The sequence below is a fragment of the Telmatherina bonti genome (assembly GCF_933228915.1).
Source record: "Telmatherina bonti genome assembly, chromosome: 8".
Taxonomy (NCBI): Eukaryota; Metazoa; Chordata; class Actinopteri; order Atheriniformes; family Telmatherinidae; genus Telmatherina; species Telmatherina bonti.
The window spans coordinates 22,740,980-22,799,534 of NC_136626.1; the positions used below are offsets into that span (position 1 = coordinate 22,740,980).

At 37.9% G+C, this 58,555-nt stretch overlaps 4 protein-coding genes across 4 annotated transcripts; all 4 read left to right on the forward strand.

Moving 5' to 3' along the window:
- Positions 1–9,006: 9,006 nt before the first annotated feature.
- rx1 (retinal homeobox gene 1) lies at positions 9,007–16,962 on the forward strand (the record flags this gene model as incomplete). Its single annotated transcript, XM_079245642.1, has 3 exons — positions 9,007–9,313; positions 11,788–12,041; positions 16,483–16,962. 3 exons carry the CDS (start codon positions 9,007–9,009, stop codon positions 16,960–16,962), a joined length of 1,041 nt encoding a protein of 346 aa, XP_079101768.1.
- Positions 16,963–26,401: 9,439 nt separating this feature from the next.
- Positions 26,402–30,616, forward strand: LOC306760001 (fizzy-related protein homolog). Its single transcript, XM_079245754.1, has 14 exons — positions 26,402–26,521; positions 27,071–27,162; positions 27,246–27,374; positions 27,873–27,936; positions 28,047–28,174; positions 28,355–28,437; positions 28,560–28,743; positions 28,831–28,896; positions 28,984–29,086; positions 29,176–29,360; positions 29,447–29,680; positions 29,854–29,958; positions 30,061–30,153; positions 30,255–30,616. The coding sequence occupies exons 2-14, from the start codon at positions 27,097–27,099 to the stop codon at positions 30,294–30,296; spliced, it is 1,482 nt and encodes a 493-aa protein (XP_079101880.1). The 5' UTR covers positions 26,402–26,521; positions 27,071–27,096; the 3' UTR covers positions 30,297–30,616.
- A 1,103-nt stretch (positions 30,617–31,719) lies between these two features.
- haus5 (HAUS augmin-like complex, subunit 5) lies at positions 31,720–37,547 on the forward strand (the record flags this gene model as incomplete). The annotated part of the gene is made up of 19 exons (XM_079245643.1): positions 31,720–31,817; positions 31,891–31,953; positions 32,121–32,153; positions 32,461–32,485; positions 32,578–32,710; positions 32,995–33,154; positions 33,289–33,382; positions 33,628–33,719; positions 33,798–33,852; positions 33,941–34,068; positions 34,518–34,596; positions 34,719–34,873; positions 35,148–35,310; positions 35,458–35,538; positions 35,631–35,776; positions 36,040–36,136; positions 36,260–36,398; positions 36,582–36,714; positions 37,442–37,547. The coding sequence occupies 19 exons, from the start codon at positions 31,720–31,722 to the stop codon at positions 37,545–37,547; spliced, it is 1,980 nt and encodes a 659-aa protein (XP_079101769.1).
- An 861-nt stretch (positions 37,548–38,408) lies between these two features.
- Positions 38,409–56,562, forward strand: sin3b (SIN3 transcription regulator family member B; the record flags this gene model as incomplete). The annotated part of the gene is made up of 19 exons (XM_079244492.1): positions 38,409–38,519; positions 39,681–39,787; positions 41,212–41,365; positions 44,178–44,540; positions 44,918–45,073; positions 45,387–45,515; positions 46,792–46,881; positions 47,033–47,151; positions 47,510–47,723; positions 48,046–48,162; positions 48,333–48,571; positions 48,780–48,963; positions 49,432–50,299; positions 52,201–52,370; positions 52,472–52,645; positions 53,060–53,152; positions 53,263–53,357; positions 54,064–54,262; positions 55,292–56,562. The coding sequence occupies 19 exons, from the start codon at positions 38,409–38,411 to the stop codon at positions 55,526–55,528; spliced, it is 3,819 nt and encodes a 1,272-aa protein (XP_079100618.1). The 3' UTR covers positions 55,529–56,562.
- Positions 56,563–58,555: the final 1,993 nt, after the last annotated feature.

A 58,555-nucleotide genomic window follows, 5' to 3' on the forward strand; every position in this document is an offset into this window, starting at 1 on the left:
CTTTTTATCAAGGTAAAGGGGAAAAATTAGCATTTAAATGAATGACACTTTAATTCAGTAACCTCGTTGTAAAAGTTAGAGGGGGTTGATCTCTTATGTGTCAGAGGTTCACTAGTTACGTTGGTCCTAGTTAGTTGTCTCCAATAAAGCATTCTTCCAAACAATAACGTTAATTGTGAACTATTGAAGTATTCAAAGGTTTTATCAAATCTTCTTGTCTCACCAATATAGCCCCAATTATATTTACCAACAGACTGGTGTTGTGGAAGGAAAAATCGTAACTCTTCTGCAGGAAAGAAGACTTAAGGCAGACAATCTGGCAGCTGAACAACCCCTCTAGGTTTATTTAGGTTCCCAGGTAAATCAGAATACAGCTTTAATCATCAATTCAAGTCACAGAAAGCCTCATTTACAGCTTCAGTCTTTTCTTTCATAGAACCTATTTTACCGTAGAGCGAGTGCCCATTCTTGTGTATATACCTAGTAAATCATTGACAAGTTAATAGTGTATCTTGTTCTGAATTTGATTACCAGACTCCATTGACCATCTTAATTTTATTTCAATATCATGCTAATCTACCCTTGAGATCAATGGGCATACTCAGCTGCTTTCCTTAAAATCACTTAGTTCCCTTACGTATGAAAATTGGTTTAAAGGGGGAAGCAAGAGTGTTAGGGTCATTTTATCAATGACACTATATGAAATTAGCACTTTCATTAAAAAAAAGAAAAAAGAAAAAAAAACTACTAGATTGTTATGAATTAGAAAATTATTAAAGGTAAAAAGTGTAACTGTGAAAAAAATCAAATATTGCTTTTATGAATACATATTTTATGTCAAATTACAACTGCATACAATTTAAAGCGTTTCCTCACTTAGTAAGAGTTATTTATAAATATATAGGTGGCGGCACACCCAAAAATAAGGCTGCTATGTTATTCACTATTTTTTATCGTGTAGCCAAAAGGGGACCAATTGTCAGCCTTAAACATTTTAGGTGTGAATCCCCATGTGTTGTTAGGGGAGGGAGGGGGAGGAGGAGAAACAAGCAAAGACAGCATGGATCATTCAACTTGCCCTTTGCCATTGAAATGAGAACCATCCATATTCTTTGTTCTGCAAAGAGGAAAAAATAGCCAAGAACAGAAAAAGATATAATAACGGACAGAAAACAAGAGTCTACATTGCTGTAGCTTCTACCAGACGGAGACAGTTCATGAGGGATGGGGACTTTGAAACTGACTTAGGAGGTTACAGCTTTCTGCTGGACAGGTGAGTTATTTCAATCTAACAGTGAAGTTTATTTTGGTGTTATGTTAGAAACAGGGCAGGTGGTCCAGAAACTACTTTATCCTCCTGTTTAAGTTGGATAATTTACTGTTACTTGCTATATAAAACAGCAGAGATGGCTAAATTTGTTATATAGCCTACAGTGGAAAAATAAATTTGCAACTATTTTCAGTTGCTACTCTTCACAGAAGCCATACTTGTAAGCAACCATTAGCTTCATTCAGCCATATTTCACCAGTCTTCCCTGGTGTTTTGTAATTCATTCCAGCTGACTTGTGAAGGGGCAGTTAGCAATTAGCAATAGCTCAGTACCAAATACATACAAAACAGAACTATGTATTGTTCCATACCTCATCACTTTATGGGACACCCGACACCCCAATGCTAGCTGTTGACATTTTTACATTTAGGACTATGCAGCTTCACTATTGGTAATATTGCGCTTAAAAGGTGAGCAGTACTAAGTTGTTTGCATTCATTGTGAATGAATAGGGAACCACTAGATGGGAGTGATTCTTACACATTGGGGCTTTATTAAAAACTTATTTATTATAAAATAAAAACAACATCTGCCTGCCTGTCTATGAACTGACAATACATTTTCTCATTTTAAATAGACAAGACTGAGATTGTTGTCTTTGGACCTGTAAAACTCAGGATAAAATTATCTATTTAAGTAAGTAATTTTGATTAAATTAATTTGGCCTCCAGTACTACACTGAGATACCAATAAGTCATTTTTGACCAGGAGTTATCCTTCAGCTTGCATTTAAAACAGGTTTTTAGAACTGCCTTTTTCTACGTAATATTACAAAAATTAAGGATATCCTTTCTCAGAGTGATGCAGAAAAATATGTCCATACCTAAATTGAGGATGATGGTCAGACAGGGGAATGTCCAATGGTATGCCATGTAATTGCACCATATGGACTACCAGAAGGTCAGCAGTCTCCTTGGCAGAGGGCAGTTTCAGTAAAAGTCTGAAGAAAGGGGTTTGGACTTTTGAATTGTATAATTTCAAAATGTATCTTGCCAAAAAAAATTTTTTTTAGCATCTCCTAGTCTACCTTTAATGTTGGAAACATCTGAAGCAAATGTTTGCGGTTGAAACCCATTCTTCATTGAAAGAGAAAACCCCTTAATTCAGAGAGCTCAAATAATTGAGGATCAGGAATAAGGCTGACTCTAGGAATGCACACATGTGAGGGCAGGCATAAATGTGAACAGGGCATCATGTGTGCACATCATGCTTCAGTTTTTTTTTGTGAATTGTTTATATTTGTGAAGAACTGGATTGCAATTTGTCAGGGCTCCAACCAAAGACCTGTTCAGCTTAGTGTCCCACCGGAAACTAAAGCTGCTGCTGGTTTAGCTCTTAAGGTCACTGAGGCCCAAAACCCCCCTGACCACGATAAGTTGGCAATCCCTCAAACAATAACCTTTATATGAAAAATAAAGGGCAGACAACAAACACTGACTAGAACATTAAATGGTTTTCTTGATTTTGTTGATTTCTTTTTTTTTTTTTTTCGAGAACTTTATTCAGCTCTCTACAATAACAGCCTGGATGGCACACACATCCAGTGCTCATGTGTGATTGAGCAATACTCCCACTGACATGCTCACACACTTAAAAAAAACAACAATCCCCTGTTGACAGAACATACATATGCTATATACTACTTTATTTATTGTTAATTACTTATTAAGTAGCTTATCTCACTGTATAAATTGCTACGAGGTACTAACAGAGCTTCACTCTCACTTCACTCAAAGTTTTACAGCTGCAGCAGCTCTGAGGAGAAGCCTGGATTAGGCTTCTTGTCAACTTGTTTGCATAATAAACACTGATTGGTTGTTCAGGAGAAAGAGGGGTTCTCACAATGCAATGCTGTACAACCAGCATGCAGCTTGATGAAGGGAGAGAGCGTTTATTAGGGAGTTTATGCATTTTGGGTGGATTTGATTTGAGGGGGCTAAGTGCTTGTTTGAGTGGGCGTTGCACCCTCTTGCCCCTGCCTAAAGCCAGCCTCAATCAGGATATACAAACCTTGGGTGTGGGAAGCAGCAAGTGGCACAACTGGTGGGGAAGGGGGTGATGTTGAAGGACTGGAACTGGCTGTGGAGCTTCAACAGAGTTGAAGATTCCAGTTAGCTCAGAAACACGAGGTAACTCATTGAACTAGAACCAGCTATTATTGAAATAATAGCAAATGTGAATGCCCATTTATTGAACTGTGCTGAATAATTGAAATGAAATTGCATAAGTATAAGAAATTGAAAAAAAAAATCTCAAATAACATTTATTGTAATTGGCCCACATTGGGATTAGAACCCATACCCTCCTGTTTTAAAGCACACTGACTTTACTCACTACACCACTAGGACTCATGCTGGCATGTTGGAAAGAAGCGTTCAAATCTTTTGCAGTTAGCATGGGCATGTCTTTTTCTTTTTGCACTTCCAGCAGGGTGCATATAGCAGGATTGCAAAAACATGTGCGAGGTTGAACTAAACTCCAGTGAAGATGTGACAGACTTTATTGGTCAATGTGAAAAACTTTTTTAAAAGTTGTTTAAGATTCATCAAAGTGTTGTAATGTTGCAGGGAGCATTGTTGGAACAAATCCTTTATATTTGACTAGGACATTTGCAAATAAATTCCTTTGCTCCTTGAAGTGTGTAGCTGAGACCAATTGTTCACATTGAGCAGCCTGCAGAACTGCATGTCATCTCACAAGCAACAGTCAACAATGGAGCTATATGTTAAATGCTGCATTTGAACCAGTGCCTTGTATGTGTACCTGTGTCCCGGTGCAGAAAATGGACCAATCGCTGAGCTGAATTCCGTTTCGTCCAATCACAGGAATGGATTTCAATACATTGACAAAAACTTGAATAACTTAAAAAGTTTAAATGTTACAAAGACCAAAGGTCGTAGCACATATCTCCTGAATGAGGTGAACAGTTTGATATTTGAATGGTTGAAGTGAGACAAAAGGTGTAGGAGGAGTAGCGTTTCAAAGATTTTGCAAGAAAAGACACTAGAAACCAGGACCGAGACGAACCAGACACTGCAAACCGTGCCCCCATGGGCATTCACATTGATAATGTTGACAATTCATTTAGTGACAATGCTCAGTTTTCATGCATAACACAGCTGAGAGCAGCAGGTGAGCAACTGAAAGGTGCACCAGGAGCAACGTCAAGGGAATGCACCACAAGAAAAGCCACAAAATATGTAATCCTCATATTGTTCTGTAAAATATTATGAAAAAAACTACTTCTGCAAGGAAAGACAACTGGTAACCGTAGATGCTCTATACCATTTTTAAGAATGTTTCTGTTCTGCAGGTGTACTTTATGACTGAATTTATGAAACTATGTCATTCTGTATGCTTGTAGTGTTACACCACATGTCTTTGTTGTACTAATGCAACAAACTGAATGACCTCTTTAACAAACATAGCAAATGATTGTGTGTGCTTAATTGAATGGCAATGAAGTGTATTTTTTAACAGTGATGATAACAATATTGTGTATTTTAAAGACACCATAGACTTAGAACAATTTTTTCATGTGATTACTGTTATGTACGGTAGTTTATACGCATTTTATTTTTCCTCTTAAGGTTTTTAATCTGACTTGCAAGTGGAATAACTGGTTCATGAATTGTCCTACCTGCTGAGGTATAATTTTTAAAAAAAAAAGGAAAAAGAGGGAAATAGTATAACTTTTTACTGCCTACTCATCTGAGCAAAATCCATTAGAAAATAGGTTGACACATTGTAAACAGGAAATGCTAGGGGACAGGAAACCAGTCTACTGAGACAATCATTAGGGAAGTGTTAGATATACTTGTATTTCTTGAAGTTGCTCATCATCAGTAGCAGCTTAATTTTTTTTCAAGCTTGTATTTGGCTGGTTTGCAGCTGCTGACTTTAAGCACAAGAAATGCCACTATCAGTTGTGTTTCACAGTTCCAAATGTGTCATTAACTATGATTAAGGACACAGTCAGAATTGTTTTTCTTGGCCTGTTGTGAGCCAAAGTCAACCAAAGCTCATTGGTTCTGTGTGTGTTTGTGTTCGTGGCATCTTTAGAGTCATATAAATCTATCCTTCCCGTCTTCTCCCCGCCACTACTCTCCTAAATCACTAAGCTGACACTGCACATTTACACATTAGCTGCTTTTACCTCTAATAGGATCAGTAGGACTTAAATTTGTCATCTGATAAAACTAAGCAGCTTGACAACTTTACCCTGCTCTATCTTAACCAATTTATGTTCAATTAGGATAACAGAGAAATTTTACAAGGATAGAAATTAGATAAGAAAATCTAGAGGGGTTAGATTAATTTCTTTATAAGTATCTGTGCAGTGGCAGTCACTTTTAACTGGATGCACTGACAAGTTGGGGAGAACTGACTTATTCTCATGATGCTAACATTAATTCCTGATGCTAAAAAATTACTTAAATTTACATGGTTATGGAGAATGTCAATGTTTCTGTTTTCATTGGATGTATTTTATCACACTATAGTAAAATTATAAATGCCAACATGAATAAACTAAAAATGTAACTGTTGTTTTATTTAAGTCCAGCAGCAGTAGTATCTAAATATAGTGTGCATTGATGTTTCTCTTACTTGTGAAAATCTGCCTGTAATCTATAATATGCCAAAATCTATATCTTATTTACAATTTTCAGCCTCAGTATTTTCACCTGTGGAATGAAAAAATTGATTTTTATTTTATCTGTTGTCATTCAAAATATTTTCCGAGCAAGGCTGATAATTAGACTGAGGTACGTCAAAAAGTATGATTTAGCAGAGACCGACCTTTTCTTCCTGAGGAATTATTTTACTTCCCTGAAAAACTTGCAAAAAACACAATCTTTTTAAATGAATATGTCAATTAAAGTGTTCCCATTTTCATGATGCACATCGTGGTTTAAAGCCTTCAAGTAAATTATAGCCTATGTGGCTACTCTTTTTTATGCTTGTCTAATTTCTGGAAAGTAATCTAATTTTATCATCAGATTCATTTTTTATTTAAGCCAAAAAACAATCATTATAATTAGCGGTATGCTGCTTGTGGACTTTGTTTTTGTATAATGAGCTGTAAATATTCTTACCAGCAATGAAGATTGACTCTTGAGCTCTGTGTGTTTGAATCAATCTTTATTTATCTGGCTCTATATTTATCTTAAGATAATATTGAGGCCACAGGAAATCTCTTTAGCGTCTTTAGTTGCCGCTGATTCTGTGACACTAAGTCTGGGTCACCTCCAAAGTCTTTGGCCTCTGCTGATTTAGACTGAACTAGCTAACTTAATACATAGAAAACATTAAGTTCTTAGTGAGACAAACTCACCCACTGACAGTGTGACGGGTCATATATTTAGAAAATAGTTATGATAAAAATGTATGTAAGTGCCACAAAAGGCCTGTTGTAGCAGTTCAGCAGTTCCACAAGGTCTCTAAACTGAGGACTAGAGTAGATTCAGAGCTGGCACAGGTGGTTAGTTTGCTAGTTGGTGTCATTGTGAACTAATGGTTCTTTGTCCTTCACAGGTAGTTCAGTGTAACCCAGTAGAGGCCAGAGACTTTGGAGGAGAATCAGCTGCAACTCTAAAGAATCTCATTATTTACAGGCTTTGTACTGAACAGGTATTAATATTGAAAACTCAGGCTGTATTCATTTTTGGAAATTGCATTTAATTTAATTTTTTCATTCATGACGGTAGAAAAAAAAGAACAGAAAATATACCCGGGCCAAACCGGAACAGACCCAAACATTAAATGTCATTTTAGGTAATTTATCTAACAGCTCCAGTCTACAATGTGCTACAGTAATTTGAACTTTTTAAACGTTTTCGTCTGTGTTGAGGATTCAGTCTGGTCATACAGCAGAGATGATCACTTCCTGCTCTAACATGAACAGAGTATGTGTGTGTAAGTGTGTGGGTGTACTTTTTGTGTTTATTGACATTCCTGTATGTAAATATTTCAGTCTTTTTCTTTTTGACAGCTTTTCTGTCAGAGACTTTCGAACAACTGGATGGTCACTCCAGTTAAAAGCTGCATGGGAAGAGTCACTACTCCAAGACAAACAGGCACAGCATAGTTCCCATTAGTGTGACATAAAAGACACACCTTACCAGTCTGCAGGTAAAAAAAAAAACCCCCAAGAGTTTGCATTGTTGTAAAGTCTCCATCTCTTGAAAAATTCTAAACAACCTTCCAGCTGAATAATCTCCCAGTGAACCTATTTTGATTATTTCATTTGATGACATTGGATATCTTCATTTACAAATTTCTGTCATTTAGAAACATCCGATACATTGTTTGGCTTTCATAAATTTATTTCTAACTGTATTCAATAACAGGTGGACAGTTCACACTATCACTGAACCTATAAAAAGTATATAAACTAAATGGAATTTTAGATTTTTAAAGTCCCTTTGTCACTTTTAATAAGATTGAAAGTAAAAATAAAATTACTCTGTCTTTCACTCTTTAAATAAACTTTCTGTCATTTGTAGGTTATGTTTAAATAAACCACATTTAATGCACAATGTTTCTGGGCCACGGTTGCTTGAAGTTCTTGTCTCTTTTTTCTTGCTTTGCATATATCCTTTCTTCTTTCCGTTCCACATAAAGTGGTGTGGGTGTGTAGAGAAACTTTCAGTGATTTTCTTTTTTTTTTCCACTAAAATGATCAATCTACGACTTATCGAAGCTCCATTATCCTGGCCCTACTCTGTGGGAGTGAATGGAAATTACATTTAAACCAGTTACTTGGGCAGAAAACTGCTGCCAATCATTCTTAAAGGGGAAGGATTGCAATTAACAACCCAATCCTAATCCCCTTGTTTAACCTCCTACGCCGCCTCAGTTTGGTCCACCTCTCTCCATCCTACTTTGCTGCTCTTCCATTATCCACTCTGAGCCAGACTAGGTGCTGTCGAGTTTAGCTGCTGAAGGCTTTTTGCTCTGGCTGTCTTTCATGGGGCTGTTTCTGACACTCAGATGATCATTGAAAGGATGTAAAGCAGCAAGTAGAGTGAACTTAGGCAGTGTGGAACGAGTAGATCCGGAGAAAGTAAAGCTGGATGGTGCGCTGCTGAGAGGAGCAGGTACATCACTGGCATCCCTAACTTTGGCTGGTCAGCATATTTGCTTCTGAAAGGTACGTCTTTCCACCATGTTTTTCAATAGATCAATTAAATTACACTTGTTTTAGTTTTATAGCATGAAAGAGACTGAACTTTACATTCAATCTATCTTACTGTCTAAATCAGTTTTGCAACATTTTGCAACTGACACAGCAGATAATCTTAAAATCTGATGAGCCAAAAAGTTAATACGATATGCAACTAATCGTCCCTTATTTTATCCCCAACACACGAACTAATTATATCTTCAGCAATCTTTATATTCTCAGATTTAATCATTGAAAATTAACAGACTTATTTTGTTATAAGTTTTGTTTAGTTTTTTTTTTTTTTACGTTAATTTGAGATTTTTCTTTAGATTTATGACAGATTCATATTCATAATGATAAATAAAGAAATTATCATTTTGTAATGTTAAATATTGTTTTGTTTTGTTTTTTAAATCAAACATAAACAGGTGATCTCTGATCTACTGCAGTCTATTGCTCATACTTTTCCCTTCTGTCTGCAGACCAGGGTGATTCCCAAATGCTCGAATGCATTTATCACTTGATACCATGAACATGGTGGACGACAGCTGCATCTCACCCAGCAACTTCCACGAAATGGGTAAAGGTGGGGGTGCCGCAATGGGGGGCCGTGTCCACAGCATCGATGTCATCCTTGGTTTCAGTAAAGACCAGGATCCTTTGCTAAGTCCTTCTGGGGCCCTGGGGCCCCACAAAGTGAACATAGATAACTTGGCAGAACATTGCAAGCAACAAGAACCCTCATCACACTCGTCCTACAGTGTACACCTTTCCTCTGTGAGGAACAGCAGCTCCGAGCAGCAGCAGTACCACAGTGAGTTCATCTCCGTATCTCCGTGCAGTAAAAGCACTTTGTTAGGTCTTCATCAAATTTTAGGATGATGTCTTAAAATTTTAAGGAGAGGAAAAGTTTAATAACTGAAGATTTTAAGACATTGTTTTATTTTTCTGTCAACATAAAAGTAATCAAATAAATTACTCTTAAACTGTGCATTTCAATGCCAGCTATTTAATAGATGTAACAAACATTTTTGTTTCAGCAAGAACGGTTAAAACAAACAAAATATCTCAAAAGATCCCACGAAGGAGTATCCACAAGACATTAGGCTACAACGGATATACCGACACTAAATGCAAAATGTTAAAGTTTAACTACAGAAACCAGAGCACAATGAATACAGTCATATTCTTGTGTGTGAATAGGACTATATTGTCATTCTCACTGGTAAAATTATCATTCAATTATAGCTTTTACCGTTTCGCTTTCACACCAACAAAAAATTCAGAGAAAATTATTTCACTGTATTTTTAGGTTTGTTTTGGACAAGAATAGACAGAATAAATGTTTTTTAGCAAATGTTTGGGATGTTAATATGAAGAAGTTATAAAACACACTTAGTTTGGGTTATACATACCCAAACCAGTTGGTAGAGATGGCAGGTTTATTTTGACAAATTTTTAAAGACATTCATTAGTCACTGCAAATTTACCCAAATGATAGACCAGGACTTTAAAGGGCTGAAGGTGGAAAAACAACAGCTAAGTAGGAACTTTTCTTTTCATGAGGGTATTCTATTAAATAATTTACTCTTATTTTATCTATTAAAAAACAAACAAAAAAAAAACCACCACCACAAATGCAGACTCAGAGTCAGTGTTGTAGATTTGCGAGAGAGTAGAACCTGTTGCATTGACTAGACAGCGCAGACTGAAAAATAAATTGGACGACAAGATGGTGCAGGGGGTTTATATCCCCAAGACCAATCCCATCCCCTTGTGGAATTCCCCCTAATCTGCTCTTCTGTGCAGATTAGATTGTACTGTGGTTTATTCTGGTGTGATTGTTATCATTCAGTCTCAGGATCAAATTTGCAACATTTAATCTGAAGCTATTTTCAGGATCAGGCAGGTGGTTGGTGATTTTGTGACTGAAACAAAATTAAATGTTATCTCTTTGACGTGGAGATGGATCTGTTCCCTCCATGGGAGTGTTTCACATTCACTCATGTTAAATTAAAATACATCAGCAACAATCGTATATATTCTCTATGAAGTAAGTCCAGCTTCTACAGAAGGAGCTGCTGGTCAGTGTTCAGTGTCATTGGGCCCCTTTTCTTTGGCCAGAGCAGCTGCCCTGGCTGATAAAAAAATAAAAACTTTGAGGAGGCTTCAGACCAGTGGCTGTGAAGGGCTGACAGGCCAGGAACTGGTCACTGAACCAGACCTGACCTCTGCCTTTGTTAGTGCCTGGCCTTTGTCATAGTTGCTTAATGAGAAGAGGATAAATCAGCCCCCCAAATCTGGTTTTCTTTTTGTGACTGCCCCTGTTTACCAGTGTGAAAACGGCTTTTTTTTTAAAAACTCCATGAATACATCATTAACAGAAGCAGACTGGCATAAAGATTGGTACAGTCAGTTCGGCTGATGGTCTGAAATCATGTTTTTATGTCTGCTCAGTATGTATTGACTAAAGAGGTACAAAAAAATTGAAAGATCATTCTTGATTTAGCTAATAGTTTAAATAAATCTGCCACATTAAATGTTTTCACATAACACTCACTGTGACCAAGAGATCATCAATTCAGTCAGCAGCTTATCCTAGCTATGGGAAGTTTTAGTTCTTTGATATGAAAAGTTACTGTGTTCCTGTTACGCAAAGTAAACTAGCTAGCAAATACCTCTAGGATACGTTAAAGACTCAATCATTTCTTCTTGGAGCTGGGACAGGTAGTTATTATCTGCATAATTATATGCTGTTATAATGGAGTTCATGCTGGTCATCAACAAGCACGATTACATTTGGCTTGCTAGCTTTGTTAGCGTTTGTCTTCACTGTGGAATAAAGGAAATTTAATCTTTAGAATTCTGGTTAATTCAGATTTGTTTTTATACTCTAACTTTAATGACAGTCATATACTATGAGAATAACTGTGCCACAGTGGACACGACCAAATCAAGTACATCTCAGTCCATATAGTTAAACATCTTTTAAGGACAGTTTAAAGATGAAGACTGGAAACAACTTTTCTAAATCCTATTAGGAATGTTTTTGAGCTTCACTGAGGTTCATGGAATTGCTTGCTTCAGTGACCTACAGTAGTCTATTGTTGCAGGTGTCAGCCTAATGTGTGCTCTGCTGGAAAGTAGGTGTTTTCCTCGTTGCTTTCTGTAGCTTTCTGAATCGTAGCTAAAACAAATGTCTTTATCTGTGACCTCTGATTAAAAAAAAAAAAAAAGCTGAATAAAAAGCAAATATGTGTTGATTATTTTTTCTCCCATTCCAAGCAGACACAGGCTTGTACGGAAACAAGAGTGATGAAGAGCTGTGTGAGCTGAGGAAGAGTGTAGACAGTGATGAAGGCAAGTCTCCAGAGTCATGCAAGGATGATCAGCCCAAAAAGAAACACAGGCGCAACCGCACCACCTTCACCACCTACCAGCTGCACGAGCTGGAGCGGGCGTTTGAGAAGTCCCACTACCCAGATGTGTACAGTCGAGAAGAGCTGGCCATGAAGGTGAACCTCCCTGAAGTCCGAGTCCAGGTGAGATCATTTGCAACAGCTTTATTCTGCATTATGCTATATAAGAAATGAAGGCTCAAGCAGTAACCATCAGACCCTGTAGGATGCTTTAAGATGGCTTTCTGAAACCAGAGAAGAAAATGCACATGTAGCTGTTTATTGCAAACATTGTTGAGTGGATTATCTGCTTACATTTCAAGCATTCTGTCATGCAACACCTGCCAGTACAATATCTGGAGCTCACACACAAAACTCTCTTTAAATACTCCTAAAAGTGTAATAAAAACTGACCTGAAGGAAAGCTGCTACAACAATTTTATGACTGTAAGAGAAATTTGTTGACTGTGGTTTGTAAGTCCCTCAACCCTTTTTTACTTCTGTGCAAGTTTTATTTTCTACAAATTGAAACGTTCTTTGCTAAAAGAAATCTTGTATCTAAATAGGATATTTCCAGCTGAATAGAGAACATTTTCAATGAATGAACAAACTAATTAAATAACTGGGATTTTCGAGAATTTGGCACATTTTGATTTAGATTTGATAGTTTTTAGATTAAAAAGTAAAATCACCTAAATACAAATACAGAAAACAACCTGTTACACTGTATTTTATATTGTATTTCACAATATAATATTACTTCTTGTCCTTCCACTTCAGAAATCATTTCTGAGTAAAGTTCCAAAAACAATTTACTACGTAAACTAGTACTCGTAATGGTTAGCACTTGGTACTCTTTCAAATCCAAACCAAACTGTTTATAAGCCTCTTTTGGACCACAGGAAGTTTTTTCATTTATCCATGATTTTACAAAATCTTGTTTCACCTCTACTGACATAGCAAGGTTTAAAAACTTTGTCTCACCTTCAAATTTCTTTTCTTTTCTGAAGAGCTCTGATTAGTGGATCATTCCTTATTTTCACAAGAATACTGATGTGAACTGATATTGTAAACATCAGCTTCTTTAGATCTCTGATAACAGAATGATTTTTCACAGCAGCAGCATGCACAGGCAGTGCATGCAGGCAGCACTTAAACAGATCAGAACTTTACGCACAGGGCTAAAGTGGCAGGACAGCACGTTCCCACATTGTAGTAAAGTAATTTCATTGCTGATATTTTAAGTGTAATGCGTTACTTTATTTTGTTACCCAGAAACGTAACAACATTTTACCCCCAACACTGTAGAACACATGAAAACACATTCAGTAAAAGCAAAAGAAACTGAAATAAGATTATAAGAAGCTGAACGTAGCTGACAGGGGTCCAACCAACATACCAACAAACTGGATCAGCCATATGATGTTTGGAGTTTGAAGTGAAAATGTAAACCACCCAAATTACCAGGAAGTATTTTACCCTGGTAAATTAATTCCAGGTAATAAATTTACTGAAAATGTTGGTGGAAAAAGCCCCATATAGCCTGAACTTGCTGACCAGGTTTGTCCCTCCCACCCCAGAGCCCCTGTGAGTTGCCCACCTCAAGCACCACTTCCTGTCTGAAAATACACTAAAAACAGGCTGTTTTTGTGTTTATATTTTTGTGTGATATATTTTTTTTTATTTTGCTCCGCAAACTATATTTTAATTTTTGTTAAGTTTATTTTAACAGTTGAATTTTTATTTCACTAGTTAAAATTTTCTTTTTAACTAACCTCCAAACATCCAACAGACAAAACCTTCACTGACAATTAGGACAGTCAATATCAGGATGATACGAATTATTTACATGTAAAATAGTCTAGCATTTTTACAACAAAAATCTCTTCATTGAAATGACGATCTTATCCCTATCACCTCAGATAACCTAAAACCTTAAACTGATTTGTTCTCACATCAAGCCAAGCTCTGGATCCTTTGCCAGACACTTGGCAGCACTCAGGTGAGCAGATTAAACTAAGTAACTTGTAAGCCTGTTGAATTATTCCCAATGTTAAGAGATACCCAGCCAAACCTAGAAAAATATCAGGACAGTAGTTCGAGACGATTGTGGATCTGAACAGGAGCTTTCCAGCTACGCAGAGAAACTTTTAAAAGAATTTGTGAAAATTAAAGTACATGAAGGTTGTTGGACTTTCCATCAGAGCTGAGAACAAAAAACCAAAGCAAAACAAAACAACCATTTATTTGACTTTGTTAAAAATGAAAAAGCTAAAAGTGAAATATTTGGTATATTTCCTTTTTATTATTAAAATGAAACAAAGAAAGATTAGAATATAGGTTTTTATAGTTTACAAAACAAAAAATAAAATCCCTGAAATAGAATCACGAAAAACAGCTTGTTTTATTGTTTTTTTAGATAGTATTTTACCTTGTAATTTTACTTCTTGTCATCTCACTTCAGAGACACAACTCTGTAGAAATGACTTTAGTCCACAGGTTGTGTGGTTAATTTATGTTTTGGTCATTGGATTTTTCATTTAGAGGTCCATATTAAAAACCAAAAATGGTCTATTTATCTGATTTTTGTTTTAAAATAATAAAAACCATAATGGAAATACAAATCATTTTTTCTTTTTACTCTTAAAACTGATAAGAAAAAAAGCTTGATTTTGGTTTTTAACTTTGCACAACACACAATAAAATCAAAGTATTTACTTACTGTTAGGACAATCAACTTTACAATAATCATTATCTTTTTCAAAGACAAAATATTGACTTGTAAAATAGCCTGGCATTTTTACAGCAAAAGTCTCTTAATTGAAATGACTATCTTAACCCTATCACCTCAAAATAACCTAAAGCCTTAAACTGATTTGCTCCCATATCAAGCCAAGCTCTGGGCCCTTTGCCAGATACTCGGGAACACTCGGGTGAGCAGATTATACTAAGTAACTAGTAAGCCTGTTGGATTGTTCCGAGTGTTAAGAGATAACAAGCCAACCTAAACAGCTATCACGACTGTAGTACGAAGAGGAAAAACAAGATAAAGTGGCCTCAGTAACCCAAAGTGGGATGTAGTACAAGTATTAAATATCTGGCTTCCTGAAGATGTCCTATGAGTTATCGTGTGTATATGGATGGATGGATGGATGGATGGATGAATAGATAGATAGATAGATAGATAGATAGATAGATAGATAGATAGATAGATAGATAGATAGATAGATAGATAGATAGATAGATAGATAGATAGATAGATAGTAAAAACATCTAAACTATGAAGAAACACATTTGGAATCATGTAGCAAACAAAAAAGTGTTAAATAAACCAGAATATGCTTTATATTTTAAACTCTTCAAAGTAGTCAGCCTTTGCTTCGATGACTGCTTTGCACACTCTTGGTATTCTCTCACTCAGTTTTATGAGGTAGTCACCTGTGGTTTCCCAACAATCTTAAAGGAGTTCCCAGAGCTGCTGAGCACTTGTTAGCTGCTCTGCCTTTATTCTGTGGTCCAACTCATCCCAAACCATCTTAACTGGGTTTAGTTCAGGTGATTGTGGAGGCCAGGTCATCTGATGAAGCGTTCCATCTCTCCCTGTCTTGGTACGGTAAAACGTACATAGCCCAGAGCTGTGTTTGGGATCATAATCCTGTTGAAAAACAGATGATGGTACCAGATAGGATGGCATGTAGCTGCAGAACACTGTGCTAGCCATGCTGGTGAAGTGTGTCTTGGATGTTGAATAAATCACCATGCTTCATTGTGGCAACTACACATGTAGAAACCATCTGTTCATCTTTTCTGCCTCTCAAAAAGACATGGCAAGTGGAACCAAATATCTGAAATTTTGACTCATCAGACCAGAGGACAGATACCCAGAGGTCTAATGTCCATTCCTTCTTTGACTTGACCCAAATAAGTTTCTTGTTCTTGTTGAGAAGTGGCTTCTCTGTAGCAGCACACTGAAGGTCTGACTCATGCAATTTTCTCTGAACAGCAGATGTCAAGATGAATCATTTTTTAATTTTGTGAAGCATAGGCGCTGATCGGATTTGCTGTTAGTTTGTGGGTTTTTATTTTATTAACTTATTCTCTGCAACAAGGTAAACTCTTGGTCTTGATTTCTTAGGAAGGTCTAAGTTTCAACATAGTGTTTGATAAGTTTTGCTGCTACACTTAAGGATACCATCAAAGTTCTTGAAATTTTCCAGACAGACTGACCTGCATCACTTAAAGAAATGATGAACATCTGTTTCTCTTGACTTCATTGAGTGATTCTTGCCATAATTTGGATGGCAAGAGGTCATATATATATATATATATATATATATATATATATATATATATATATATATATATATATATATATATATATATATATATATATATATATATATATATATAAAGGTGTGGGAAGAAGTATATATGAAATATTTGTGTTTTTTCTGTAGTGTTTTCTGTGTGAGGTTTTTATTATACAAAATACAAATTATTCTTCTTAAGAATTATACATTCCCCATGAGTCTTATGTATCTCCTCAAGCATTTCAGGTCTTGTTTATGTTTAATTTTTCTTTCAGGTTTGGTTTCAGAATCGCAGAGCTAAATGGCGTCGACAAGAAAAATTGGATGCAAGCACCATGAAGCTCCATGATTCCCCCATGCTTTCCTTTAGTCGTCCACCCCCAGTTCACACTAGCATGGGTCCAGTGACCAACTCTCTGCCCCTGGACCCATGGCTTCCCTCTCCTCTTTCCAGTGCAACACCTGTCCATAGTATCCCTGGTTTCATGGGTCCAACTCAAGGCCTCCAACCCAGTTATCCGAACCACAGCTTCCTTAATGCTGTGCCCCATGCCCATCCTCATCCTCATCCTCACTCTCAACCGCATCCAGCCATGGGTCAGGGGATGCAGAGTATGGCTCCTCCTCCTTATCAGTGCCCCACACCATACCCTGATAAGTACCCCCTGGAGGATGTGGACCAGCGCAGCTCAAGTATTGCAGCTCTTAGAATGAAAGCCAAGGAACACATCCAGTCCATGGACAAGAACTGGTAACCAACATGACAAACTTGGCAGTACATACTGGACAAATTTGATGCTGAAAAAATATCTTATGTTTCAAAAGACCTCTGCTGATGGAGCGGAAATGGATTTGGAACTGTGAAAGCAAAAGACTCTTAGTTTTTTTTCTTTTTTTCCGTTCATCTCAAGGGCATGAAAGTGCAGCCTGCTATGTATTTTCTGTTTTAAACTGCCAAGCATCAGATATCTATTCTGTTTCCAATTTGTAGGTATCAAATGTCACCTCAGGTGCTATAAACAAAACAGGCCCTACTGGTGACTGTTTACTGTTATCACAGCAAGTATATAAATCACGTAAGTCATAAGTTTATGACTTTTTAAAAATATAAAACAAAATCTTCTCTGCCATTTTAATTAAACTAAATGAATGCTGTCCATATACATGACTGTGTAAGTAGTTTTCAGTTCATTTCATCTTTAGTAGGATTTATATGGTATCGTTGCTGACTGATCTTTGAGCCCTTGGCTTAGACAGCCTGCTACAACTGGAGGAAGTGAAATACTGAGAGGTTAGGAGAATGTTTCCATGATAAAAGTGATCGACTGTAGCAAGGCTACAGACAGAGAAGTGCTAGTATTTTTTATAAACCATGGCCAAGAATATACCAAAAAGAAGCCTGCACATATAAAATCTTTTCTCTGGCTTGTGCTGAGATGCTTTAATGAAACAAGAGAGGGAAGAAACGGGCATAGTAACCAGCAGAGTAAGTCTTTTTGCTTGAGTGGTGTTTGGAGAAGAAAAACCTGTTGGCAACTCTGTTGAGTGCTGCATGTACGTGCAGGGCAGCAGAAAGAGCCCTGTGTCATGCATCACCCCACATAGTTTCGTCTTTGTTTGGCACAATTGATCCAAGTGTATCCCCTTTGTCTGAAACCGAAGGGGGAGAAACGGTCTCAGGCTGTACTAAATAGGCCATTTTGTTTTGGTTTTTTTTTTTCTTGATCAAAAGACAAGAAATATGGATTTAGCATGGTTATTATTGACATGGTCTTTTCACCATCTGTTGCAGAGCTGAGTGTTAATTACATTAAAAGTAAAGAAGATCAAGCTTAAAATCAATATACTTTATATGGGCAGGAAATAGATCAACTTTTGGCTATTAAATATTTGAGCTGTTTTGGTTTGATCATGCAACGTGAAGGGAGCAAGTCCCTCACTTCAAAGTGCAATTTTAGGATCCCTTTCAGTCTTTTGTATCTTTTTTTCATTTAAAAAAAAAGGAAACTCTTTGTCTTTATAATTTACTGTTGTCTAGTAGCAATAATTCAGTTAACTGTCATATCATAAAGCAGCAAGAAATGCTATGAGAGTCTTCTGTCCATTCTGGTGAATTGTGAAATTTTTACTGCTCAGAGGAGAATAATAGTGTTACAGACGCTGCTCATCGTCTTTCCTCAGTTAGATTCTCAGTATTGTTGGTTAGCCAATTTTTTAGACACAATACAAGAGCCGAGGGTTACCTTGCACATTATAAAGGTCGTTAGGACAAACATACATGTAATTTTGGACCAAGAATAAACCAAAGGTTAGACAATGGACAAAATTGCACAAGAACAACTTTAGGTTTGTTTGTTTTGTTTTTTTTAAAGTGAAAATTTTCAGCAAGTTGTTTTACATGTTCTAGTCATATCTGTTTTAGTGATGTTGTTTTGTTTCGTTCTTGTTTTTGCCTGGATCCTTGATGTTCACAATCTGAAAAGAATAAATATAGTTTGATAGAAACTTTCTCACTGCTTTCATGTTGACCCCTGCACTCATTCCCACACTGTGTTTTTGTCCTAAGACTAAAGAGCAATCCAAGATTACTACAGTATAATCGTTGTCATCTGACATACATGGGCAGACATTCTTTCTTTTTAGCTACCGCTTGTATTCCTCTTCTCCCTCTGTCATGTAAGAGCTCTTTCTTTCCTTTACCCCTCCCAGTGCTCTCTGCTGTTCCCAGTTTAGTGGCAGGGTGCCAGCCTGTTAGGAAGATGAGACTCCAATCAATCAGGGCTTCCCAGGGGGGCCTCTGACCACAGGGACCGGCTCCCCTAATTGCCCCCAGGCAGGCAGGCCTGTCGGCAGGCTGAGCCGCTGCAACACATGTTCACAGGGCGACCGGTGCCACTGTGCACACTGGCTTCCTCGGTGTGTAATTCACTTTCCTGGACAGATGGAGGCCTGAATAGACCTCTTTTTGATGACCATATGGTTCAGCCAGTGGGTGCAATAAAGCAATGTTTGTATGATTTTTGACATGTCATGAAGTGATTAGTGTTGTTTGTGTAATGTTTGTGTGTGGTTGGCTTGTAACTCTTAACCAGGTCACACAACACAGCATCGTATTTTTCTGAAGAAATATCAAACAGAAGATTTTGTTAAAGAACAATTAATTGTTGTGCATTTCTATTTTTTTTAAAAAAAGGAAAGAAATTCCATCGGTTGCATGACTACTACATACATATACCATACCATACATGACTACTACATATATATATATATATATATATATATATATATATATATATATATATATATATATATATATATATGCGAGTGCGTGTGTGTGTGTATTGAAACAAAAAGAATGATAACATATCCAGATGTATCTTCTCGGTAACACATTGTGTACTTCAATAGACACAGAAAAATAACAGTGATCTTGTCTGTTATACATACATGTCAGACTAATGGAGACCATCTTGATTTTTCAGAGAATTAGTTGCTAAAGTCATCAGTGATGCATTATTAAGTATGAATGTCGGTTCTGTTCTACAAATAGGATTTATATAAAAACATCTGGAAGTGAAATCTGTGTAATGTTGGAATTGACTGTTATTACAGTCAATAATATAATTTTAAAAAATGCAAAGATAAGGCAAAAGAGACCTGCAGCAGTTTAACTTTTTTTTTTAAATTATATTTCTAGTTTTTTGGGTGCATTATTGAGAACAAAATAGACATTGAATCGAAATAGTAAAAAATCATTTTGATAACAGAGCAAGATACTGAAAATAAAAGAGAAAAGTGATAGAAAAGAAAAATCAAAAACATTAAGAAAGAGATTAAGCCAAAGAAAAGTGTGAGAGTGTAGCGAAACAGAGAGAGGAACAGTGGAGAAGTGGAGAGAAGAGGGGAGAGCTGGTGGGATGGCTGCTCGTCAGAGTTAATGATGTAGAAAATCCCCCAATTAGAGCGTTTTCCTGTGTTGCAGGATGAGTTCAGAGCGGGGTCCTCTGACAGCCCAAGGATTAGTACTCGAGTTGGGCCGGGCTGAGCCGGGTCTGAACAGGCACTAACTAACTGTTGGACAGCTTTGCACTGTTTAGCTGAGGCTGGGTTGAAGCTGTAGTCACAGTCGGCCTGAGGTCGGCATGCATGGAGCCAGCGTGAGCGCTACAAAAGAAAGCATTGGAAAAAGAACAGCCATGAAGTAACATGAAATAGGATTTTTACCAACTATTTTGTGCACTGAACGTCCAGAAAAATGTACTTTTTTTTTATCTTAAAAAATGCAACCATTTTAAAATAAAGCTTTATTATGTCCTAGCATGTGGTTGGTACATCAAAATATTACTTATATTTAATCTGAGCTGGACACCGGGATTTTAAGGAAAATCAATCTTCTCCACATTTTTTTATGATGTTCAACAACAAATCTCAAGATGACAAAATGTTGTTGGCATTAAAATGCAGGAACACAGCCTTAAACCCCACCGCTGCCTGATAGTGGATGAAATAAAAAAAGTAATAAGTCAGTTTACACACACAAAAATGAATGCTTTTCTGAATAAACATTACTAATTAAGATATTTTGACTTTGACATCATTCATCTGCAAGTAATAAATGCAAAATGGCACATTTACCCAGCAATACATCAGAGGTATAGTAGAAACTTCACATGCAACCTTGAGCTTGAACAGACCCAAGATGTAGAGCAGTCATGTCTTTGACTTTTCCCTACTCCAACACACCTGATGCATGTGATTAACCTCCTCACTATGTTCTTTGGAAGTCTACTAACAAGACCCTCATTTAATTCAGATGTGCTAAAATAGGATTGCCTCTAAATTATGCAAGGCAGTGGTGCTTGAGGACCGGGATTGAGAAACAGTGATGTAGAGAAAGTGTCTGTGAATCCATTAGAAGAGGCATCTCCAGCTCCGGTCCTCGTGAGCTACCATCCTGCAGATTTTTAGTGTTTCCCCGATGTGACACACCTGACTCTAATCAATGGCTCATGAACAAGCAGGTGCAAAAGATGACAACAAGTTGTTGGAGGACCTTTTCATTTTCATTTGAACAAGTGGGTTGGGAACACAAAGGGGAACACTAAAATCTGCAGGATAGTAGCTCATGAGGACTGGAGTTGGAGACCGCTGCTTTAGAATGATCAGGTTTTCTTTTGTGAACCCTCGAACACAGTCTGAGCCTCATTTAAACCCGATTTACAAACAGTTTTCCCTCTCGTGTCTTTTAAGGAAAAAGAAGTTGAAAAAATGTGAGCTTATGACATCTTCAAAAGCAACTTCAAGTCAGATATTCCAAGGTCCCAGTCTAACATTAGGTAGGAGTAAATCTGTAGTACCTTTGATTAATTTATTTTTAAAATTATGGAAAATAAACTTGCCAGAGCCATCTGTACCAATTTTTGGGTATATAAAACCCAAAGTAGGTGTTGGTTATAACACTATTGTTTAAAATTTCAACCATTTCACTGTTGTTACATCATTAACTTCTTTTTTTAACATCTCAACCATTTGCTAAAACCATCTATTCTTTTTATTCTTGTTCAAAACAAATGGAAAAAACATAGACAAACATTTTTATCTTGCCTTTTTGTTAGTGTGAAAGTTAAAGGGTTAACACACACAGAGTCACAATGTCATCTCAACATGTTGGATCCTTAATGGGTAAGAAAAAGAAAAGATGTGAGATTAGTTTAGAAGTAGGGGATAAAATGTTGCCCTTTCCTATAAGTAAGTCCAAGATCAAGTTACCACCGTAGTTCTTCCCACAGCAGACTTATCAGTTTCCCAGGAAATTTGAAGGGCAAGAGATGTAGAAACTGAACAGCGGTGTTGAATGTGTCAAAAAAAAAAATTTACTGTACTACTTTAAGTATGCAGAGAGCAAAAACAATCTATATCTCAAGTATTAAAAAATCCATGTGTTCTGTGGACAAAAAGAAAAATATTTTACTTTTTAGCAGAAATGTGAAAAGATATGTTTGGGGAAGGGAGGTCCGGTACTTTCCATTTATGACAAAAACATTGTCATGCAGCCTTTGGCACTTCAGGGTGTTGATACCATCACAACTGCTGACAGAGCCCATGTTTGAAAATATTTTCATGGGAGAAGGTTAGAGCCAGTTCATGACCTGAAGCTCAGGGCTCTTACGCACCAAGCTGATAATCGGCTGTCAGGGACCCAACTGAGTTCTGTCAATGTTTTTCATCAGGCGTTGGGTCTGGCAGCTGATTGAGAACAGTCACATTGGTTATTCAGTGGGGTGAACGAACATGTTATTAACTGTATTGTATGTTAATACATTAAATATAAATCCTTAACAACAAAATGAGACCATCTCTGTGTTTAAGCTTAACTTCAAAACATTGTCTTTGGAGTGTAAATGCATCAAAAGATGCCTACTTTCTCCAGAACTATGTTAGATGCTTAAATCTGCATTACAGCGACCTAACAATATTAAAAAAAATGCTTTGACTTTCTTTCTCTTGTTTTTATTTCTAATCATTGTAGTCTTTTTAATGACATATAATCCAACGCTCCATTTGCTCCACAATGGTTTGCTCTTTTGAACAATCTTAGATCACAAGTATTTGACAGATGGATGTGGTCTTTGTGGTGTGTTCAAGTGCTAAATTTGGCCTAGACGCAGCCAACAATTGGAGGCACAGCGGGGAAACCTTTTGTCGCTGGTTCTTGATGCAGGTTTGATGGATGAGAGCCTTTAGCAGAAGTAGATTTGTGCAACAACAGAATGAGAGGATAATTGAATGAGTAAAAGTGTAATGTTGTGTAGAACAGGGCCACTCAGTCAAGACATTACAAAGATATAGATGACCAGAACCAACTTTGTTTACTTCAAAGCTCTCTCTCACATAGCCGCAGCACCAAATGCCTGGAGTCCATTGCTGCTAGAAGAGCTTCTATTAGGAATTGACAAACTAAACCAACCTGGTCTGTGGGGAATTAATGTTATGTTTAATGAAGACACAAAATTTGTTTGTGTGTTATTATTATTATTATTTTTTTATTTTATTTTATTTTTTTTACCTGTCCTGTCCAGCATCTCAGCATACAGAACAGCAATCTGCGTGCCATATTTTTGCCAGACAGATTTACTCTGTCTGGGGAGACATCTCTGTTTGTGTGTTATTATTTAGTCCAACACCAGTGGTTCCAAACTTGATGTCCCTGAGGCGGTTTTTCAAAAGAACAGGGGTCCCCAAAGCTTTGACTGTTCAGAGCCAGTTTGAATAAAGTAAAGGCCATTTCCAGAAATAGATAGTTCTTTTTTTTTCCATTTGGTTGTTTCACTCCTATGAAACCAGTGATTTGGGGACCAAAAAGCACAAACTTTGCACAACTTCATTTATAAGACATGTTACAGAAATGCCTCAGTGGAGATGATTTGTCCTAATTTAATGGGAAAAAAGTCAGTAAGTTGGTAATTACGTTAAATTCAATTCAACTTTATTTATATAGCGTCAAATCACGGCAATGCCATCTCAAGACGCTTTACAGACAGAGAAGAAAACATAATGAAAGCCAATTCATAATGACCTATATAAGGAAACCAACGGATTGAGTTGGATTATTTTGGTTTTAACTTTGATTGAGGAAAAGGGTCGACAAGGATGCTACAGTTATGTTGAGAAGCAAGCAAGGTTTCAACACATGGGCGTTCAATAGGTGGTCATTTGGGAAATTAGGCTGGGAGCCATGTACTATGGCTATGAATTCTATCTAACTTTGAAAGACTTAAATACATTTTTGAAAGTTTTTGACTGCCCCTTTTTCTATGTCAGTGCTTGACATTTTACTTAAAAGCTGTGACATCTTCACTCATTCTTGTCTTGAATGACCAAATTTCAGGTCTGACATGAAAGTTGATTGGCTTTTTGAGATTTTTCCTCGCATTAACATCATGTAAAATTACACAAGCAAATGATTGTCAGTTATCAGCAATAAGAAGCATGATGAGCATCAGTTTCTTCTTGATTTTATGTTTGGCTTCACTGTTAAAGCAAAAAAAAAAGCCTGCAGACACAAATTGTTTACTTAATTGCAAGAGGGACGTATCACTGAGGAAGCTCTCACTCACCACTGCTGCAGACTAGCTGTGTTTATCAGAAACAACGGAGTCTCTAATGACTAATTGATTAATTGTGCACTCTATTATTATGGCCCTGTACTCCAGTCAATCTGAGAGGGGCATGGCTGGAGTTAACAGTCTTATTGGAAGGACGCGTTCCTTGCAAAGGATAATAAGGGAAAATAGCGGAATTAATTGGGTTTGATTAAGAGAGCTTTTCAATGGGACACAGCTTTTTCGCATGACATAATTAGGGGTCAGTTAAAGGGGTGTGGAGGGGTGAAAGGGGGGATTTGGTTGTTGGCGCCAGTACTTTGTGGGTGTGTCTGTAAGGGAAAGACAGATAGACAGTGTGTGTGTGTGTGTGTGTGTGTGTGTGTGTGTGTGTGTGTGTGTGTGTGTGTGTGTGTGTGTGTGTGCGTGCATGCGTGTGTGTGTGGAGGGGGTTATGCTTCCTCACACTTGTAGAACTATGCTGTGTGTCTGATGTGGTAAATTTCTATAGGCTCAGTCACCAGAAAACACACAGTGAAGTTCACAGGGGGCCCTCTGTGTGCTCAGTGTGTGATTATTATCAGTACAATTGCCAGCATTAAAGGCACAGTGCTTGGTCTTTTGTTAAAGCTACTCGGTCATTAGTTGCGCATTTCAGAGCAGCGTTATTATATAGAACAGGACCATGGCAGAAAGATACATTCAGCTTAGTTATTAAATGAGCAAAAATATCATTCACTACATACAAACACACACATTCTGAGTATTAAATTTTGTTGAAATATAATCTAGACATGGAGAGTGGATCTAAAAATACATGGGAATGTGATAAGCCACAACTAGGTTCCACACTGGATTAGATTATCAAATATTTCATCAGCAGTTTTTTTTTTTTTTTTTTTTTTTTTTTTTTAGCAGGTTTGATTTCACGTATCTCTGTTTCATCAGAATTTTCAACAAATGTGAGTGTATCCCCAATCCCACAGACAATAACATTTATCTTTTGCAAAACAGGACATTGCAAACCACAGAGGAATGTGAATTGGAGGGAAAGATTCTTCTGCAAGAATTTCCTTATTGCCACACTTAACTTTCCCTCCATAGGCTCAGTTAGCCACATCTTATTCTTATTATTATTTTTATGTATGTATACAACAGGAATATATGCTTTATAGATTATGTATACTGCATGGAAAGGAAAGTCAGAGAAGTTCAGCTTGAAAAGTGGGGGCATTGAAACGTTTCAAGTACAAGTGGTTAATGAAACTGAAGACAGCTCCAGCACCTGCAAAATGTAATCTAGAGTGGCAGAAAAAAATATTGATAATCAAAAAGTGTTGCATTCAAATGTGTCATTATTATCCAGAAACCTGTTCAACCACTCTATGGTCAAAGCTAACTACATTCAAGTCTAGGCACATTATTCAAATCAAATTATCTCCCAAGACTGAAAACTTAATATTGTAAAATTACTCTTTTCTTTACTCTTTTTTTCTCTTTAATTTGGTCATTGTATTTTTCTTCAAAACTATTTTGATATTGTGTGCTTCTGATATGTTGTGTTTTGTATGTTTTCTTGTACATTTCAAACAACTGCCCAGTTTTTCAGAGAAGTCAAAGAGAATGTCACGATTTACTGTACTATTTAAACAAACAAATAAATAAATGTAACCTGTACATTTCACCAGGGTGCAGCTGCATTTATCTGCAACTTGTTACATTTGAATGCTGATACCGTCCAGGACATAGACATCATATTTAAGATATCTATGGTCCAGGATACAAACCCCACTAGGTGCAGATTGAAAAGCAGATCTAGTGCGCCCTCTATGTTTTAAAATGTGACATGATAACAAAAGGAAGAGCAGTCAAAAGACTTCTAGCGTTACGTATAAGTTTATGTAAAAATTATTACAGTATTTTTTTCGACTAAAATGCTTTTCAGAACTTCCCCCAATCACTGCCAATATAAATTAGTTTTCGAAGCGAATAAATGACATTTTGACTCTAACAAAGAGCGAAACATTTCCGTATTTTGATTTGTGAGGTATACGTCACAAAACTCCCACAATGCACTGTCATTTACACATCAGCTCAACTGAATAACAAAAAAACAGTTTAAAAAGTCTAAGTGTTTTTTGTTATTAATGTATACGATATCGATTTATCTGAGCTCCCTGTTGATCCCGGTGTGTGTGGGTGTTCGTCGTAGGTATGTAGCCTGTTCAGGTAGAAGTGTATTAGCTTCTAGCGTTGTAAGCTAGCGAAGAGTCATCTACTGTAAACAAAGTGAACATGGCAAGAGCTAAAATAACTCAATAACACTTAGCAACAAGCGAGGTTCTGAAAAGATAAGTAAAGGCTTTGGACTATTTTAGAAACGTTACAGTTTCCCTGTGGGATAAAGTATGTTTTATATCACTTTCACTTCATTATATTTTCATTCAACTCTTGGTTGTAAGAATATATTTAATACATTTATAAATATATAAATCAAACGTAAACAGCATAGCATTCAAAGTTGATCAACATAAACGTATGTGTATAGCTTGTTTGAGTTTAGTAGTCAGTATTGAGAATTACTCAAATTATATAAACCATACACAAAGATGTTGGCACACAAGCTTACTGACGTTTCTATTAAATTTTGTTCCAATTTTTATAATACACTCAATCCTTGACAGTGTAGCCACTATGTAGGCAAGTTTTCTGATAGGGGAGAAATAAAAATCCTCACAGCAGTAGTTTGTGTATTTGACAGGTGTCCCTCTTCCTTGGCTGTCTGGAATGGATCCCGAGTATGAACATCGGCTTCTCCGACAGATCAACATTCAGAATGACAACCTGAGCCCTGTGGTAAGTTATATAACTATTTTTCTATGAATTGATCAAAAACGTTTTAATACACCACAGTTAAAAGTTTTGTTGTTTTGCAGAGGTTGTCACAGAGCCTGCACAGCCGGACACCTACTGGCTCCCCGTTGTCCTCACCCAGTAAGCTGGGAGACAGATTTATTCCAACGAGAGCAGGAGCCAACTGGAGTATCAACTTTCACAGGATCAATGTATGAAAATATTATTTGTTCATTTTTAAGAAACATTAAGGTATTTTTAAATATATATTTTTAAAGGAGCAGCGTGTACAACATAAATTATTAATTTACACAACAAATCTTTCAATGGCCCTTTTGTCTCTTTTTACTTTTACAAGTTCGTACATCACAAAACAAAATTAAAGACACTAAAACTATGTAGTGACATGCATACAGGACATAACAGAACAAGGCAAAATAAAAGGAGATTTATGATTTTCAAAAGTAGCAAAGGTCTTATTAGAGCTCTCACTCCGTCAGTTTATCACCTGCAGCTTTACTATTAGTCTTTACTCCACTTGCGCATCTGGTATAAAGTCAACTTTTAACAGAATCAGAATAACTTAATTATTCCTGAAGGGAAAATTTACAGTGGATAATGCCATAGCTTTGCTGCAATCATAGTAGTACAGATATCATCACACAAACAGAAAAATGTCAAACATAAACCACATAATTTCCTTTTCCTAGGAAAATGAGAAATCCCCAAGTCAGAACAGAAAAACAAAAGATGCCTCTTCGGATAATGTCAAAGGTAAATGGCTTTGAGAAATGTTATACAGTAAATTCTTCAACCAAATTGTGTACTTTTATGCACTTTTGCCCTGTCTCTTGATTCTAATAATGCTGTTGTGCTTGTAGCAGATGGGCTTGCTTACTCTGCATTACTGAAGAATGAGTTGCTGGGAGCAGGAATAGAAAAGATCCAGGACCCTCAGACAGAGGATAGACGTCTACAGCCCTCAACACCTGAGAAGAGGAGCCTCTTCACAGTATGAGTGATTCATGTCATGCTTGTATATTGAACTGTATTGGAAAGTTATGTTTGGACATAATTTTAGTGGAATCTGTTGAAGATAAATTGGAGCGTTCCTCCGTTAGCCATCATAACAATTTTTCTTTAGTAAATGTGTGAATTTTGATTAAATTGATGAGGAATATGTTTTCTGCAGTATTCTCTCACCAGTAAAAGATCATCACCTGATGACAGCACTAAGGTCTCTCCCTACTCCCTGTCACCTGTGAGCAATAAAAGGTGGAATACCTCTTTTTGTATTTGTATTCATTCTGCTGTTATTAAACCTTGCAAATAAATAAACTATAAATGATCACATTATGGACTTTCTTAAGAATTTAAAAAAAAATGTTGTGTTGCAGTCAGAAATTACTGCGTTCTCCAAGGAAGCCAACTCGCAAAATCTCCAAGATCCCCTTCAAGGTATTAGATGCCCCAGAGCTGCAAGATGACTTTTACCTCAACCTGGTGGACTGGTCATCCCTCAACGTGTTGAGTGTCGGACTTGGCACATGTGTTTACCTGTGGAGTGCCTGCACCAGTCAGGTATTGCAGAACATATTACTGTAAAGATGTGTTTTCTCTTGCTTGGATGGACTGTTTGACTCACAAGTTGATTAATGTTCTTGTAAGGTGACAAGGCTTTGTGATTTATCAGTGGAGGGAGACTCTGTCACGTCAGTTGGATGGTCTGAAAGGGTAGGTCTGCATAGCTCACAGACAACTGTTGTAGATTTTCCTTTGAGTTGTTTTTTTGTCAGTAAACAGAATGCTATTTGCTTTCAGGGAAATCTTGTTGCTGTGGGGACTCATAAGGGCTATGTTCAAATCTGGGATGCTGGTGCTGGTAAAAAGCTTTTTGCTTTGGAAGGACACACAGCCAGAGTCGGTGAGAAGTTTGCTTTGTATTCAAACATATGTACACTAAAAATAATTCAAGTGTAACTGGATAAACATTCAACTTTGTGCTGTTTGTAGGAGCGTTAGCATGGAATGCAGACCAGTTGTCCTCGGGAAGCCGTGATCGCATGATTCTTCAAAGAGACATTCGGACGCCTGCCCAGCAGTCAGAGAAGCGGCTGCAGGGACACAGGCAAGAAGTATGTGGCTTGAAGTGGAGCACTGACCATCAGCTGCTTGCTTCTGGTGGCAACGACAACAAGGTTTTCCTCTTTTTAAAACTCTTTTGTAAAAATCTTTTTATTTGTTACACTCCTTGACAAGGGTGTGATTATGTTTGTGCTCTCAGCTGCTAGTGTGGAACCACTCAACCCTGAACCCAGCGCAGACATACACAGATCACCTAGCTGCAGTAAAAGCCATCGCCTGGTCCCCTCATCAGCATGGCCTCCTTGCTTCTGGTGGCGGTACTGCTGATCGCTGCATCAGATTTTGGAATACCCTGACGTCGCAGCCACTGCAGTGTATGGATACTGGCTCTCAAGTCTGTAACTTGGCCTGGTCCAAACATGCTAATGAGCTGGTAGGTGACTCTAGATGCAAGCTGTGTGTAATTATGACAGGTCGTCATAATCTGTTACATTTATAGAATAGAATAGAATAGAATAGAATTTAGGTACAGTAGCTTCTCTTAAATGCAAATTCATTATAGTTATTACAGTCTAGCATCAGAAGTAAATCAGTTGTTTTACCCAGGTGAGTACCCATGGATACTCTCAGAACCAGATCTTGGTGTGGAAATATCCAGCTCTCACTCAGGTGGCCAAGCTCACAGGACACTCCTACAGAGTACTATACCTGGTCAGTGTGTGTCATTATGATCTTGTTACAGGTCATGTTTGACATATTTACTGGAACATCAAGCAATTACATAAATAATGTTTTGTTTTTTGAAACCATTAGGCCATGTCTCCAGATGGTGAGGCAATTGTCACAGGAGCTGGAGACGAGACTCTGCGGTTTTGGAACGTATTCAGTAAAACACGGTCAACAAAGGTGATTAATACAAAAAAAAAAAAAAAAAGGTAGACAGCTGTCTATAGCCAAATGCCTTCCTTTTCTGCAAAAAGTTAACCAAGACTTGCCTTGTATTGCAGGAATCTGTATCAGTTTTAAATCTCTTCACCAGGATAAGGTAACTGTAGACCAACAAAAAGACTTTAACATAAGCTGAACCTGAGGTCATCGATGGATAGCTCATCAACATGGTGCTAAAGACACACATTACACTCAGAGGTATAATGTAAGGTTCCTTTTCCACAATGGACATGTCAGTGAGAAGAACTTAAAACTTTCTTTCCAATGATTGTATTAAAAAAATATTCCATACTTGTTGGCCTTGATTATGAATGTATACTTTAAAAAACCTTTTGAAAATATATGTGGCTTGGGGTCCCTTGTTTTGTATTTCCAACTTAAAAGCATTAATTTGTTTCAAAATATTGTGAAAACATTTTCAATGCAGATGTTTCCAATGTGGACAGCTCAGTTTTTTTTTTGTTTTGTTTTTTGTTTTTGTTCATATCAATACTAATTTATTTAGTGCGCTTGTTACACCTTTCAGAAAATTAATTTTTACTTTGTTTACAGTGAAAAATCTTTTGAAAGTCATGTCATATCATGACTAAAATAGGAAGTATGAAATTGAATGACTATGACAACCAAGACACTTTGAGGCCTGTGGTCGGCTGAAAATAAAAAAAAAAGAAAATTTGCATTTGTGTTTAAAGAGTCTAATGCTGAGCATTTAGACATGTATTACATTGATGATTTTTGCCATATCAAAAGAAACAAACAATGGAGGAAACGGGACACCAAATGCCAAACTTAGCATGCATTGATATTTTAAAGTACATGTTTTGTACTATTTCCAGTTGATTAATTAACATAATACTTTGAGTATTACTTTTATAATTAATTTTATTAGCTTTAAACTTAAGGGTATAGTATAAATAATGAAAACGAAGGTTAATTAGTCAAAGGTATTTTGACCCAATGACCAGTGCATTAGAAATATGCAGATAATACTTGCATGTTCAAATATTGCAGTAGATTATAAATCACATTATTCAAAATAAAGCTTAATCAAAACTTGTTTTAACCGAGTTGGGTATGATAAATGAGGTGCATACACAAATGTACTCTTTGTTAAGATTGTGTATTTTCAGTTTTTATTTTGAGTAAATATTCAAGTTTTCTTGACAATAAAGACTTTTATTTATTGTTGTTGATGATCAAATGGAGGAACTTCATTAAAAACACATCCATTTTACCTCGTATCCACGACAACAACCGACCACAAACAGCGGCGGCGCTGTCTCAACAGATATGCTGACCGGAAGTGCTCTGAGCGGGCGGGAACTTGAAATTATGATTGTTCGTTTATTTATTTTTTTTGACTGATGTTGGAGTTTCAGGTTTAGTTTCGGGTTAATAACCCAAAGACGTGTATTTTAAGGTGGATCATAATCCTTCGATTGCGATGTCCGATTTAAGCTAAACACGCCAGCTGACACAACAATCAACCTTGTTGCTAGCTAGCTCGTTAAGTTTTACGTCGACATGGCGCAGAAAAATCTTGTAAAAGATCTGAAACGCTGGGCGACAGAGGAGTTTAGTTTGCCTCCAGACAGTCTCCCTAATGACAACTACTTAAAAACGTAAGTCAGTAAATGCTTGCTATTACCATGTTAGATGTAGAGGTAAGTAATAAACTCATTTGGAATTTCCCAGGCTCTGTGTTGGAACAGGGAAGTCAATATGGACATACATAATCCAACACGTTTTTCAACAAAGGTAAGTTTTTGTTTTCTTATACTTACTGATCAATCACTTTTGATCAGAGTACGTGTGACTTCTTCTACTTCCCGAGTACATTGTTTGTTTCAACTATGAGTAAACCAAATATCGCTTTACATTTAATTGATTATCAATAGACGCATGACGTAAATTTCTTTTTATAGGAACGTGAGGATCATGCGTGGAAATATTCAATGGTATCCTTTTTTAGCTTGAACTAAAGATTTGATTTATTCATCTTTGGCATTTAATCAGGAAATAAGTTGTATTTCTTCCATTATGCATTTTGAATATTCTGCTCAATCACTGCTTAGACTGATGTTAGTTCTGTCTACATGTCAGGAATGGTATACATGCATTTTATATGTTCACATCTTATCTCAATCCTGCTACTACACTGCATGACACTTTTCTCCAGCTTCAAAATAATGCTTGCTATCCACTTAATTTTAGTTGTTCTATAAATGTGCACTTAATAATTTCCTTGACATTATAATCTTCAAGGTACAAAGTACTTCAAGACAAAGAGGTATGTTACAGCTTTGTTTTCCTCCTCATTAGTTATAATTCATTATACCTCCTGCAGCATTTCAGCTTGTTTGGTGTTGTTTGCATGCTAAGTTGAGGCAGGCTGAAGGCCAGAGTGAGACTGCAAAACGAAGAGAGCTTGAGAAGAAGATGGAGCAGCTTAGAGCTGAGATCAGTCATCTGGACTCTCAGATCAGTGGAACAGAAGAACAGCTTGCCAGCCAAGGTCTGACTTCCTAGTTATCTGGAAATGTAAATCTGCCAGAATATAAGCTTACAGTTTTCATATATGTATGAAATGTATGTGCATATATTAGCACATTTCTAGCTATTTTAAAAAGTTAGAAACTGCTCATAAATGTTTAGTTTTGATGACCCAATACAGTCATTGGAGAAACAAAACAATTTCAGAATCATAATCTGTTTGAATAATTTTGCCTTCTTAAAACTTGTTTTGCACTAGTCCAAAAAAAAAAAAAAAAAAAAAATTTGTCCCATGTCATTACCCAGAGCAATCTGTCAGTCATATTTGGACCCAAATGGAGGATAGCCAGTGCAGAAAGTTGCTTCTGAAAGCTTTCAGACAGCGCTGCAGTTTGGGCTGTAAGGTGCTCTCCGATGATGTGCAGAAAATCAGTGACCACTGCCAAATGCTGGACCACATATCAAGGTATTAACAAGTAAATTAACAGATTTATTCTACAAATCTATCACATCAGAAATATATTTAATTGTTGGCTTTATGAAAAATAAGCAATACAGATTTTTTTTCCACCTCGCTTGTGGTGAATCTATGCACTTCAGGGAAGCAGAGATTCAGGTGCTTTTTGATGGTGAGCCGTCCAGCAAAGATGATGAGAACTTGAACTCTAAAGCAGCAACAGAGGCACAAGTCCTGGTAAGAGTTGCCTAAATCTGCCATGATTATTACTTAGTTGAGATGATAATGCTCTTAATAAAACACACACAATAATGGTGAGTATTACTGCCGCAGATATAAAAACTGTAGTCCAAACAACCCGTTGCATCCAAACTTATACTTTACCATTCAAACATTTAAATATATTTACCCATTTAATGGGAAAGTGTGTCCAAATGTTTAACTAGTCCTGTTTATCCAATATCTTTTATTTGTTCTGACAGCGTGAGCTCAGAGAGCTGTGTGAAGACAGAGTCCACTTCTACCAGTCTTTACAAGAGAGCGAAGTGAAAACGCAGCACTCTACAGCTAAACAGTGAGGAAGCATTGTCATGGTTACATTGATTGTGAATGTCATTTTAATTTTTCACTCTGTGACTGAACTGTCTTTCAGTATGAGTCGGGAACAGAGGACTGCTCTGCTTCAGTACTGGATGAGTACAGCTGAGGTTAGTATCTTTTTGACAGATCTTTCTGTATTTTGTGTGATCATTTTCTTTTATTTTAAAGTAACGCCTGTGTTTGTCACATCATCAGAAAGTGTTGGGCAGTTACCCTCCAAACCATGTCCTCTCAGCACTGCAGTATTTAGCTTTGAGGGAGCAGAAGGAACTAGAAGAAAAGCTAGCTGCTCTGGATGTGATGCAGGATGTGACAGCTCTGCGGTAGGGCATTCTCTACATGAGGGGTTCTCAACCTATTTTCCCAGTGTACCCTCTTCTTACAGGTACCAAAAGCTGGAGACCCACCCTGTGTTAAAACCGTGCTTGATTTTATTCTTTCCTCAAAAGTACATTCTACCTGACTCATTTTCTTTTCCCCAAGTTTTCCCCAGAATAAGGCCAAGTTTTCTGTCTTTCAAGACATTGTTTTATGTAAATGAAACATTCAAATGTTAAAAAAAAAAAAAGTATAAATAGACCTCGACTTGTCTCTGTATAAACATGGGTTTAATTTAAGTCACTGGATCTGAACAGTCAAAGCCAAGAGGACTGCCTGTACTCTTTGAGGGACCCCAGGTTGGGAGCCAGCGCTCTATATAATGGGAAAGGTCTTATTTCATGTTCAGTTGGACTATGCAGTCACAAAGTTCTCATGTAGATGCTCCTTGCAGGTTCAGATATGAAAGCAACCACCTACTGGATATCTCAGCAGAAGATGATGTGTTGCCACCTGTTAAGACCCTCTTAGAGGTGCAGTCCCTTCTCTCACTATCACTTTCATTTCCATTATGACAGAGGAAATATGCAGATTTTCCCTGGCCTTTGTTAGAAGTACAGTTTTTATTTGTGGAATTGTGTGTTCGTTGTTGCAGGCTGCGTGGGAAAAGGTTCAGCAGAGTTTGATAGAGTTGGCCCAGACTCGTTTCAGAGTCCAGCAGCTAAAAGACCAGTTGCAGATTCATAAGGAGGACGCTGAGAAGGACTTGTCTGGTGTTTCAGATGACTTCCACAACGATTCCTTGGCACTGTAAGTCTAGTTTAATGTACAAAGCATATTACTGTAATAATGTGTGGAATACTGAAGCACATTGTGATAGTTCTTCATTGTGAGATCTGTAATCTGAAACATTTTCAATTAACTTCAATATGTTCTTTGTCTAGGATTTCCTCATTTTCAGTTTGTATCATTTTTGCAGAAAACCATCTTATTACTTTTATTTTTATTATTTATTTTTGCACAAAAAAAAACTTAGTTTATTAATTGCTTTCTTTAAAATGCTTTCCCTCTCAATTGCTATTAGCTCAGCGCTTGAGATGGAACTGCAGTGTGTGATGAAAACGGCGGTCCGGGATTATATTAGAGACCACTGCATCCAGCTCGACCAACATGTCAGAAGCCGTCAGGAGGCAATAAGAAATTTACGCAGCCAGTGGCAGAGTATTTTGGACTTCCGGGACCTAGTGGTGAGAGCAAATTGATTACACATGACCTGCACAAGTGCAAGTCTATATCTGGAATAAAACATTTTCTGAATTTATGAAATGCTATGCATCTGCATAAGAATTGTTAATTAAAATGCTGTAAAAAATTGTATTGGTGTGTTTCAACAGGCCCTCAGACAGGAGCAGATAAGAGGTCTGATTAAAGGAAACTCTGCAGCAAAGACACAGCTGATTAATTTTCACAGAGAGGTCTGGATTTTATATGGATGGATAGATGGATGGATAGATAGATAAATCACATAAACATTGTATGTTCTAAGTCTGGTTTTTATTTTTTACAGTTGCAGGAATTCATTGAGGACAAGCTTGTGCCAGAGTTTGAAGGCGTCATCACTGCAGCCAACAGTTTAAGAAACTGCATTTCGAAGGAGGTTCGACAGTTTGGAACAGTTTCCCTTCTTTCTCTGGACTGCAGGACTGTTAATGGGTAAAAATCTGTTTCTTGATAATTCATGGGGTTATATCCCAGTCAGTTTTGTTACTAATAAGGTTAATTAACAACTGAATCGTGGGTAAATGACCTAAACTGATTTTCCATCAAGATAAAGACTTTACTACCTATATAAACTATATTTAACATTATATCAGAACATGTGACACAAACACGCTGTCACAAGAAACCACATATTTTGTCATTATTTTTTTTAAGTGATTACCAAAAAAGTTTTTGTTTCCCTGATGTTATTTAAGAATAAAAAGACTTCCAGCGTCATGGTTGTCCATCCACCGCTTGTTGTCTCCATGCTTCAGCAGCTTGTGTCAGAGCTTGGACTTCCCTCTTTACAAGGTGAGCGTTGGTGTTTAATGTGATCGGTTAAAATAATGTCGCCTTCATCTTGTGTATCATCTGTTCTTTCCATATCAGCAAGTCATTTAATAAAATTTCTTCTTTGCATCTTTCTGAATTCAGGCTCCAGAAGAGTTGTGCTCCTTATCGCGGTCCCAGCAGCTCGAGTTGCGTTTTCTTCGTCAGTTACTACAGCTTTACTCTGCCACTCTGCAAAGAGTACAGAAGGAAGTACAACTGCTGGATGCATCTGATCAAAAAGGTATACAGAGGAAGTCAGATGACAGGTTTCGTTATTCTTAAAACCGATAGCAGGAAGCACTGTATTAACTGTTTGTGCGCATGTAGGACACAATACTGAACTGGTTAATTAGGCAAATGAAATCATTTTAAAAAGTTTTAATCAAAAAAACAAACTTATGTCTATTTACACTTTACTTGCTAGCTCTGCTGTCCAGAGTCAGAGAGGAGGATCAGACCCTTCTGAAGGCTTTGCTGCCGAGAGCCAGAGGTCTCACGCAGCGTTGTGCACAAGGCCTTTCTTATGGAAACCAAGTCAAAACTGCCATCTCTCACTGGTGAGTCACATTTCTGAAGTGGACATCATGTTTTAAGCTATCTATTTTCTTTTTTAGTAATCATGGTGTACTGTTATTATTTCTTCCTTCCTTTTGGTTAACATTTTAACACCTGTGGGATTGATTGTATGATGTGAGCCTATTACCTAAACCATGGTATCAATTGTGTGAACTTTGTTTTACAGTACAAAGCCTGATTTGGTTTTTTTGGTTAGGCAGTTTGTACAACTTTGATAATGTTTTTCATTCATTTTCTATACTGCTTAGTTTAATTAAGGAAAGCTGAAATCTATCCCAGCTATCATTGTTAAAAGGCACGGTGCACCCTGGGAAGGTCGCCAATCCATCACAGTGTGTTAATGTTTTCATAGGAGCTTAATCCTATCTTGATTTATATAATTTGTGTCTTTTTTTGACTGTGTGCAGAAAATATTTATTTGTCCATTTACCGGTAAGTTGAGACGGGGCAGGTGAATGAACATCAATATAAAACTGCACTAAAAACTCCATTAATAGTAAAAATGTTCATTTTGATGGTAGTATTCCATCTTACCAAAGCAGGTAGATTGGAATAATTACAAACAACAGAACATTGTTTGGACACAACATAAGTTTGAAATCCAATAGTCATCATTAAAGATTTGTCACATTACCATTTTACCAGTTTTATTAATATTTCCTAAATTTTGTGGGTAATTTTTGCTGTTTTCTGTGTTAAATAATGTAGGTGGGATAAACCAGCCCAACATGTCCTGCCTGATGTGTGTGAAGGAGGTCTGACTTACCAGCAGTGGCTTCAAAGGTGGAAAATAGCTGCCAAAGCATCTTGCTGATTTTGAAAACACCTTAAAAAAAAAAAAAAAAAAAAAAAAAAAAAAAAAAAAAGACTTAACAGTTTTAGTTGGGAAGTACACCAATGGTTACCTAATCACTTTTCTTTTTTTCCTCGTGCATTTAGTCATTATGATTATTCTAAATGTTTTATGCAAAAGTCTGATAATAAAGAGTGATCCATTTCTATAAACAGTCTTTGTTCCTGTATGAAACACAAGCTGGGTTTGATTTAATCATATCCTGAACGAAATGTATGTCGGTATTTGTCTCGCATTGAATGGTTAGTCCGTCGTTTATCTCGTAGTTGTGCATACAGTGTGAATTATGTGGCAGCGGTTCAGCACGGAGCAACATTGTTTCTTTGTAGCAGTGAAGGGGGAGTGGAGCAATCTGATTCTTGTGAACTCGGCTCCTCCCATCTTTGCGGCTGCGCAGTTTAAATTTTCACTCATTTTTTCCCTATTTTTCACTCCTACTCTTGCTTCCGGACGCCAAGATAGACCGCTGCCGCCGAATTTAAAGAGACAGGCGATAGTTATAATAAATGCGTTAAACGGCAACCATTGTCTCCGAGCTTATTTTCCGACGCTTTATGTTTCCGCTTGTTCAGTTCGACTGTGATGTTTAGTCAAAGTCGAAGCGAGTAGCAGCTTGTCTGTCTGCACCCTCTACTCTGCTGGATTTCCCGTTCTTTTGCTTCAGTGCCGACACTGTCCAGCCAGGCAAAGTAGGGTTGCTTGCTGGCAGGCTGGCTTCCCGACCAAGAGCAAGGTTTGTCTGCTAGCCAACAACTGGAGGTAACGTCGAAGCTTTCCTCTTAAGTTGTGGTAGCGGATCTCGAGCCTCCTGTCGCCGGGATAATGGCGAAAATACAGGCGCACAGCACCGCCAAGCAAATAAACCAAATTCAAGACAAGCCTTTCGTTATAACACAAAAGCAAGTGCAGCAGCAGCACTTCCAGAAGCTCAAGGTAAGAACACAGCGGACACGACAGAGGAAAAGTCCTCAGAGTCACAACCATTTTGTTCGGCGGATCATTGCATTAGATTTATCGTCGAGAGGAGTGAAAGGAGCGACTGGCTAACGTGAGTTAGCTCGCTGGCCTAATAAAAGTAATTCATTGCCAAACACCCGAACACTGACATGTAAGGTTAGACGTGGAAGCTGTTTTTCATTAATGAACGTGTGAGCGACAGTCGAGTGACTCAGTTTGTGAGACTTTCTTATTTACGCCATCAATTGCAGCTGCTATGAGCAAACGTGAAGTCAGACCTTGGTTGTGGGAAGTTCCTCCTTGTTGGCTTTTTTCAGCCAGCTCGAACAAAGTGGAGGACGGCAGCCAGGCCAGCCAAGAACGGCTACTTGAGTTTACTAGCAGCTTCATTTCACGTTTCTTTGTTGTCGCAGTGTTTAAATATGGTAGTTTTACCGATACGTTTCTGCTGGCTGCGACTGAACGTATTGTGTAAAATTGTATGCGGGTGGGTGTTTTTAAATGTACGCTGAGTTATTATCGACAGTTGACTGGCTGTTGGCTAACATTAGCTCCAACAACCCTCTTCATATGTATATTGTTGATGACAGAGCTTTGTGACAACATATTTTCTTGTTGCTCCTTAAATTAGCTCGGCTGTTGTGTGTACAGAGATGTGGACTACTAAACCAAAGCTGCCGAAGCTTTCTCGTATTTGCGCCCCCTCTTTCTTTTTTCTTCTCTTTTTTTCTTTCTTTTTCTTTCGTTCTTTCTTTTTTTTCTTTGATATAAGCAGTTAGTTGTACTGTACAGCTTGTCCTGCTAACCGAGGGGTTTGTTGATGTAGCACTTACTGTAGGTCGAAAATGTAGAAAAGCATATATATGATATATCGCAATCATCATGTCGTTTCCTGCAAATAAAAAAATGTGAAGATTAAACCCATTACGACTATATGGTGGTTAACACTTGTATAGTCTTGGAGATTTTTAGTAATGATGAGCCTCGTTTATGGATGGCTATATTGGCCACAAATGGTTATGCCCAGTATGAATACTCTCATTCACATTTCGCTTATTATGGAAATGCTATTCTTCACATTGTAACTAATTGCCCTTTGCCCTATTCTTACTCTTTTTTTTCCTCCTGTGTGTTTAGGTTGAAGATGCCTTGTCATACCTGGACCAAGTCAAAATTCGTTTTGCCAATGACCCTGGCATATACAACAAGTTTCTCGACATCATGAAGGAGTTCAAGTCGCAGAGGTATCGGAGAACCTATATGTAAACAAATGAGAAAATATGTGTCAGTAATGCATTTTGACTGTGCAATATTCTGATATTCTCTCATGCCTGGGGCTGTTTTGGTTTAGATCAAGCACTTAATGTTGGATCAGTTCTTTGCATTCAGGCTGTCAAAGCACCAGCATAAGTTCTTTGCTCATCTTGAACCAAAAACACTTATTCCAAGTACCTGTCAGAAGGTATATCGTTACTAGCAAAGGTTCTGATGACCGTGTATATGTGAAAAGAAAAAATAAATTGGCAGTTGTCTGCTTTATAAAGTTGGTAGCCAAAGCACTGTTTAAAGCCACCTATTCTATTCTACAGTCATTTAGCAGATGTCTTTATCCAAAGCGACTTGCATACACACTCATTGCCCAATAGGCACATCTGGGGGCAGCTTAGGGTTCAGTGTCTTGCCCAAGGACACTTCGGCACATAGTCGGGAGAAGCCTGGAATCGAACTCCCAACTTTCCAATTGCAAGTCAACTGCTCTTCCTCCTGAACTACAGCCACCTACATTACTAGTCCAATTTTACAGCTTTTTACTACGTGTCTCTAAATGTAATTTTGGTAACTGGCATTTATACAAATCAGCCTGGTCAGTTCTTTAAAAAGCTGACGTCTATTTTCAACATTGTATATGATGATGCTTTTGTAAAACAGTGAAAATAAGACAAGCATCTTGGCGTATTTGAGAGACCATTATTTTATGTTGTGATCCTCAACATAAGCTCAGAATAAATACTAGACACCGCATCCAAAAAGCATTCTGACAGACATGTTTAGTAATGTGGATTCTTTATCCCTCAGTGGGGAAAAAAAAAAGAAAAAAAGTTTCTTCGTTTTGCACATTGAACCAGTTCTAGACATAGGCTATATCTGATGGCAGTGCAGACTTTTGACACTTCCCTTTTCATAAATCTGGGGATAACAGATTATATCAGTCACATCTGTTTGAGCACACTAATGCTTTCTTCTGTAACTAATTGTAACAACAGTCTTAATATCTCAGACTTTATAGCATTATCACACCAGTCTCTGCACTGCCTTCGACATGCTTTTCTGTATTTAACAGATTTTCAGAAGAATCTGTGAGATCTTAGAGTTGAATAATTACCATACCACCAAAACTTTCCCAACAGTCTTTCAATTAACATTCTTGCATTCAGCTCTTTGGTGCTATTTATGTTTTTTTAACACAGCTCCTGAGGCAAATTAGAGAAAATGAACCAACTGAAATTTCACATTGTGTGGAAAAGATCAATAACAGAAATTTGTTTGTGCCAGTTTTTTTTATAAGGTTGTGGCAGCTTAAACTGTTTCTTTGCATAAGAAAAGCCATGTCACTTTCTTTGCAAGCAAAAATCACATTACGATGTTGTTTGCCTGCTTTCTTGTCTAGCATTGACACACCAGGGGTTATTAACCGTGTGTCACAACTGTTTCATGGACATCCAGACCTGGTCTTGGGCTTTAATGCTTTCCTACCACCAGGCTATCGGATAGAGGTTCCTAAGAATGGAATGGCCTTTCTTCAGTCTCCTTTCTCTTCCCAGGTAAGATAAACTACTTATCAAACCCTTGATGCATTTTGAAAACTATTGACTTTACATTAACCCCTTAACCAGCAGGGCCTGTGCTCTGGGCTGTCCCAAAAGAGAGGTCTCTCACAGCCCTTGTGGATAATAAACAGATACAGTTAATATACATTATTTTTACATCAGAATAGTATTTATAACTTCATTGATACCAAAGCATAGCATTGATAACATATTTCAGTACTACTGAAAAATGTCTAACAAACATGTTAGTTAACAGACAAAAATACACAAAAACAATCCGGGGCGCAGCCCCACTGGATAAGGGGTTAAAGTCTTTACATTTTTCATAGCTAATTTATTACAAACTCATGGCGTGCTGAAAGGTACACCATGTTTAAACCTACAGAATTTTAAAATTGTCAAGAGAAAGCTGATGGTTTTTCTGCACTGAATTTCAGTTTGGAAAACAACCCCAAAAGTCCTCATGAAGGTTTCATAACTAAACATGGCAGCAAATGTGCTTGTCTGGGACTTACTTTCCCTGTTGGAATGCCTTTTCCTGGATATTTTTTTCACAGACACACGCTTCAAAATCCCATCAAGATCCCAAATATGTCACAATGAGCTTCACTTATGAAAACAGGCATTTCAGTGAGTGGGTGTCACCTTTAGATAAGACATACACTCTGAATCCCAATTCAGTGCTGACTGCAATGAAAAGTTTATCATTTTTATATTCAAAGCAATTTGTCTAAGAGTCAGTTTTAATCGAGATTTGTCATGACCCAACACTTGTTTTGAGTTTTGTTTTTTCTGTCTGAACAAATACAGTCAGACAATTCAGTCCCCTGTTTTACAGTGTGTACCTTTTTTGTCAAATGGTACAGAAAAACTGCAATGTTGTTTTCCTCTTTCAGACATTGATAATGGGACGTTAAAGCAAGCTTAGGAGCTAAACATATCTATGCAGAGCACCTCTTGAGATCTAAAATGTAGTTTCATTTGTATAGGACCAATAAATGGCACAAGGGCCATGTTGGGGTGCTTTGAAATTTTATGTGTATTTGTAACATACTCTTATTATTAATTTACAATATCTAGCTATTGTGTAAGTTGAATATCTTAGCGGGCTGTGCAAGGTAACAATAAGTAATCGTTAAAAGAGGAATATGATTAAAATGAAATATACAATAATAAAATTCTAGGGAAATACGTAAAGAGTAGAAGCATAAACACAAGTTAAAAAGTACTACTGTAATTAAAAACGTAAATACGCAATTGACACACTAAAAGTGGCAAAACATGGCAAGCTTTGCAGGTAATTAAGGTGAGCAGTTGTTGTGTATTACATTGAAGTAGAATTAGTAAAAAAAAAAAAAGGCAAATCCGAGTGTTTGTTTCAGGTTGTGGGGCAGGGCCTGGTTGAGGAATGGGGCAAAAGCTCCACGTGAGTCTCTCTTTAGTTCTACAACTGCCGAATTATTTGCCTGAGGTCATCAGCCTGAACAGTTACGGGGTTGGGTTGAATTTTCAAGATTTTGACGGCCTTGTATCGGCAGAATCTGGTGTAAATGCCCTGCAGGGGGAGGCAGTTTATAAACTCATCAGCTTCAGAGTCACTTTTTGTAATCATATTCATTCATTCATACAAGTTGCTTTTAAATGCCAGTACTTGAAAAGAAATGGCTGCAGTGAGTCCTGTGTTTTACACATTATACGGTAATAAAGAATTACAAGTTGGCTGTTTTGTATTACACCCACATTAAGTTAAATCTTACACACAAAATAAGATCCCTATCTTTTCAGTCTTGAAATTATAAGCAAACTCCCGCTGTGTTGGAAATGAATATTTATGAATATGAAGTGTAAAGCAGCATGTTTGCTCACTATTTGTATTAATAAAAGTAAAAGTAAATTTTAAGGTGGAAACTCCTGTAAAACAAAGATGCACATAACAAACCTACCATGTTAATAAGTTTGATGTAGATGCATTTAGCATATTTAACTTTCAAAGAGTTATGGTATAAAGTTTCAACCACAATAAAAATAAGTTATATTATTTCTAAGCTAAAAATAAGTCATTTAAAATGAACATTGGCACATAGAACATTTCCACCAAACCCTGGGACACATTCAGATAGAAAACTACAAAACTTTTTCCACTAAGGAAAAAGTTTTCACACAAAAGGAAAACTTTTTCACACTGCAGGCAAAAGCTGCCCAAATCTGACTTTTTGTTTTTGTTGCCTTTTTTCTTTTCCATGTGTTCCATATCCAAATTTTTAATGACAGTGTGAACAGCACAATTTTAATTTTTTAAAAATTTGACACACACTACTTTCATACATGTTTCTAAATTGGATACATGTCTGGTTCTCAAAGCAAGCTTGGTCTAAACATTCATATTGTTATTGTAGTGAGACAGACTTCACAGTTCGAAGAGGAGGCAGGACATACAAAACACTACATGTGATTTCACAACTCCTGCATGTGAGGGTCACTTCAGGCCCGTAGATTGTTCAGTTCAGAATGTCCATTTAACTCATTGGCTGCCAGACATCTTTTTTTACAGCAGAGAGCTGGGGGGTGGGTGCAATTTGGAGGCATTTTGACCCATACCCAACTAAGTCGGTTTTCTATATACAGAAACCACAAACGCTGTCTTCAGCAGCAGATGAGTTAAATTAAACACAGACAAGAAAGTTAAATATTAACAAAAAAATTGGGATTAAGCGTTTGGGCTTGCCGCGTGAACATAGTTTAACGTTAATCATTTAAATTGCTTTTGCAGAGCTCATCATCTTTCTATCATTGGTCATCTGTGCAGGTATCCCCGGGACAACATGGGAAAAACCTGGCAACCCCTGCAGTGGCCGCAGCCTCAGCTAGTGCCTCTGTTGTACACAGTGAAGTTGGACCTGCTCACAGCAGTGAAGTCAAAGCAGCCTCATCAGATTCCCTATCTTCAACCTCGACAGGCCCTCCAGATCCGCCCAGCAGACTTTCCCTTCCCTTGGCTAGCAGGGAGAGTCAGAATCAGGCCACCACCTCCTCTGTATCTCCGCCGGCTTCAGAGACGAGCCCCGTAGAGTTTGACAGTGCCATCAGCTATGTAAACAAGATTAAAAACCGTTTCTTGGACCACCCAGAGATTTATAGAGCCTTCCTAGAAATTCTGCACACGTATCAGGTAATAAACAAATAGTGCGGTGTTTTCAGAATTTGTTGCAAAATTTGGGTGAAGAGTTTTTAATTTTTTTTTTTTTTTCCTTTACCATCCCTAAGGTTTGCTGTTTGAAGTTTGAATGAGTAGATATATGAGTATTTCTAATATTCTTTGTGATATTTCAGGGCTGAATAAGTTCTTTGTTTTGTGTTTTTAAATTAGAGCAAAACAAGGAGAGTTATAATCTCCATATGGCAGCAGCCATTTGTACTTTCCATTCTTTTCTTTATCATTGACTGTGTAACCATGCCAAAAAAAAAAAATTTTGCTTGGTTTTTTAAGAAATTAAGGTTTCTTTCTCGTATGTGAACAACACATCTTACTTCAATGAAACTCTGCAGAAGGAGCAGTTGGAAGTGAAGGAGAGCCGAGGCAGCCGAGGCAGCAGTGGGATGACTGAAGACGAGGTGTTTTCCAAAGTTGCCAGTCTTTTTAAAGGACAAGAAGATCTACTTGCCGAGTTTGGGCAGTTTTTACCAGATGCCAAGAGATCGCTGGTCAGTTTAAAAAGAGAAAAGCTGAATAAATCAGTCACTACTGAAGCAGATAAAAATGTTACAGCTCTGGGCAGTAAACGGTTGCACCTTTTGGCACCAGTCCAATATTTTCCCTTTCCAGTTTTAACGAAGCTAATGCTTGGAATGCCAGTGACATTTTGTATTTATGGATTTGTACTCAGAAATGTAATGCAGATAGTTCTCACATTTAATTGTGCACTGAAGTTCTCCCATTCAAAAAAAATAATCATAAGATGTTGGGCTGCTTTGTTTTTTTGTTGTTTTTCATTTCATATGTGTTTGTTCCATTTAGTTCACAGGGAGCTCACTGACAGGGGGGAAAGAACAACTGAAAAGGTCAGAGGAAGAGGATATTTTAACTAAACAGAACAAAAAGAGGCCCAGGCCAATACTCCTTCAGCACATGTCCCCACTGCTCAAGGTAAATACTCTATGTAGGATACTAAACTTAAGCTGGATTCATAGTTGTGTGGTGTCTGCGTTCAGTTGGTCTTGGCGTCACCGCCATATGTCCGCAGAAGCTCAAACCGCACTTCTTTTAGGCCCGATCTGCACCACTGCTTGGAGCGCGGTTATTCTCTTGTGATTGGTCTGTTTGTGATTACATGTTTCTGGATCTCTGGAGCTTCTCACAGAGTTTGTGCAGTGAACACGCAAGAGACACCACAACACCGTAACCCTATGCTGGAGTGCGAGAATATCTTTTATCTGCATCTGCTGCAACGACCGCACCGTATATGGTATATGCAGGTGTCGCTCGAGTGTAAATCCAGCTTTAAGCAACACAAATTTTTCTGTGTTTTTGATCTTTAAAAGTTTGAAATCTTTTTCTTCACAAAAAGAAATTAAAGTTTGCAAAACAGAATCATTTCAACAAACAAATGTATTTCAAGCTGGGTTTTGTTTTCTTTAGTAAAATATATGGAAGAATAGAGGCAGCCTGCATTAGCGGCAAAGTTGTATCTCTGCTTATGTAATTGTGAGCTGGTAAGATTGAAACAGAGGTGAAACTAGCCTACCTTGGTGTGAGCTTACAAACGTCAAGCTAATATAGTGCAACCAGTGCTGCTGGTTTTGGTCTGCTGATTCTGTTATGCTGGCTTCTGTGTGAGCAAACACCAAGGCAGGACTGAGCTGCTTCTGTCTGGCATGTGTAAATTACCAAAGTGAAACTGTGGCAGGTCAATGAGCAAATCTTTTTGCCTATAAAGCACACCTGATAAATGAATAAAATCACTTTTTATGAAGGAGAAATCGCACATGTAAAACATTTAGGCTAAAGGCAACAAATTAGTAAAAGTTGAAATGGCTATGATACTTTCCTCCTATAAAATCACATTTTCAGCTATTTACAGTTCCTTTTGCCATTAACTTAAAATAAGCAAGGCCTTCCCTGACAAAGACGTTGAGATGGCAGCAATATGTCCCTCTAAAACCTCTATAACTAAACTCGATGGCACCTTCATGGATTTGTGAATTACTGGGTGATCATTTAATCACTGAAGCTGCTCTAACGTGTGTAACACTGATAACAAACCAACAGGTTCTTTCAGCATAGATGGTGTCCACGACTTCCACTTAGAATTTGAAGTTCTGATTCATCAGAACAAATTTTCACTTTACCTTTTAAGATTATTAAAACATTGACCCCCTTTGTAGTGTATTTAACTATTTATGTTGTTTGGTTTTTTTTATAGAAAAAAATGAAGTATTCCTGTACCAAAGATCCGTCATTTGCTTCAGTTGGCAAACATGGTGTCTTAAGAGAATTCTCCTTCTTTGATAAGGTGAGAAATCAGTTTTCATGAAAGCATGAGGGTGTGTTGTGGTTTATGCTTTGTCTTTGACCCACTCTTACTGCACATTGTTTACTTTTGTTGCTGGCATTTAATAAAGTGCACATGTTTTGATTTTCTTGTCAACCTGCCTAACCTTCAGGTTCGGCGCCTGTTTAAAAGCCAGGAAGTGTATGAAAACTTCCTGCGCTGCATTGCCTTGTTCAACCAGGAAGTAGTTTGTGGAGCAGAGCTGCTGCAGCTAGTCACTCCATTTCTGGGGTAAGTGTGTGTGTGTGTGTGTGTGTGTGTGTGTGTGTGTGTGTGTTACAGTATTTATACAATGCCAGTTAAAGGTTTATCTAAACCATTTACTGGTAATAAATACAAGTATATCCGTATGTTTTTTTGTTTTGTTTTTTTTCTTTCTTTTTTCTTATCAGAAGGATTTCGATTCCATTTGTCTTCAGACTCTCAACATGGTCATTATGACCATTACCATTATGATGCAAAGAGATTTGTGTATACTATACTGCATATTTGGTTGATAAACATTAGGTTGTAGCTCAGCTGGTCATCCCCTGACTTATCTGTCACTCATGATTTCATGTCACTCATGATTTCATGCATCTCTTTACAGGAAGTTTCCTGAACTGTACACACAGTTCAAGTCATTTCTGGGGGACAAAGAGCTCTCTCATGCTGTGTCAGGACTGTCGGATCGTTACATGGAAGGGGGAGGAGGCAGAGAGGTGGATTATGCCTCTTGCAAGCGCCTGGGGTCCAGCTATAGAGCCTTGCCCAAGACCTATCAGCAGCCTAAATGCAGTGGGCGCACTGCCCTATGCAAAGAGGTACTTTTCTAATAACAGTAACGATTTGCATTTTAGTTCTCTTAAGCCAGCTGCAGACCTCTGGTTGGAAGTTGGAAAATGGCTTTCTTTCCAAATGTGTCTTCTTTCTTCCTCAGAAGAATGACAAATCAAAAGCAGGAATTTTTGCATGTATTCTAGCATCCATGCAGACTTCTGCCAGAGCAAAAGAAGAAAAAATGCAATTTAGAAAAGCATTCAATCATGGCAATTGATCAGGAAGTGCTTTATTTAGAAATGTTAGTATTCATAAATGTTTTACCATTTTTTTGACAAATAATTACATGTTAATCTTTGTGTGAAGGTACTGAATGACACGTGGGTATCATTCCCCTCCTGGTCGGAGGATTCCACCTTTGTTAGCTCAAAGAAGACTCCTTATGAGGAACAGCTTCATCGCTGTGAGGATGAAAGATTTGAGGTATGTTTACCCTGAAAGCAATTTTGTGTGCTTTTAGACAGCATACTAAATATGTGTTTAAATTATCTGTAAATTTGCTTTTTCACAAGAGATTATCGTCATATACTTAAATAAATGTGCTGTTCTTTTGTGGATGTTGCCAGCCTTTAAACTCTCTCTCACACTTTCAGTTGGATGTTGTCCTGGAGACAAACTTGGCCACCATCAGAGTGCTAGAGAGTGTTCAGAAGAAGCTGTCTCGTCTGTCACCAGAGGACCAGGACAGATTCAGATTAGATGACTGCTTGGGCGGCACCTCTGAGGTCATCCAGCGCCGTGCTGTGTATCGTATTTATGGCGACAAGGCCCCTGAGATCATTGAAGGACTAAAGAGGAGTCCTGCCACCGCTGTGCCTGTGGTACTGAAGAGGTCAGGATTGTCATTTTTAACTTCAAGATCCATAACTATTCTTATTCTGTCAGACCTCATTATTTTTCTGCTGGGACATTGATGACTTATGCTGAGGATTAGCATAATGTTGGCTGAGTAATGTCTTCATATCAGCTGGCAGTGATTGTTGCGCATCTTGGCTCCCAAGATGTTACAGTTTCAACATTAAAACTGTTTTCCTTTTCAGGTTGAAAGCCAAGGAGGAAGAGTGGAGAGAGGCTCAGCAGGGTTTCAATAAAATTTGGAGGGAGCAGTACGAGAAGGCTTACCTGAAGTCCCTTGATCACCAAGGAGTCAACTTCAAACAGAATGACATGAAGGCTCTGCGCTCAAAGAGTCTTCTCAATGAGATTGAGAGCATCTACGATGAGGTAAAACTGCTCAGATCTTAAATAGTGATGAAAAGTTAAAGTGTGAAGCATCAAATGGCATCCCTGTATAAAATTTGGGCCGTGGTTTAGTAGCAGACTTAAAGGTTTGGCACAACAAGATGAATGTTTCTTATAGAAGTGCTGTTTGTAATTTTTTTTTTTTTTTTTTTTTTTTTTTTGTGACATAATTCCATTTATTTTTAAAGAGGAAACTGGAGTATAAAAAATGTACACACAACATTCATGAACAGGTGAACTGTAATTTTAATCTAATGTGGACAAGACAGTCAAGTTACCTCATTCTTCACATTTATAATCATTTTTATGCTGATCAAAACTTAAGCAGCATTAATTAAACAAGTTATTTAACAAGATTCGTGGATGATATTCTCTATAATTTTTTCACATTTATGGTCCTTTTTTTTTTTTTTTTTTTTTTAAATTTTTTTCTTCTGAATTTTATCTCAGCGTCAGGAGCAGAGCACAGAAGAAGGTGGTGTTGGTCAGCAGGGCCGTAACGGGTCCAGCTCGGCCTCAGCCAGCGAACCTCACATGGTGTTTACATATGAGGACAAGCAGATCCTCGAGGATGCTGCCTCCTTGATTATCTACCATGTGAAACGTCAGCCCACCATCCACAAAGACGATAAGGACCACATCAAGCGCATCATCCAGCACTTTGTCCCTGACTTGTTCTTCTCCCAACGTGGTGAACTCAGTGATACAGAAGAATGGACAGATGAGGAGGCAGAGCCCGAGGAAGGAGGAGAAAGAGGAGGTGGAGCTGCTGCTGCAGCTGGAGGAGGAAATGGTAATTGTAATAATACATCAGGAGCAGCAACAGCAACACCAGGAAATCTCTCTCAACCCCAGCCTTCCCAGTCACTGTCCCAGACCCAGTCTCAACCACAGCAGCAGCTCAACGGTGAGTCCAGGAGAAGACGCTGCAGCCCGTCCCAACTTGCTGACACGGAGGCCTCCAACACATTAAGTAGCACAAACCAACCTGCTGGAAGTACCACATGCACCCCTGGCTCTACACCTATGGAAGCGAGCACTGGGGTAGCTGGGGAGAAAGTGGATCTCCGCGACCCTGAAGCAGAACACCAGAAGGAGCTGGATGGTGTGTACAACCTTTTCTTCGTCAACAACAATTGGTATTTCTTTTTGCGGCTGCACCAGACTCTGTGTTCGCGGCTGCTGCGGGTTTACCGACAAGCTGAACGGCAGCTGCTGGAGCACCGAGCTGAGCAGAGCCGAGAGAGGCTGCTGATGGCAGAGGGACGGAGGGAGAAGGCATGTGACCTTGCCATGGAGCTCCGCCTCAAACAGCCCAGTAAGTTCAGCTGTTTGTCATGTTTATGCACATTTTGAAATGGTTGTGTTACTGTTTGACTATATGTGGAGAAAAAGCTCATTGTTGGTCACTGTTTTTTCAGCATTTATTTGAACAATGATCATGACCAGCAATTTAAAACTTGAATAAGAAGCTTAGATTTGTTGTTTGCTTAATGAACATCCATTTGCAAAGTGTGTTTTAATTAGTTTTTTATGTCGGATTGGAGAGGGGTAAACAGTCATGACCGTGTCACATGATCATGTGTATAAAAGGATTAGCATGCATGAAAACCATTTTCATCCAAAGACCTCTAATCAAATTGTGAGTAAAAAAAATAACACTGTAGCTGTTTGCTGAATAATAAGTTAAATTAAGGGGGAAAAAAATGCACATTGTGTAAAAATTTCTACAATTTAAAGAATAGGTAATCACATGTTTGAATTAGTTGGGATGGATTTGACCTAATATCTGTACCTGGCCATAGAAATGTTTACAATAGAACCCAAACTTGCTATGAGAGCCAGTTTGTCAATTAATTTTCTTTTAATAGATATGTGAAGTTTTGAAAATATAAAAAGACATTTACTTGTGATATACAGTGCATGGCTAACATACCAGCAGGTGGAAGTGTTGTATCAAATCATACTCTCAACCAAAAAGAAAACCAAGTATAGCAAGAATTGCTGACCCGTTCAAACACATAATGTTAGAGCTAAATGCGTTTGAGAGATGTCTGTTTTTCATCATCTTAACATGAAAATCTCCAGGTTTGCAGCTTGATGGAACTACTCACTGCAAGATGTTTTTTAGGTAATAGGGTATCATTTAGTCTTCACAAGTGATTCGAGTGTCATCACAATTAGTGCTAACAGATGTCAGTGATGTAAAATTTATAATTTACGTTCACAAGTGATTTGCGGCTCCTCTGATGCTTATAAACACCACTGATCAGGTATGTTAATATCAGGCAAACTTTGTAATGGAAAAATATGTTATAGTTTTGATTTTTATTTATTTATTTTTTTCTTTCTTTTTAATAGATTGTCTCCTTATGTTAAAGCAGCTTGTACTGCACTCTTCTGTGAGCATTTAGTTCCAGGAGCTTCAGATTAAACAGCAGCTCCGGCCTTCTTGGTCAGTTTGTTGTTTCTCTGGTGCTGATGCTGCTGCCCTAACAAATGACTTCGAAATTTGAACTGTACTGGGAAGGTTCTGTTCTGTCTCTTACTGTAGACGGCATCAGTACTTTTCCATTCAAGTTTGTTTTCAGGCTGAGCTTTTAGGTATCTGTAGTCCTTCATCGGTTCCACCTTTTCTCTCAAGGTGAAAATATTTGGTTTGTTCATGTTTTCCTAAAATTCCCAATCATCTCTTTTGACTCTAAATTCAAGATGAGGTCATTTTTTCCCCTACATTATCCCACAAAGTAATTGGCACAGTTTTTTGTCCATCACTGACACACCCCACAACAGCAGAGTCATACGGGTACTTTTGCAAAAGCCAGGACTTAGAGAAAACATAGAAACGGAGACTAACGCTTGTGCTGTTGACCACCTTCTTAGGGACAATTTATTCTCCATGCTAAAGATTGACACAAAGCCCTTCATATTTTGTCTTCATCTTTCACAAGTGTAATTTGGTCCCTTTTCAGGGCTCTTACGGATGCGTAGCTTCATGTAGCAAATGGAGTAGTACCACCAGAAACCACAGGGTTGAGTAGTATAGTGCATGTACTACCAGGGAAAGGAGCAAAAGAGAAGCTGTGATTGTATTTAATAGTACTACAGACCACCACTGTCTACTGCATTCCCTGGATTGAATCTTTAATGCAAAGTGAGATCCAGGTAGATGATGCCACTTTGTTGTGCCAAAAACATGACATTCCTTTCCGTCCACAGGCGAGGTGGAGTTAGAGGAGTATTACCCAGCTTTCCTGGATATGGTGCGCAGTCTGCTGGATGGTAACTTGGACGCCACACAGTATGAAGATACACTGAGAGAAATGTTCACCATTCATGCCTACATCGGCTTCACTATCGACAAGGTTATTCACAACATCATTCGGCAGGTAAAAAAAAATGTTTTTAATTTACTGAGCATTTGTTTATAACGGTGAAAATCTTTGACATTAAGACTATCATACTGTAATATCCATCTGTCTGATTGTAGCTGCAGCACCTGGTCAGTGACGAGGTGTGTCTGCAGGTTGTTGATCTTTACCTGGCTGAAAGGAAGCGGGGGGCAGCAGGTGGGAACTTGTCCTCGCAGTGTGTTAGAGCTGCTTGGGAAACCAGCTATCAGTGGAAAGCGGAGAAAGTCATGGCAGAAGAGAACTGCTTCAAGGTGAGCTCAGAGTAGTGTTAAAAAATGCAGAATAACTCACTTGTCCTGATGCTTATGTGAGTGGAACAGTTTCTTATTTCAGGGGACCTTTAACATTTGAAGGCACATTATTAGTTTTATTTTTTTTCTCTAGAACGTTTTATGTCTCAAGGCATTGAAATATTTTTATATATGTGTGCCTGCTGACTTTATTTTTCCCTCAGAAACAACTAGATGACTGTGGTTGTGAGATTGTTCCTGTTTCTCTTTAATTTGGTTAACCATTAATCAGCTGCATTCACAGCTATTTTTTCGGGCTTTTCCCTCTCCTAATTTCATGCTTATAAAATTAAAAATAATCTGGACCTGCTCTTATTCAGTTGTATTAATGTGGCTCACATGAGGTGCCCTTTTCTTTGAATTCTTTGACATCAGGTGATGTTTATTCAAAACAAAGGTCATGTGACTATGACCGTTGAGCTGCTAGACACTGAGGAAGCTCAGGCGGATGATCCATTAGACGTTCAGGTAACCACATGCTTATAAACATTTTAATTATACATTTCCTAACAGAATGCTTTAAATGAATAATCAACCTGGATTTCATAACTAATTAAATTTTGTCTTGTCTCTGCCAGTGCCTGTCGAGCTACATGGAGCAGTTTGTAGGAACCGAATCCAGCCTGTGCTCTCAAGCAGAGGGCTACTTCTTCAAACCTGTATTTCTGCCCAGGTATGAAAGTTAAACAGTGTGGGAAGACATACTTATATATAGTTACACATATTCGTGTGTTACTTTTTAATCCAGATGCCAATAATACATTTTTTCATGCATCTTCTTTCTGTCTGAAAACATTTCTGACAATTTATTGCACTCCAAAAATTGAAATGAAAACAAAGAAATAAGTGAAGTTGAAATTCTTCAGTGACTAAATTGAAAAACATTCTTTAATATGTTTACTGTCTTCATATAAATGTTGTGAAGGAATTGAAGTTTTTCTTTCTGTCTGACTGAAATGCATGACGTCCATCCAATCCTGGAACTCAAGTAACACTTTTTGCATAGCTGTTGCATGCTGCCTGCATATGACTGATCAGTCTAAATAAAACACATCAGCCATAAAAACTATGCATTTTTGTAATTTACACAAGTGGGATTCAGATATATCCTGAGATTACTTTTGTTGGGATGTATTTTGATGTTAAAATTATTCAGAACCATTTTATTGAGGCTTGAACATTGATCCTTTCTACACTGACTCAGCTGTTCATCTTTATTTAATCAAAAAACAAAGTCTTATTGCCAACTTTTGAGCTGTTAAATTTACACTGCCAGGTAACATCTGTAAAGATAACCAGGATGTAATTTAACAAGTCATTCTAAAAAAAATATTGTAATCACAATCTTTCTATGGACTAATTTTTTTCTTAATTTGCAGGAACCTGCGGCGTTTTCGTCGTTGGCAGGTGCGGCAGGTGGAGGCGATGCGCTGCAGGAGAGAATGGCACCGCCAGCTAGGTGTGGAAAATGCTGGTAGTCTGGACTGTCGATTTAAACTCAACACTCATAAGATGGTGTTTGTCATGAACTCTGAGGACTACATGTATCGTCGAGGTGCACTGGTCAAAGCCAGGAAGGTATACCAACTACATCTTCCTTTAATCACAACTGACTTGTAGAGAACGTGTTTCTGATGGCAATGCGTTGTTAAACAGGTCACTAGCTGGAGCTGGACTGAATAATTTTGTTGTTTGTTTGATCATATTTAAGTTAAAAATTGGCCCTTTTCTGCCTGTGCTGCTGCAGGTAATTGTTTTCCATGCTAGGATTGCTGCAATCTCCTACAATCCAAACCATCCCCAAAAACAAAATTAGCCAATGTGTCTTGCCTATCGGTCCTACTGAACGGGAAAGTGCCGCAGTGCGGCTGCACCATGCCTTCACTGCTGATTGCAGCAACACCAGTCAACAGGACTGGTTTTACCAGGTGCGCTGTGGTACGTTTCTGAAGCATCTCAGAAGCACTGCTGCTTTCCACTTCTCTAAAATACTCGTCAGTTCACGTGTTGCTTTGAAACCACGTCAGTTTGAAGCAGAGCAGATCGTTCAGGCAGGAAATCAGTTGATGAAAACCAAAGTGGATCCAGTGGATTTAGCCAGTAAATGACTGCATGTCCACTTCAGATGAATTTTACTCTGAAACATTAACATTTCTTCATTACCGGCGGCACCGGCACCAACCTATTGGGTGGGAGACAGTTTCACTTAATGAATGACACTTGGAGGAGGAAAGCTGCACCGTTTCGACACCACACATCCCTGCTAGAAAGAAATAAAGAGCAGCACGTGAGACACGGTCGAACTGTGCCTGCTAATTTAGTTGTTGGTTTATTTTGTTTTCGTCAAAGGCTTTTCATAAAGCATTTTAAAAAGTCTAATGCAAACTATGTCACAATGACTCAATCATTGTGAACACAGACGTTCTGCTCTACAACTGCAGGTGAAATGGGGTGCTGGCCTGAAAGCACCCCCTCTGCAATGCTTCCACAATTCTTCTGCATTCAGTGGATCCTGAGGTTACCCTGCCTGAATCCTGTTACCCCCTTGCTGAATTTAGTTGTATTTCTGTTAGACAAGTCTCTGATGTATTTTCTGTTCCTCTACAGTCGCAGCACAGGGTGGCAGCGAGCCAGCATGAACGGTTTGACAAGTGGCACCAGGGCTGGCTGGCCAGCCATGTAACAGCAGCAGCTGAACGCTCGGTGCAGAACTGGCTAATGGGGGAGGAGGAGGAGGACTTCATACCCTGCAAGACTACCTGCCTGTCTACCGAGGTGAAAGGACAGATGGTCAACAGATACCAAGTTCATTACAGCAGTAGCAAAGCCCCCTCATCACCGTGAAGGTTTGCACAGTTGTGGATAAACAGTACACACTCACACAGGTAAATGCATGGACTTACAGGACATCTTTACACTAAACACAGACAATAACATCTACAGTCCCATTTCTCTGCCTTCCTACACAACCCGTCTACTCATTCACTTCAACTCATGGATGAAGACATTTTCAGAAACTTAGTGAATGAGTGCAGAGTGTCCATGGTGGAGATGAGGACGCACAGTGAAATGATTAATGGAAGTGAACTCTGTCCTAGTTGATGGACAATAGTTGTTGGACAATGTGACACAAAAGGAGGTCAAACGCAACATCCTCTACTTCTATCTTCTCCTGTGGCACTAAAGTTGATAAGACTGATGGATGGAAACGGCTGATCAGGTGAGAGGTCATGATATCATGAAATTTGTTTCAAGAAATGTGAATGTCTATTTTTTTTTTTTTGTTTGTTTTTCCTTTTCACTTTTTTGTCAAGTGTAGTTTTTAGCTTCTGATGCCAGAGAGCCTTTTGCCTGTCGGTTGATTTGAGTGTTTATATGGAGAGATCATTCTAAATGTGTGTATGTATGTGAATCAGCTCTATTTTGTCTGTAGAGGCAAAAGAGACTCTACATCTATAATAACTGCATTATTACTGTATGTGCATATATACAGGGATCCTGTATTTTTATATATGCATCGACACAAGTTGCTACATCTAAAAGATCGTGTGGTTCTTTACAGTGTTTGCTGTCAGCCAACTCTTGATGTTTGTGTTTTTATTTAATTTCACTTTGGATTTTGTGTATTTTCCCCCTTTTTGTGTTGTAGCAGAACAAGTTATTACCAGGGCAACAAGGAGTCCTTAAAATTAATTGGTTTAATATTGATGAAGTTGTCAGATTATGTATTCTAGTCATGATTTCACCAAACTTTTCTTTGCATTGTCCTTTTTTTGCATACTGACATTGAAAATAAAATCAAAATATCAGTGTTAAAATAGAATGTATAATGTTTATCCTGTATCAGTTATCAGAAAATAAACAACCCAGTTGTGATCTTCTTAGATGCTGACTAGGAGATGGTCTTTCTCTGGAAAGAAGTTGATCTGAGAAAACGCATTTATTGCTGCTGTGTTTTTTCTGTTTGGTGCAAAATGGCAGTGAAATGGCAGCATGAGCAATATGAGCCTCCGGCGTTACAGGTGAAGGTAAATCAACACAGATTCAGTCCACACAGATAGAAAGCTGAAATGAAGGGAAAATTGACAGAACGCAGAAGGCTGCTTCCTGCTTTGACGCAGACAACACTGTCATTTAGTCTCCCTCTAATTTAGTCTTTTTTGGGATTTTTTTTTTTTTTTTTTTTCTTGTCAATTCTTTTTCCTACACCTTTAATTTGATTTAGACTCCTGGTGAAACAATCAAGTCACCTAAAGCTTAAAACTGATTAATCCACACTGAGATTATGTGCAGGTAGAAATATGAACTGCAGGGTTGCTGTGCCAAGTTAAACTAAAGTGGTGTTTTAAGAACATAAATTTATTGCCTCTCCAATGTCTTTGGAAACAAATTTGGTGGCACTTTAAACACAATTTGAACAATTAAATTAATGAGAAATTGCACCAAACTGGGGGCAGAGTTAATAATATAATTTACCTTTTAATGTTAACTTTTTAACCAAAAAAACACTTTTTGTTTCGGCCTCCAGTTGAGGCTCAAACCAGCAACCTTTGTGCTGTGAGGCCACAGAGCTAACCACTACTCCACTGTAATACTCATTTTAAAGTCCACATCTGAAAATGTTATGTCAGACAGTTGTTGCAGTTCAAAGTGAAGAGGGAGGCGAGTGGGGGGGCAGTGGGTTGATGGTGGCAGCAGCTCTAAGGGAAAATGACTGTTTGCCAGTCTGGAGGTCCTGGTTTTGAAATGTCTAAATCTTTTCCTTGATTGAAGGGGAACAGTGTGTCCAGAGTGGGACTTGTCATGCAGATGGACTGTGCCTTTCTCTGCAGGCGCTCCATGTACAGTGTTTGGATCTGGGAGTGCAGTTCCTGGGATCCTCTGTGTTGACTTCACCTCACAGGACAGATCTGCTTTGTTTGGTGCCATGCAGCTGCATTCTACATGGGACAGCCCTTACAAAGGATGTTTTCTATTGTTGTTCTGTAGAAGTTGATGAGTAGATGAGGTGCTAGACCGGCTTGCTTCAACATCCTCAGGAATAGGAACCTTTGCTGAGCCCTCTTCCCCAGATGGCCAGATCAAGCATATTAGGTCTTTAGGTCTAGCATTGTGGGTCCTTTGAAACTTAACAGATTCAGCCTAACTTCCTCTCCCTTGGTGAAAAGTGGGTGCTGAACTGTCGTCCTTGTCCCTCTTCAATCCACAACAACCTCTTTTGTGTACATTTGAGTAAAAACTCAAACATCAAAGCATATCAGTAGCTTGTAAATTTTTGCATTAGAGTTTAACAGTTTATGAATTTTGGGTCAAAACGTACTGATTTCTGAGACTAATACAAAATGTGTTTCAATCAACAGCACCTGGAATTTCATGACATTTTTGTTTTGGGTTTTTAGTTTTTGTTTTTTTTTTTCCTTCTTGTCCCAGGAGCTAAAACAATTTCAGCCCTTGATCTGTTCCATTTCCAGTGAGCAATCAGGTTCAGGATATAGATCAGCCTGTTTCTCCTAGTCTCTCTGGACTGCTTCATTGAGCAGACAGTAAAACCAGACATTTGGCTCTAGGTCAGGGGTGGCCAAATCTGCATTCATCTTTTTTCACCCTCCTTTCTTTTGCAATTGCTCGTTTGATTCACAGCCCTGGAAGAGTTGGGTGTGTTGTAGCAGAGAAACGATTGGTGGACTGCAACTCTGGGGCTGTTGCTGCCCTGCTTATATTACATGGCTTTTTATTTTTTAATCATGGAGACAGATGTTTGATCTGGCATCTAAATGGTTAAAATCATAAAAATCATTTTTTAAATTTATTTTGTATTATTGAGCAGTTTGGAAGTTTTAGATTGTCATACATTTTTTCCTTTTAAAAATG

What these genes read in the sequence shown, in the direction of transcription:
- LOC306760001 (XM_079245754.1), top strand. Translation starts at nt 27,097, where the DNA reads ATGGATCCCGAGTATGAACATCGGCTTCTCCGACAGATCAACATTCAG. An exon ending in CTCTTCGGATAATGTCAAAG is followed by an intron (nt 27,937 to 28,046) that starts GTAAATGGCTTT and finishes TGCTTGTAGCAG; the next exon opens with ATGGGCTTGCTTACTCTGCA. An exon ending in AGGACACACAGCCAGAGTCG is followed by an intron (nt 29,087 to 29,175) that starts GTGAGAAGTTTG and finishes TGCTGTTTGTAG; the next exon opens with GAGCGTTAGCATGGAATGCA.